We start from the raw sequence: 72,089 nt of genomic DNA, 5'->3' as shown, positions 1-72,089 counted from the left end.
TGCAGACAGAGGCAAGAGAGGTACAGAAAGAGGGAAGAGGGGTACAGAGAGAGGCAAGAGGGATGCAGAAATTTGCAATAAAGGTGCAAAAAGGAGCAAGAGCAATGCAGAAAGAACCAACAGAGGTGCCGGAAAAGGCAAGCGGGATACAGAAAGAGGCACTGCTGAGCCAGAGGTCTGTTTAAAAGTAGTCCTGTGTGTTTAGAAAGAGGCAACAGAGGTGTAGAAAGAAGCAAGAGAAGTGCAGAAAGAGGTAAGTGAGGTGCAGAAAGAAGCAAGAACAGTGCAAAAGAAGCAAGAGGGGTACGAAAAGAGGCAGGAAGGATGGAGAAACAAGGAAGAGACGTGCAGAAAGAAGCAACAGAGGTGCAGAAACAAGAAAGAGAAGTGCAGAAAGCGGCCAGAGGAATGCTGAAAGAAGCAACAAAGGTGTAGAAAGAAGCAAGAGAAGTTCAGAAAGAGGCAAGTGCGGTGCAGAAAGAAGCAAGAGCAGTGCAGAGTGAACCAACAGAGGTGCAAAAAGAGGCAAGAGGGTTGCAGAAAGAGAAAAGATGGGTGCAAAAATAGGCAAGATGGGTGCAGAAAGAAGCGAGAGAGGTGCAGAAACAGTCAACAGAGGTGTAGAAAGACACAAGAGAGGTGCAAAAACAAGCAAGAGAAGTACAGAAAGAAGCAAGAGAATTACTAAACGAAGCAACATGTGGAAAGAAGCAACAGAAGTGCAGAAAGAGGCAAGTGAGGTGCAGAAACTGTCATGAGAACAGCAGAAAGAGGCAAGAGGGATGCAACAAAAGAAACATTTTGCAGAAAGAAGCAAGATAGGTGCAGAAAGAGGAAATACAAGTACAGAAACAGACAACAATGCTGCAGAAAGAGACAACAGGGGTACAGAAAGAAGCACGAGAGGTACAGAAAGAGGCAATAGAAGTGCAGAAAGAAGCAACAGGGGTACGGAAAGAGGCAAAAGGGGTGCAGATAGAGGAGAGAAAAGTGCAGAAAAAGCAAAAGAGGTGCTCAAAGAGGCAAGAGGGGTACAGAAAGAGGCAATAGCAGTACAGAAAGAACCAAGAGATGTGCAGAATGAGTCAAGAGAGGTGCAGAAAGAGACAAGTGAGGTGCAGAAAGAGGCTAGAGAGAACTGCAGAAAGAGGCAATAGAGAGCTGAAAAAAGCAAAAGGGGTACAGAAAGAGGGAACAGATATGCAGAGAGAGTCAAGAGAGGTGCAGAAAGAAGGAAGAGGGATGCAGAAATTTGCAACAGAGGTTCAAAAAGAAGTGGGAGCAGTGCAGAAAGAACCAACAAAGGTGCAGAAAAAGGCAAGAGTGGTCCAGAAATAGGCAGTGCTGAGCCTGAGGTCAGTTTAAACGTAGCCCTGTGTGTGCAGAAAGAGGCAACATGGGTGTAGAAAGAAGCAAGAGAAGTGCAGAAATAGGTAAGTGGGGTGCAGAAAGAAGCAAGAGGGGCCCAGAAAGAGGCAGGAGGGGTCAGGAAAGAAGGAAGAGAAGTACAGAAAGAAGCAAAAGGGGTGTAGAAAGAGGCAAAAGGGGTGCAGAAAGAGGAGGGAAAAGTGCAGAAAGAATCAAAAGAGGTGCTCAAAGGGGCAAGAGGTGTGCAGAAAGAGGCAAGAGCAGTGTAGAAAGAACCGAGAGATGTGCAGAATGAGTCAAGATAGGTGCAGAAAGAGGCAAGAGTTGTGCAGAAAAAGGAACGAAGGGAGCAGAAAGAAGCAAAATAAGTACAGAAAGAGGCAAGTGAGGTGCAGAAAGAGGCTAGTGAACTGCAGAAAGAGGCAATAGAGAGCAGAAGCAAGCAAAAGGGGTACAGAAAGAGGGAACAGGTGTGCAGAGAGAGTCAAGGAAGGTACAGGAAGAGGGAAGGGGTACTGCAAGAACCAACAGAGATGCAGAAAAAGGCAAGAGGGGTACAGAAAGAGGCACTGCTGAGCCTGAGGTCAGTTTAAATGTATCCCTGTGTGTGTAGAAAGAGGCAACAGAGGTGTAGAAAGAAGCAAGAGAAGTGTAGAAATAGGCAAGTGAGGTGCAGAAAGAAGCAAGAGGGGTACAGAAAGAGGCAGCAGGAGTGATCCAGAAAGAAGGAAGAGAAGTACAGAAAAAAGCAATAGAGGTGAAGAAAGAGGTAAGTGGAGGGAAGAGGGGTGCAAAAAGAGACACAAGGGATGCAAAAAGAAGCAAGAGAGGTACAATAAGAAGCAAGAGAAGTGCATAAAGAAGCAACAGAGGTATAGAAAGAGGTAAGAGGAGTGCATAAAGAGGGAAGTGGGGTGCAGAAAGAGACAGGAGGGGTGCAGAAAGAAAAAAGAGGGATGCAGAAAAAAGCAAGAGAGGTGCAGAAAGAAGCAAGAGTAGTGCAGAAATATGCAATAGAGGTGCAGAAAGAAGCAACAGAGAAGCAGAAAGAGGGAGGAGGGATGGAGAAAGAGGCAAGAGGGCGCAGAAAGAAGCAAGAGAGGTACAGAAATTAAAGTAGGAAATGCATAAAGAAGAAACAGAGGTGCAGAAAGAGGCAAGAGGAGTGCAGAAGGAGAAAAGGGGTTCCGAATCAGGCACAAGGGGTGCAGAAAGAAGCAAAAAAAGGTACAGAAAGACGCTAGATAAGTGCAGAAAGATGCAACAGAGATATAGAAATAGGGAAGAGGGGTAGAGAAAGAGGCAAGAGAAGTACAGGAAGAAGCAACAGACATGCAGAAAGGGGGACGAGGGGTGGAGAAAGAGGAAAGAGCAGTGCAGAAAAAAGCAAGAGAGGTGTAGAAAGAAACAAAAGAAGTACAAAAAGAAGGAACAGAGGTGCAGAAAGAGGCAGGAGGAGTACAGAAATGAGGAATAGGGGTACAGAAAGAGGTAAGAGAGGTGCAGAAAGAGGGAAGAAGGGTGCAGAAAGAGGGAAGAGGGGTGTGAAAGATGCACAAGGGGTGCATAAAGAAGCAAGAGGGGTGCAGAAAGAATTAAGAGAGGTACAGAAAGAAACAAAAGAATTGCAGAAAGAAGCAACAGAAATGCAGAAAGAGGCAAGAGAGGTGCATAAATAAGCAAGAGTGGCTTGCACACGTGCATTTGGCCTCCTCACCTGCCGTGAGGGGAACAGCCTTGCTCCTATTTACACCGCCGTCAGGGGAAAAACTCTGCATCTATTTACGCCACCATGAGGGGAACGGCTTGCCAGCTGTCCATACTGCCGTGAGGGGAACAGCTCCAACCCTTCAACTAAGGGACTACACTACCCTGCAGCCCTGGGCCAGCACGAGACGGTGACGTCATCCTTGCGCCTGCAGTGCCAATTTAAGCCCTGCTGCCCTCTTGCAGCGCGGGATGCGTGCGGGCGGCACCCAGGCCAAGGGCGGGCCCGTCCTTGCCCATTATTGCGAGGAAGAGGCAGGGCAGGGCCACCCCCCTAGCCCCCAGGTCTGAGGATTTTACCCAGCATCAGGAGCTAATCGAAAGGTACAGTGAGCCCCACTCTTGATTGTTTAACTATTCGTAGCTGTCCTTTAACCTTGATTTATTCAACCTGTACACCCTGTGGTCGAGTCGATTGAGAATATTAAAAAAAAGCGTTTGTTAACTAGCTTGGACTGAAGGGTCGTGCTATCCGGCTTCTCTCACTGTGGGAACTGAGGCTGTTTGTGCTGTGGGCTATTACTCTGACTCTCTGCCAGCGGGACTTACCGGTGTACGGACTACAGTCCTTGTGAGACCCTGGTGGGATTCGGTGTCCCAGGATGCGCAGCATTGCATCACCCCATTCTTATCAGCTGCCGTGGGATGAGGTGCAATTATCATGCCATAAAGCCCATAAGAGACCAGGCCGGGCTACCTTCCTAAGAACTTAGTTACAGGGTTTTGTTTGGGATCAGTACTGTATTGCCTGTATAATATAATAATGTGTATATATTCGGTTAACATGAGTAAGCGTACTAGGCCTAGTATAGGTAAAGATGTGGTAGGGACCTTAGATGCTTTTCTACTGAGGGCAGAATCAGCCCTCATTAACGAGATAAAGCTTACTGAGTGAAGGCTATCCCTTGAGCTCCCTCCCTCGCAGAGTAGACTTTCCCTAACTCCTGCAATCCCTGATTCTTTCGTGGTGTCAAACCATGAGTTATCCCCATCCAGGATTAGTGAGTCTCTTCATGTTGTTTTGGATCCAGTAATAGATATTGTCTCCTTCTCATCTACTGACCTAGGATCTAGCCCTGTTAGACCTAAAGTTACGACCAGAGGGCAGAAAGCCAACCTTAGGACGGATCGTTTTAACGTACTCTTCCCTAAAAAAAGGAAGAGTCGAGGAATACTGAAACATATTAAACCTGCGCAGAGAATAATTGGGAAGCAAGTACTAACCGCTATTACTGTAAGTGAATCTATCGAGGGCCCCCCTAACCCACAGTTCACATGGCGTCAGGGCAGATCGTCGATAGCACACAAGAGGGGAACTTCTGGGGCAGGCTTGAAATCATGATGTCAACCTTACTAGAACCTATCCTGCAAAAAATAAGTCTTGTAGAAGGCAGATTATTAAAGATTGTCAGCTGCAAACCCCCGGCTATATTGGCAGCTAGCTTGAAGTCTAGCACAGATCCATCAAATACCATGGGGACAGGTATGGTGGTAGGCTTATCTGTTAGCTCTATTGCAAACAGACAGGCATTAGACAAGAGTAGTTCCAATACCATTGTGCTTAGTAGTGTTGACATCCCAGCCTGTACTGGTCAGACCCCCTAAAAGCGCGTTCTTCTGTACCTCCAAGGGTCGGGAGGTTGGAGAAAAGGGAGATACAGCCAACAAGTCTCCCAGTAATAGACCTGCCGCCAGAATCTACTCCTTATGTAGTGGTTTTGGGGAGCGTTCCTTCTCTCCTGAGGGGTTAGTGAGGACTTCCGGCAAAAATAAATTAACTCATTGGTTTGCACATAACACCATTCTGGGTGCCTGTGTGGCTAACAACATTCTTATGGCCCGTAGGGTGAGCTGGGTTGGGAATTCACATAAAACGGGCACCGATGACTGTGTAATTGTTAACTGTGATAACCCCCATATTGCTGGCAGGATCTTTCCCAGGGACACATGTCATGCTCCTTTTAATTCTGAATCTGTGATCAGGGCCTTTCCATTGGGTTTCTTTTATGAACCCGTTTCCTCTAGGGAAGTGTATCAGAACGTCCCTATGGCAGCTCCTCGAGGTAGGCGGTCAAGTACACTGGTACCCAGGCAACAGCCTATTCCCATGGTTTACTCATCATTTGCAACAGAGGGTCAGCTTGGCGCCTGCCCTTTGATGGAACTAAATAACAGATTTTCTACTTTATCAGGGTTGGAGGAGTGTGATTAACTGAGGATCCCCACGCTCTCAGATGATGAGCTTGTTGCACATACTCAGCTCCCAATAGAGGTAGATGAGAGGACCATAGGTGAAATATCCAATAATTGTATATCTTGGAACAGTGAAGGGTTGGTAAATAAGCTTTCAGACCCATTATGGGTGCAATTTGTGAAGCAATTCCCTGTAATTAGTTTCCAAGAAACATGGTCGTGGATTGTGATGTATTGTTGGAAGGTTATAAGGCTTTCTTTGTCCCAGCTACTCCTTCAGCGAGTGGAAGACCCAAGGGAGGTCTAGTTGTATATATATCTTTGGCAGTTGATTGTCAGATTCAGGTTGTGTCGACCACAAACCCAGGAATACTGGCACTAATAGCGAAAAAGGGAGACACAAGATGGGGACTTGCTAATTTCTATAACTCTGTGACCTGTCAATTTGGTGCCTGTAACATCACCACTCTGAGCACATTTATTAGACAGTCTTTTAGTTTTATTCTACATAACCTTATGGTTTTTGGTGATTTTAACATCCATCCATGTGGAAATTCAATGTTATCTTGTATATCTGAGTTGGGTTGTCCTTGTATGAAGGGGTTTCATTTTAAACTACTGTGGTGCAAGGGTGACTGCGTTGCATGCAGAATTGCTTTTTGAGCAAGGAGAGGCACCCTCCTGCACAAAAACATTCCTGGGAGGGTAATCCCTCTTTCTATGTGTGCATAAAAAGAGGAAGAAACTAGTAGAAATAGAGATTGTTCTCCTTGTTATGCCGCCCCTGGGATGGTGTAAGATTTTGGCACATTCCCAGGTATACAAGTTCTTGTAAATTTGGGACTGCATAAAAGAACATATGAGTTGCATAGGAAAACCCCGGCAATGCCCAATGAGCACCTTTGATTTGCACAGCATTGCAGTACTCCAGATTTTTAGAGCCACACAAAGTGGCTGTGAGTGGCTTCAAAAATCTCTCTTAAGGTTTGTGTTGCTCTAGCACCACGTTGGTCATAAATACAGCCCTAAAAGTTCAAGTAAAGCCCTGCTTGGCAGACTCCTAAAAAAGATAAGTGGCTTGTTACACAACGACCTGTGTGGAATTATCCTTCATCAGAATACTATGTTAAATTTGGGGAGATTATCAAATCATATTTTCTTTTATGCACTATTGAAGTGAGTCTACAAAACATTACAACCAAACACTGAGAACAGGGTCAATATAAACACAATGCAATAATTACAACAAGGCCTTTATTCATTTTCTGCAGTCTTTTTTTAGCATTGCTTCTGTATGAGATTATTGCGAGGGAGGAGTGTTTCTGTTGCCAGGCTCTCCAGGGTAAATTATTTATTTATTATTTATTTATTGCATTTATATGGCGCAACAGCTACCCTGAGGGTTTCCCGGCGCCTTGGATCTGTGATTGCCTGAAAGAAGAACAGTGGACACTATTGATTAAACAGCCAGGCTTTGACTCCCTTCCGGTATTGGAGGTAGCTAGGTTCCAAGCGTAAATTGAGCGGAAGTGAATTCCACAAAACTGGGGCCATATACATGAATGAGCGTCCGCCCAAGCGTGCCCGTTTAAACCTAGTAACAACAAATTTGGCCTGAGACAAGGGTCGAAGATTCCGGGGGGGGGGGGGGGGGGGGGGTATATATTTCTGAGCCAGTTTACATAGATATGTAGGTGCTTCCTTCACATTGATCCGAAACATATAGCATAGTGCTTTGAATTTCACTCTGTTGGCGATTTTCAACCAGTGCCGTTTTTTCAGATGTTCCGTCATGCTCGTGCGCCCTGGGAGATGAAGGAGCAACCTAGCTGCGGCATTTTGAATGACCTGAAGTCGGTTGATGGTGTCTTTATTCACTCCTAAGTAAAGGATATTCCCGTAATCTAATCGCGAACCTATTAAGGCCTGTACTAATGTTCTCTGTGCCCCTTCTGGGAGTTGCCACAATATTTTCCTGAGCCATTTGAGGATTGCAAAACATGTTGAGGCCGTTTTGGCAGTTTGTGCTCGCATTGACAACTTCTCGTCAAATATTACCCCTAGGTTGCGAGCAGATTGCACCGCAACCGGGGTCAGGCCCATTTCTACCGGCCAATGAGAAGGGCCCCACAGATCCTTATGATCACCAAAGAGAAGCAACTCTGTTTTTTCCCCGTTCAGCTTTAGTTTCTTAGAGTGCAGCCAGTCCGCCATTCTCAAGAGCCCAGAGCGAAGAGAGACATTGGATTTGTCAGTAGTTTTCAGGGAGAACACAAGTTGTGTATCATCCGTGTAGGAATAAATAGTGAGGCCTATTTCCTCTGCAATTTTGGCTAGCGGGGTAACATAAATATTAAACAATAGCGGACTCAGTATTGAACCCTGTGGCACCCCGTGGACGGCGTCCAGGATTTCAGAGGAGTTGTTTTTAGAAAACACCTGGAAGGTCCGATGTGAGAGGAATTGTCCTCTAGTGCCTGCACCAGGGTTTTGTGGGAGATGGTATCAAAGGCGGCTCTCAAATCTAAAAGAATGAGTGCCGCCGTGCCACCACTATCCAGTTCCTTATGGATAGCTTCAATAACCCCTAATAGGGTAGATTCCGTTGAATGACCTCTTCTAAACCCTGACTGAGAGTGATGCAGTAGATTGTTATCATTGACAAAATCTGCCAGCTGTTTGTTCACATGCTTTTCCAGGATTTTCGAGAATATCGGCAGTAGCGATATTGGGCGAAAATTAGAGAAGACCTCCGGGTCACCGTTTGCCTTTTTTAGTAGGGGGCTTACCATAGCACGCTTCTAGTCATCGGGTACTACAGCTTCCTCTAGGGAAGCGTTTAACAGTAATCTGATCACACCCAGGATGAAAGGATCCGGCTGCTTTATAATAAACGCTGGAATTGGATCCTGAGGTAAGCCTGATCTGATGCTATTTAGTATTTGCACAAAAGTCGTGTCATCTAGAGGTTGCCATCTACTAAGTACATTCTCAGGGGAGTTCTCTCTTATCGCTCTTCCACTAGGGATTGAGACATTTGCTAACGAGACTGCGGCATCGTCATTTTTGCTAAAATTTGAATAAATTTTGGTTATCTTCTCACAAAAAAAATTGGCTATGAGATTACATTGCAAGGGAGACAGGGACGGGGGTTCTGGTTTGAGAGCCGCTCCTGGAAGGTCTTTTAAAACTTTAAAAAGAGTGCCATGTTGCTTTGTGCTACTAGAATAGTGTTTTTAGTATAGTTTCCCTTAGCTATTTTACAGGATAAATGGTAGTCATTAAGCGCTTGTTTATATATTTCTTTAGTGGCTGAAGCATAGTCTCTTCTCCACTGCCTCTCTAATTTTTTGCACTTACTTTTTTCTTCCCTTAATTTCTCTGTAAACCACAGAGCTGGGGGATTACATGATTTTCGTTTGCTCAAAGTGAGCGGGACTATAATATGTGCAGCACTGGCTAGCCAGCTATTGATCTCTTTGTGGTCACTAATTTTGAGTTCCTTAAAAACAATATCGGGGCTTGAGCGAATGATCTGTGTGTTGAGCTCATTTATATCAAGTTTTCGCCAATTCCTAGATCAGACATCCGATCTAAACAGGTTTTTGATAGTGGGAACCAAAATATTAAAATGGATAAGATAATGGTCAGACCATGGGATAGGTAATGCGGGCTCATATCTTATGCGATCAAAATTTGCAAAGACTGGATCTAATAGGTGACCTGCAATATGAGTGGGGCCATTGTTCCACAATTGGACATTAAGTGCTTCTAAATCCGAGAGAAGATTGAGGATCATAGGACTGCTGCGATCCTCCAAATACAGATTAAGATTTCCAAGAATTGGATACCGAAAGTCTTAAAATTAGGATTTTTCTCAGTTTAGGAGTCCTGAAGTTAGGACTCTTACCTTTACTACTACGAAATAGAGAAAACTCCTAATATTAAGCCTTTCGGTATTCACAGAAGGCATTTAAGAGTCCTAAAGTTAGGAGTCCTAACTTTACTACTACTAAATTGAGAAAAATCCTAATTTTAAGACTTTCGGTATTCAGAGAAGGCATTTAGGAGTCCTGAAGTTAGGAGTCCTAACTTTACTACTATTAAATTGAGAAAAATCCTAATTTTAAGACTTTCGGTATTCAGAGAAGGTATTTAGGAGTCCTAAAGTTAGGAGTCCTAACTTTACTACTACTAAATTGAGAAAAATCCTAATTTTAAGACTTTCGGTATTCACAGAAGGTATTTAGGAAGACTAAAGTTAGGAGTCCTAACTTTACTAATAATTAATTGAGAGAAATCCTAATTTTAAGACTTTCTGTATTCACAGAAGGCATTTAGGAGTCCTAAAGTTAGGACTCCTAACTTCTGTGAATACCGAAATGAGTAAGTGCCTTCTGTGAATACCAAAATGAATAAGTGCCTTCTGTGAATACCAAAATGGTAGTAAGTTTAGGATTTTGTCTTAGGTTAGTTCTGTGAATCGGTCCCACTGTTATTGGCACTGCCCCCTCTCTGCAAAATGTGAAATAATTTCCAGAGGTATGTAGAGGGGCAGAGGAGCTTGGAAATCATGGGCCTGTTTTCGAAGAGTAAATTTCTCATATTTGGTAAGATCATGCTTACAGAGGCACGGCCATACTGCACACATGCTATAATTTGAAGTCCAGGCAGGACAGTGTTTGTGGTATATGAGATGGTCAAGAACACTGTGACATGATGCAGTGCTTAATGTGTAAAAAAATAAGCACTGGTGGGCAAAGCTTATTTCAGAAGAATGAGGATGGCGCTATTGAAGATTGATGTGCTGAATGCCAAGGCTGCATAGTCTTTATTCCACTTCATGCCTCTTCAATTGACAACCAGACACTCCCTGCCTCTTAATCTCACTCGTGTAAAGTATTTTTCATGCCAGATTTCTCAATTTGTCACTGATTCTCCATCTTTCTCTTCCTGCTTCTTCACCCCTTTTTATATTTTTCTCTTACACTGGCTTAAAATCTGTTCAGGAACAAGTTCTGGTCCCTGAAAATTGGGTTCTGTTGGACCCCCCAGGCAACCCCCATCTCAAATTCAAGGCTCGAGAACACATGATTATCATTTTCAGGTGACATAAAGTCATATCTGCAGCTGATGCAGACACTTTCTGAAGAAATTGGTATATTGGTTGATGGGGAGGGGTTTGCAAACCCCATTCATGCATCAACCACAATCTGAACTACAAAAGTCACTAAATTAAGCTGTGCTTAAGCCTCTGATTGCTTGGCACAAAAGTCTCAGTTGGCTTAACTTAGAGGCAATGTGAAAGTATTGAGTGCAAAACACAAACAGCAATACAGTGAAAACATGACACAAAACAAATCTCAAAGAGAGAATGGATGGATGAAAGAAGAGCGATTGTGCAAGGAGGAGAAGGGAGTGGGGCTGCTTTCAGCATTTCGCCAGGGTTGCTTTGGTTCCCCAGCCCGGCCTTTAGAACCTCTGATGGATGCAGGATGGAAGGAAGAGCATCACACCTAAAATACCTGTCCGGCAAAGCTAGATTTTAACTAATGCAATGTAATTATTTTTACAGAACTTGTCAAAACGCTACAATTCATAGTAAGATAAAACTTGAATGCACATTAAGACGTATTAGAAGTAAGATAGAAGAAGTGACTTGGTAATGTAGTGACTTACAGAGTATTTTGACATGAAATAGTGCTCAACTGAAGAAAGTGTTGTGTATAGTAGTTTCTATGGAACCTAGAAAGTGTCTGCGGTGTTTGATTTGATGACTCATGGAAATCATGCTGCATATGTTCGCAGAGACCTAGGTTAGATAGCAAGATAAAGGAGAAACTGGAATGGGCTCAGGCAGATAAATTATACATGGCCATGGAAAGAAACTCACAGCAGAATTGGAGGAAACTGACTTTAAATGCTGCTACAATCAAAAGAGTACCATGGATATGGGGAATTATCAGGTGGGAAACTTATTCTTAGTGGACAATGCAGACTAAGTACTAGGAGCCACAGGCTAAACAGTTAATGATGTATTTTTGCTGATGGATGCGAGGAATGCATAGGCACAGAATTACAAAACATTTGCGCTGGGTTGGTGTCACAAAAGTGACACAAAAGTCTAAAATGTTTTATTTGGGTTTAGTTTCCAGGACAAATCTTGATTTGCACCGGAAAGTTGCCTCAATGTAACACAAAGAAGTGTAAAGTGCTCCCACCCTCCATGGTGTTTGATACAATAGTAGGCAGGGCGTTGCACCAAAAAAACTAATGTCACCTTGAAGCAGGGGCAAACAGAAGAAATACTTTTATTTTTCCTAACTTTTCCTACTTTCATGTGTGCTACAATGTACAGCACACATTCAAAGTAGACATTTGTTTTTTAAGTTAGTCTAAGCATAGTATTGTTTACTGGAAGGCTGCCCTCCGAGTACAAAAACTATGTTTGACATAAGGCAGTCAGCTTTGCACTATGGGGGAAACGTGTGTGCCTGGCGCTAGGCAGCCAGATCATGCTCCAGTACTTGTGAGTAGCAGGTTGGTGCCATATCTCCTCAGATGAGGTTTCCCTGCTCTCTTCCTCTCCAGCAATGCGCCACAGCCTCTTTGTATGCTGCAGTGCCTTGTTGGACCCTTTTGTAAAACTGGGCTCGAGCCTTGCCATGGTGCTGGTTAACCATGAGTCCATAAAAGCAGAATATCTCAGTATGTTTTAGGTTAGGGGACCGCCTAGACTTGCACACAAAGGTTTTGGTGAATTTTACTAGAATATTAAAAGGTCTACTATACTGAGACCTCAACTGTGAGACTCAGTATGTATTCTTGCATATAGTAATTAGGATGTTGTGACTAGTGGAGCATACCTTTGTAAAGATTTTGTTTGAAACAAATAGTTTTATGAGTTGTTTTAAATACCAAAGGACAGTTATAGCCAAAAATAAAGCACTTTACACTTCACTGATGCCAAAATGGTTGCTGCTCTGGCAGTACTGAAACAGCATTGCAAGATTTGCAGATTGGATGCTAGTTAAATCGAAGGAGGCTGCACATTTGAATTCGTTTTCCAGTGCCGGACACCTTCCGCTGCACTTTAGAGGTGCCACTGAACACTGGGTAGATGCATCAACGTTTAAATTTGCGAGTCCTTATTTGCGAATAATAAGGAATCGCAAATAAGGAATCGCAAATGGCAATGCATCATTATTTTCGCAAATTTAATGCGATTCGGTAAAAATCGCAATTTTAACCGAATCGCATTAAATATGCGAATTCTTAATTGTGAATTCGCAATTTGCGATATCGCAAATTGCGAATTTACACACATGATGCATCTCATTGACTCAACTGCCTGAAAGCCAGTACAGCAATCAGGCGCAGCTGCTCCCTAGTTTGAAGGTGTGGTTTGGCAGTTTGCTGTGTGAGCTTTCCCTGGAGGTTGCTGCTGCAGTCTGTGCCTCACTTTGCATTTGAAAATGGAAAATGAGAATCCAGTTGAAGAGGGGCCAGCCAGAAAAAAGGAAAATTAAGTTTTCAGATCAAGAGTTGGAAATCCTCATTGAGGAGGTGACTGCAAGACAGGAGCAGCTTTTTGGTAAGCTGTCTCTTAAGGTCCCTGAGGCTGTTAAAAGCAACCTATGGATTGCCATACAATCAAAGGTCAAAGCAGTAGGAGTGGCACATCGCGGTATTAATAATCTCCAAAAAAGATGGTATGACCTGCGCAGCCGTGCAAAAGAGAAGCTTGCCAAGAGAATGAAATCTGCTAAGCTTACTGGAGGCGGAACACCCAGGGATAGACCCAACACTCCCCTTGAAGAAATGGTGGAAGCCACACTGTTGACTGAGGCTGTAGTTGGAGTAACAAACATTGATACATCTGAGATTCCAACTCCTACTGAAGGTAAGTGAATTGTATGTGGTTTTTAAAGTCTGAATGGAGACCATTAATTTTTGACTGCTGATGTGTGATCAACATTGTAATTAAGTTGGGTATGAAATGATCTGACTGTGTCACCACCAACCTCCAAGTAATGTTAGTTAACTGAAAGCAGTACATTATGGGAGTTGTAGTTAATATGAATCCGTTTTGTACACAAAGGTAACATTTTCAGCACCCTAAAACATTGTTATCAACAAATATCAAGAATGAGACTAGGGGGCACATGCATCATTGTGTAGATTTGCGATTCGTAATTTGCGAAAAATAGAGAATGGCAAATTCCGAATCGCAAATTGGAATGCATGAATATTTTTGCGAATTTTTACCGATTCTCTAAAAATCGCAAAAAAATGCGAATCGCATTTTCTTTAGCGATTTTATTGCGAATTCGCAATTTGCGATTTCACAAATTGCGAATTCGCAATAAAATCGCATTTTCATGCATCACAGCCAGGACACACCCTGGAAGCCAGGAGCCTGATTGCACACACCTGCGCAGCTGATCAAACAGAAAACAGGCAGTTGGTGCATTCAGCTCTGTTTGTCTGCAGTGGAGGAGTGTTTTGGAGACGCAAAATTAAGTTCAATGAGCAAGAACTTGAGATACTAATTGAGGAGGTGACTTCGCGCCATGACCAGCTGTTTGGGAAGCTGTCTTTAAAGGTCCCTGAGGCTGTAAAAAGGAAACTTTGGCTAGCCATACAGGCTAAAGTGAATGCAGTGGGGGTTGCCCACCGGGACATCACCAACCTCCAAAAGCATTGGTACGATTTACGCTCACACGCAAAAGAAAGTATTGCGACAAGAATGAAGAGTTGCAAGAAGACTGGTGGAGGCTCCCCTAACAACAAACCCACAACTCCCCTTGAGGATTTGGTTGAGGGGACACTTGTAACAGAAGCTGTAGTAGGAGTGACAAACATAGACACCTCTGAGCATGCTGGCACTTCTCAAGGTAAGAGTTATTTTTTTAACAAATGCAAACTTAAATGAAATAGGGTAGCAGGATGTATGTAGACATGTTTTTGATGCTGTAACATAATTTTAATCTTCTGTTACATCCTCACTTGCATAGCACTAGTGTAAAAGGCAATTTCATTGAACAGTGCAATGCATCATGGGAGTTGTAGTTTTTAAGTCCAAATTATTAATCATGAAAGCAATAAGTACATAGTCAGTTTGCCTATCAAAAATTTTTCAAACACATGGTAAATGAAGATTTCAAAGGCGTCCTTCATCTTGAACACATGTTTTCTTTATTTGTAATTTTTTATCAGAGAAGACATTACATTGATATCATGCATCATTTTTTTAATTTTAGATTTACAAAAGGAAAATGAAGCAAACGCTTTTGATGAGATCAGCATGGATATACATAGCCAATCAGACAATAATACTGTGAGTTCTTCACCCTCTGTGCACGTTAAAAAAATTAGAAAATCAGTGCGTAAAGTACAGGAATTAGAGTCTGAGGAAGATGCAAATGGCACAGAAATTGTGGTTGATGATTCTCAGAAGCCTGCCACTTCAACAAAACAGTTTAGTGGTCATAGAAGAATCCAACAATTCTACCGAAGGAGGCCTCGCTCTTCCAATCCAAGAGACTCCACAGTGGATGATGTCCATGCAAGTACAGTTGAACTCAAATTATTGAAAGTGCAGCGTCTTCAGGGTAAAGATCTGAGAGTAATAAAGGGAAAAATGAGTCATATGGTTGAAGACCTCAGTGGAATCAATAAGACATTGAAAACATTATCCAAGGTCATTGAAGGGGCGCATACTGCCTCAAATCAGAATTTTGAGCGTTTAGCAAATGCTTTAGTGACAATATCTGATGTCTTTCAAAGTCAAAACATTGACAATTGTAATAGACATTTGAGAACTGTGGCAAGTATGCACACTTATGCCCGGGTTCTGAATAGGGTGACCAGCAGCAATGCACGTCTCATCAAACACACAATGCGCATGCAAGAGGAAATTAAAAAGTGTTGTGCAGATCTATGTGAAGGATTTAAAAATATGAAAAGTGGGGTTAATGTGCTGCCACCTGATGATAACCAGAATACAGCTTATGAAGGCAATGTTATCAATGAATCTGCAGGAACCAGTGGTGATGCACACACCAATGATGTGGGTGAACGCCGTAGCAAAAGAGGAAAAGAAATTAATATTTGCCCGGTCATGGTTTCTGATTCGGTTAAAAATAAAGCTTTAGGTTTGCGTGGAAGGAAGAAGTGATTCCTTGTTATTGTTGCATTTCATGTATTACATTTTCTCTATACAATGATATGGACTAAGGATTACATTAGGCCAATATCTGCTTTTTTTTTACTTTTTGAGAAGTCATGCTTTGAATTGTTTTTTCAAAATACTATTGTGTCAAACATGGTAAAATAAAGTGTTTTATTTTGGAAGCAAAAAAATTATTTCCTACCTTTTTTAAAAAGTAATGTTGTGTAATTTCGGCCCTTCTTCTTCTCCCTTCCGCTGCGTCCGGTCCATGAACTCTTGCATGTGGTTGTTGTGGCTGGTTGAAATTATTTGGTAGCAAATCATCTACATCTAGTTCAAGGCCTCTCCTAGTTGCTAGGTTGTGCAAGACTGCACATGTTGCAACTATTTTGCAACACACATCTGGCCGATATTGCAAGGCTCCACCAGTCTTATGCAGTATGCGGAACCTGGACTTCATGACCCCAAACGTCCTCTCTATTATGCTGCGGGTTGAGATATGGGCATTGTTGTACAGTTGTTCTTTGCGGGTAGTTGGTGTCAGGTATGGGGTGAGAATGTAAGACCTCACTCCATATGCACTGTCTCCTAAGTTGAAAGATGAGATATGTAAATTAACATCACACACATTGCAATGGATGTCAGAAACATTAGCATTGCCAGTAAACAAAAACAGTTTACCTAATAAATATCCATCTCCAAATTCTCCAGAAAGTAGGTGATCATGAATGGCACTATGTTTGAAAATGTATGAATCGTGGGCACTACCTGGGTAGCTGGCAACTAAGTCAGTGATGATTCCTTTGGAATCACAGATTTCTTGTATGTTTAAAGAGTGGTAACTTTTCCTATTTCTAAAAATGTACTCATTAGCAGCTGGGGGACAAATGGGGACACGTGTTCCATCAACACATCCTATGACATGTGGGAAGTGTGCCACGTTATAAAAGTCTAACTTGGTCTGCAGAAACTCCTGATGCGTTGAGGGGAAAATTATGTGGTGATTTATCCTATGGAGCATTGCATTCAGGAGGTCATTGAAAAATCTAGACAATGCACTCTGTGAAACACCCCCTGCAACTGCTATTACACCTTGGAAGGAGCCAGAGGCTAAAAGGTGTAGACAACATAAAACCTGCACATGGGTGGGTATAGCTTGAGTTCTACGCGTTTGCCTTTGCAGTATGGGGTTCAACTCTGCAATTAAATCAATGATGGTGTCTGCATTAAGTCTATACTTATCATATATGTCAGCCTGTGTCTGCCCAAGCAAAGTAATGTGCAACCTAAAAACCCTTTCACTGAGTTCTCTTCTCCTCCTCCCTGCTGCTCTCATCCGCCATGTGCTAAGAAAATTGCTGCTGCCATCCTGGAAGATATCCAGAGTCATTCTGAAGTCCCTTTTATAGGTTGCTAATCATTTCCACATGTGTAGTGTAAAAAAAAAAAAATACCACCTGCTCTCACTTCTTCTTAATTTTGCACTTCCTAAATGTGTTTTCTTAGAATTACTGACATGTGCGAAAATTGATGCATTCCATTTTTCGCAAATTTTTAAGGATTCCTTAAATTTGCGAATTTTTTAGGAATCGCAAACAGGATTGCGAGTTTTTAAGGAATCGCAATTGGTTTTGCGACTTTTTTAAGTAATCGCAAAAGTAATTGCGATTCCAAAATAGACAAAAAAAGATGCATCACATTTTCAGATATTGCATTTGCAAACGGCCGAATTTTGCGATTCGCACCATTTGCGAATGCAAAATCTGTTGATGCATGTGCCCCTAGATTCATTTCAGTGACAATATTTTTAGACTTTATTACATATTGTAAGGGAAGTGCAAACTAAAATTAACAACATGTTTGCATTTTTTTAAATCATAGAGGCACTGCAAGACCTAATTGAGCAGGATTTAAGGGATTTCCACAACCAAGATGTTCAAGAAAAACAGATGGAAAATGCTCCAAGTACTTCATCAGCCAATTCACAACCAAGTGAAAGACAGAGAGTGTGACAACTGCTCCAGGCAGATTCAGAAACTGAGCAGAATGTCAATGTTACAGAAAGCCAGCCTCAAAGCACTCCTACAGTCACAAATTCAAGGATGAGTAGGCGAAGGAGACTTCAGCAGTTTACTATGCGTCGAGGTACTGTGCGTGAAAGTGGTCAGGTTGGAGAGGGTCCCTTCACTGGCAATATTGTTGAGGACAAAATATTAAAGGTACAGCGTCTGCAAGGCAAAGACATTGGAATTATTAAAGGAAAAATGGGACATATCAGCAAACAAATGGGTACATTAGCAACCAGTATGAATAAAATGATCAATGTAATGAAAACAGGCCATGAAACATCTGCAATGAAGCTTGACCGTATTGCAAACTCTTTGGAGACCATGTGCACAATGAGGCAGAAACATCAAAAGATCAGTGGTAAAAGGCAGGTTCAACTCCTGACCAACATGCAGGCCCATAACAGGGAAATGACTTGCCTTTCTAATTGTACACGTGCCCTCTGCAAGGAGACCCTTTCAACCCAGGTACTCCTGATGAAAACCTTTAAACATATTCAAAAAGGAGTGGGGGCTACCTTTGAGCCATCAGCACATTCACAGTCCAAGGCATTCCCAGAAAAGCAAATACCAATGGGGGAGAGTGGTACCGGCAGTGCTATGAGTGGCACATCTGAGCATTGCTTGAGTGGCACACGGCAAAGTAATAGAAAGCAGAATGATGCCACTAATGTTAACATGCACACTGGGAAAAGTCCAGGGAAGGCATTAGGAGTGCGTGGGCATAAGAAATGACATTGCAATGCCTCTTGAGTGGTATTCATGAGGTCTAAGTTTGAGATTCACTGCTTTTCATTTTTACATGCCTGATTTAAAAGGCCACAATTAAGTTTGAAATACAGTTCAAGTCCAAAAACTATAGCTTTTCAATTTCATTTACAATTAAATTTCACATTGCTTGCAGCAAAATTACTTTTTCAGAGTTTTTCTTACCTCATTTAGAAGTAATGCTGTGTGATGTCTGCCCTTCTCCTTCTCCCCTCTGCTGCCTCTGGTCCATGTGCTCTTGGTTGTGGTTGTGGAGGCTGATTTACATTTGGAGGTAAAACATCGTCCTCATCAAGTTCTATGCTTCTCACAGTTGCTAGATTATGTAGCATTGCACATGCTGCTACAATTTTACAGCAAATGTCTGGTTGGTACTGCAATGCTCCTCCAGTTTTATGAAGTATTCTGAAGCGTGATTTCATCACTCCAAAGGTCCGCTCTATGACATTCCTGGTTGATATGTGCGCCTGGTTGTAGTGCTGCTCTTTCCTTGTACTTGGGTTTAGGTATGGAGTTAAGATGTAAGACCTCACTGCATAGGCACTATCTCCTGCAATGGAAAGCAATGTAAATGTAATGTAAGCAAAAATGTGTGCAGTTCAATTGTAAGTTAGTTGAGTGGAATGAAACATTTACCTAGCAGGTATCCATCTCCAAATTCACCAGCAAGCAGTCTAGCATGAATGGCACTATGTCTAAAAATAAAGGAGTCATGGGCACTTCCTGGGTAACTAGCAACTAGGTCTGTAATTATGGTTTTAGAATTACAGACAGCTTGAATATTAAGTAAATGGAAGCATTTCCTGTTGCGATAAATATATTCATTTCCTGAGGGAGGGCAGATGGGGACATGTGTGCCATCTATACAGCCAATAACATGAGGAAATTGAGCCATGTTGTAGAAATCCAGTTTGATCTTCATTAAATCCTGTTGTGTGCTAGGGAGTTTAATATGAAACCTTATTCTTTGTAACATGGCATTTAAAAAGGCATTAAAAAATCTGGAGAGGGAACTCTGGGACACACCACCAGCAATGGCTACTACCCCCTGAAATGACCCAGATGCAAGGAGGTGCAATGAACACAATACCTGCACATGGGTCGGTATGGCTTGTGTCCTGCGTGTTTGCCTCTGCAGAATTGGGTCCAATTCATAGATTAAATCTAATATTAAAGTGCCATTCAGCCTATATTTCTTAAATATCTCTGCCTCAGTCTGCCCCAATAAGGTTATGCGCACTCTAAAGATTCTCTCCTGTATGAGACTTCTCCTCCAACCTGCAGCTACTCTCAGCCTCTGCCTGCGTGCCAAAAAGTAAAGTGCAGCCATCTTGAAAGGCTTGTTCAAGGTCTATGAGGTCCTTATATGCTGCACAGATGATTGACAGATGCAGTTGAACCAGTTAGTCAAATTAGCACCAGGTTCAAGTTCTTCTAATTTTAAGAATTCCTAATTGCGATTTTTTTAAAAATCGCAAATTGCGATTTTTGATGCATTGCATTTTTTCGCAATTTAAAACAGAATCGCAATTTTAGCAATTTTTTAAAGAAATCGCAAACGATATTGCAATTCCTAAATATGCGAAAAAAAAATAAAAAAAATGATGCATTCCAAAAGCATGAATTGCATTCGCAAACGGCCGATTTTTGCGATTCGCACCGTTTGCGAACGCAATTTTCTTTGATGCATCTGGGCAGTAAACTCTAGAAATCATGACATGTATCAATGCAGAGGTGATCTGCATTGAGAGCACACTTAAAAAGGAGAACCTGATGCCAATACAAGTGAAACATTCTGGAGCAGTTGGTCCATCTGGAGTGCCACTGGGGTGCAGACACACTCAAGGCAGACAGAAATCTGTAAATACCACCAAAAATAGCACAGTCGTCAAATTCAAATCCAAGTGACCTTCAGGTTGTGTATGATCTGTGGTTTAAACTCAGATCTGCAGGTGTTCAATACAGCTGCGGCTGGCACAGATAATCGCGATGAGGCGGTGGGGCAGGACGCAGCAGGGGGGTAAGTCGACAGACAACGGAATAGGTATTATTTATTTATTTATTTATACCTATGTCGACTACCCCGCTCCCACCCCACCCCGCTTCTGGTTCAATGTATTAAGTCCTCTTACAGATTAAAAAAAAAGTAAATCCACACCCAATGCAATCCCCCCAAGAAAAAACTTATGGAGTTTATAATCAATTCTTTTTAATTATTTTGTATTCTTCTTTCTCTAAAACAATTACCAACTTTCCCTGATCACGCTTAGAAAAATACATAATCACAATAAATAAGTGTATTATCACTCCTGCATTTACATTACTTTCACCAAGTTGAGCTTCCTCGTTCTATTCTCATACAGACAAATACTTTTTTAATAGATTCACAATTTCCCTTCTGAAAATCATGACATCTAATTTTCATCCATGTTGAAAGTAGATCGAAAAGGATAAATCTTGTAACTTTCACGTCGTTTATTCTTTTAAATGCTCAGTTTTTCGGACATTATTTGTTTACAACATTAACTGAAAGTATATATTAGATTTAAAACATTTTGATGGTATATCATTGAAAATGTGAAAGCACAATGAAGCAGTTAAGTTACAGAATCCAAGCCTATGCGAAGCAAAACAAGATTATTTACATTTTAGCGCAAAAACACCACCTTTTATTTAATATTGTCTGTTATTATTTTACATGGTGCCCCTCACTGTCCCACATAGTTTGAAAGTGAAACTAAAATTAGTAATATACTCCTCTTTAATATAATCGTGGCGCCATCTCTTATTTCACATGATTCCCATCAACATCTGCACACACTTTGAGAGTACAACAAAAAAGGAACTTAAACATTAGGAGACTTGCTATTCATCAGATGGAAGACAGGCAGTGCTAGCATTGTATTCAAAGGCTCCATAAAACCCTTCTGGATGTAAGGACATTACAGGTTGAAGTTCAGTTATGCTGGAAGCATCTCAGATGAGCCTGGTGCAGGGTGCATGACACAACAAGGGCAGCTGACAGATGATGGCAATGCAGACTGCAATCACTCTGCACAGATGGATGGCTTAAATCTAGACTTTGCAGCAGAAGCCCACCTTCCTATACAGCTTGACCTATGGGTCTGGTTGACAGTAAGACAATATCATGCAGGCAGAACATTTGTAATGGAGATGTCAATCTCCAGATTGGCTATTATTTTCGGATAGAAGAAGTCAGTGGCAATGTGAACCTTGTGCTGTGGATGATAATGTCCAGCAACCAAGGGTGATCCTAATTTTTGGTGGATTGCATAAAGGTAGCCCGAGCAATTTTAAAATTACCAATTAGGACACTGTACTAGCTTCACAAGTGCGACTGCAGTGGAAGAGTGGTGTTTCCTCTTTTTGTACTCTGACACTTCGCAGAAATTAGATTTATTAAATGCAAGCAAAAACAGTTAGTTTATCAAAAGAGGCTATTTTCAAACATTGTACATTTCCTGAACTGGAACTGTGCTATTTCCAAATGTTAAATTGGGTTTTGGTTTAAATTATCCAGTAACACAATATCCACATCCTGACTTTAATGTGCCTGTACTAATCAGTAAATGGATATCAACCATGCTTAGAAGTACTGATACTATGCACTATTACCATACAGTCTCAAATGCCAATTGTTGTTCCTATGCATTCCTAGAGTATAGGCCCTGCTGAGAAGTTTTGATGGAGTCCATCAGCTGTATAATCAAAAATGCTGAGAAGTCATGGAACAAGGTATTGTTTGTATGGACCTTGATGAGAACGTTTTAGATTGTCGTTCAATATGTAGCGGGCTATCCAAGAAGAGCTAGTGCTACCACTTACTAGCATGTCCATTCTGCTGTGTAGTGTTGCTTGTGTCCATTGCACGTGTGTCTATTGTAGGTATAGAAGCTCCACAAAGAAGTGACTACCAAGGCAAAAATCAGTAAATTCACAGGCTCACAAATAACATTGACGGGAGGGGTGCGCAGAATCCTAGAATTTAACTCTGCAGAAACTTTCTGAAATTTCAAGAAAATTCTATTAAATTATATGAATGTCAATAAAGATACCGGCAGGAGACAGGTTAGTGCTAAGAATACCTTAAGGAGAGACAGTTTCTTCTGTTCATACCACTTACCTGCCAGTGTCTTGCATGCATTTGTACATGATATATGCCCTCATATGACAATTTCATTAATAAAACTACAAAATACATTTCACACCATTTTCATGTTTTCATTACATTTTTCTGATATTTAGCAAAGTTTTGCAGACATTTTCTATATGTCTCCTACACAAAGTGATTGTCTCAAGAACAACATGGCACAAATTTGCACACTGCAAAATTTCATATTATTCAAAATTAAGAACTAGTCAGACTAGTAGGGAGCAGTGGTTACATGTTTCAGTATCCCAAAATCTTAATTGGGGTAGAAACCAACATTTTAGCACCTCTGACCCAATTCTCTCTTTTCTGAAAGATATATCTTCCTATTTTGTGCAAACTACACATTTATTTTAAATCTTTATGTTACAATCTAAACTTATATTTCAAATGTTTAAATAGTTAGAACAAAGTGGGAAACCAAGGAACAGTTCTCTAATAATTAAAACATTTTGTTTTAAGTAGCCGTTGATAGCTGAAGTTCAGAATCCAAATGTATTAATTAATTTAGAAAATCACAGCAATGTATCAACTATTCTACTTAAAAAAGGAAAAGAATAAAATATTTATTTTGTAATTGAAGGGGTGTTTGAAGTGGTATGGAATCCAGGACATGAAAAATGTCTCAGAGATATTTTCTCTAGATCATTTCTTCACTGCCTCCGAGGTGTAAAAATCTTAGACATAGCTTGCTTCAATTTACTGTTTCGTTGAATCAAGAGGGTGGATTGTGCAGAGGCAGAAATCAAAGAAGAGATCTGAAAAACACAATCTGCCCACTTCATGGGTAAAGATAGTGCAACACATTTAGCCACTAAATATGAAGCACTGACTAATTGGAGGGATCCCACCATTTTGGCTGCACCAAAATGAGAATTCAGGCGTGGTTGACTGAATGCCGACGCGTTCTCCTTCATCTGCCGAACATGTCTGCAGAGAGATCTGAGGATGAGTGTGATGGAAGCAATTTCAAGAAGAAGAGGCAAGCAAAATCCCAAAACAACGCCTAATATGACAGAAAGTTTATTTTTCCTTTCATCGCCTATGACAGTAGCGTTAGCTGTAAGATTAGAGGATGAATTCCAATAGGTCCCTCCATTGAAATTCCAGTAAAAGGGTAAAACGAAAGTCAGGGAACCTACCACTAAAGTTAGAAGCACCCAAGGCATGTACTTAGGAATTCTCAGTTTTAACCGAAAGAAAAGGCGGTGATTGAAGTCCACAATTTTCACGCAGTAGAAGACACAGAGACAAGAAGTAAGCCAACAGCTTGAGATGCTGCTCCATGCTAGAAGGAGACTTATGATGGGATTCCTTGAACTTACATCAACAATCTCCTTTGATGATGCAGACACAGAAATGTTTCCTACCTGGATACAGTGATAACAAAAGCATGAGATCCCTTGTACCACTACGATCAGATCACAAGTGTTCAGGGATTTGCCTTTAGCCAGGTCTAGAAGATTAACTGCCACAATGAAGCCGCTAGTGAGTATTCCAAACACATTCACTACTGACATGAGAATCACAAAGAAAATGTTAAGTGCAGGCTCCATTTGGTGTCTTCTTTCCAGATCACTTGAAGAAATGAGAAACTGTGCAGATCTCACCAGACGTTATCACTGAATGTCAGGAGCAGAGATGTTTTCGATACCTCCCCACACCAGCAGCTGTCCCTGGATTAAGTTACAGCTGCCGTCATCCATGTTACCGCTTAGGGTTTGATTTAGGACAGATGCAAATATGATCTTAAGTGCAAACCACTCACTAGTCATTTTATCACATATGCTGCAAATATCAAATATTTCATATATGTTTAAGAGAGGTGATCCCACCTTCCATATGAAAATGTTTTTTTAGACTTAACATCTTAGAACTCCCTTGACCAAAGTTTTAAAAAATTTGTATTTTATTTTTGAGTTTTGTATGGTGTCACATTCACGCAAACAACATTTATTGGCACTGGAAAGGACCCAATGGTGACAGAGACACACAAATAGCAACAGACTCAAAGTACTACTTGAAATAATTTAGCGAAAGGAATGTTTTTTCAAAATATCTACAGGTTAGGCTCAGGCTGGAGATAGATGCAGATCATTCCAGTGCCAGGCTGCTACAGAGAAGGCCCTTTCAATAACAGTCAGGAGTAGGGCCAAAGGCTCCTGCAGAAATCATTAATTAGAGGATTGAAAAAAATTATTAGGACTGTACACAGAAAATCTTGTGCACAATGGGGAATATTGTGGGGTTTGCCACAGTCAATCGTATTTGAACAATGTATGCTGCTTTATTGGGAGCCAGTGCCAGGTGGTTTGCAATAATCCAAGCACAATGAAATAAAGGCATTGGTAATCTGGACTTTTGGGGGTATCATAGAAAGATAGAGCATATTCTTCAGAGAATAGAGTTGAGAAGGAAGTACTTTATCAATGATGACATTTGGTTTGATCTAATCAATTAACTAGTGACTCTAATGCCCACATTTTTATAGTTGGCAGTAGAGCAGGTTGAGGACCTCAGGATGTCAGACCAGAAAAGGCAGATCCCAATTAGATGTTGGAATGCATAGAGAGAGAATGTTGGCCTTCTCTCTATTCAGTTTAAGCTCATGCACAGATATCAAGGGCCAGGTTTGTTAAGGAGTTGCATGGTCGTTGCGTCACACAAGGTAATGCAATGCAGGACAATTTCTTATTTCAGGTTTACAAATCCACGCAAGAGGTGATTTGCACCGCCTTGTGTGGGTTTGTAAAGAAATGTAATGCAACGTAGCTTGTTGAGTTGTGTTACATTTTGAGCTGGGAGGCATTCCAAGGGTGGAGCATGGGTGGTCCAATGAATCCGCCCATGCATTTGATACAGATCCAGATTCATAAAGGTTCAAATACCTGGGATTCCATCAAATTGTTATGCCTCCCAGATCATATTGTAACAAGGCGAAACATCTTTTTTCTCCATGTTATTTCCTCTTTCCAAACAAGATGTATTCTGCATCATACAGAGAAAGAGAAAACGCCTCTTTGGATTTGTTGGTGCCTTCCTGCATAAAAACTATGCTCCCGTAATGCAGACTCCCTTCCATTGTGGGGCAAGGGTGCCTGTGTTTGCATTATGCAGCATACAAGCCAGTGCAAAAGGGAGAATAAAAGCTCCACATCTTTCTAAATATGGAGAATTTCTGCTCTCTTCCCATCACACAAAACATTGTAGCAAGTCCCCTTGCTGTGCTGCATTGCCTGTGCCTCCTAGTGATGGACCTTGGTGATTCAGCCATATATCTTTATGGCAGAGAAATGTTCATTGCCTTTAATCCAAATAAATAACCTGAGTATTATCAGAATATAAAAATACTCCAAAAACAAAGATTTCAGTGAGATAGATGTCATATTTCATTTGAAAAGTAATGGAGAGCCAAGCGAGCCCTGAAGAACACCACACAAACAAGGACTGGAAAAAGAAGTAAAAGGGGAAAGAACAATTCCATATGACCGGTTGGAATAAAAGTCAGAAAACCAGGCAAAAGAACACCTGAAAAAATCTTCCAGTCTTAATAAACAAATAGAACAGTTTATATTTTAAATGTTGCAGATAAATACAAAAAAATAAGAACAGTTGTATTATTAGAATCTGAACAACATCACTGTTTATCTGCTGCTGAAAGAACTGTACAAAAACAACAAGGTTATGGATTTAATGCTTGAATTAAACTCAGCCTTTGGAAAATGCTTGGGGTGGCATCCCAATCAATTGTTTCTTGCCCACAATGCAACTCAGTTTGGACCTAGCCACATCCAAATCGCTCTTTACCCTTCTCCTCAGATGAACAGCCCAGCCTGAACAGCCAGGCCATCTCCTCCCTGTGTTATCTTTGAAAATGATTGCAGAGGCAGTGTTTTGCACATTAATATTCCAGAGGAGTAGCCATAGGGGTGCCTCCAGTGGCAACTTTCAACATAAGCACAACATGTTGAGATGACAGGCGTACATATGTGCTTGTGGGTTGTCTCTTGGATGGGCAGGAAGGTTTGGATTTTGATTGTTTTTGATTGTTTATGCTAAACATGTAGGGGACAATCTTTACAACAAAGTGTACCTCTGTTGGGGAATGACTACAATGTGGGCAGGAGACATGAAATGTACAGTAGATTATATTGGGGATAGATACCGTCCCCACCTTGTAGGAAACTGGGTTTGTGTTGCAGTATCCCCCACACACACATTTTGCCCCCTTTTTAGCTAGTAGATGCTGGCTTCCAAATCTGACAGTGCACTGAGGCTTGTTAACCAGACCGTAGTGCTCTTTCCTTAAAACAAGGTGATATCTAATTATAACACAATTGGCAAAGGACATTAGTACCCCTGTGAGTCCTTAGTAAATGGTACCCCTATTACCCAGGGCATAGGTATTAAAGAGGGTCCCTAAGGACTGTAGCATTTTTTATGCCACCCTAAGAGACCCACGCACCAATTTCAAACAGACCGCCATTGTAGGCTGTTTGCCATGGTGCATACCGGAGTCAAAAAAGGACCTTGCACACTCCTGTGTGCCATCACATAGTCACTGCATTAAATAATAATAAGTCACCCCTACTGCAGACCTTATGAGCCATAAGCCAGGGTGCATTAAATTTTATGTGAGTACATATCTACATGAGCATATATGCCCTTGTGATGTCTATTTCTATTACTAGATATTGCAAGGGAACAGGAAAGCCATCTTAAGGTATGTACTGGGCACTGGTCAAAACGAGTTACTCAGCCACATAACAGCTTTACTGATACATATGGTGTTTGGTATCAAACACTTCGTATTAATAAACCCACACTGACAGTGATGGATTTATTAGCACATGCACCCAGAGTGTACCTTAGAGGTACACCCTGAGCTCTACTAGTCCTCTTGTGTGCTGGTTGACCGTTCTAGTCCTGACTGCTACCACAGATGAGTTTCTGACCCCTTCAGAGGTGAGACTCTCACTCTCAGTGGTTAGGAACAATCCCTGCTCTGGCAGGAGGTGTTTACACCTCCTCCAGCATGAATGCTAGTAAATGAGCACATCAAGGCCTAAGGCTTCAAAGCCTCTGCAGCAATTGATTTGTGAGCCTGGCTTCCCACAGACCTAGAGGATGCCACCCTCTCCCCTGAGGCCCATTTGGCACCAGAAATGGTGGTGAAATTGGATAGTCAGGAGGCATGTAAAACTGCCAGGCTGGGCAGACGTCTGGGATGGGCAGCCTGAAGAGAACCCAAAATTAAAGATTCCACCATATTTAGTGAAGGCGAATTAAAAAACCCTGGAATAGGGCCGTGTCCACTCTCCACATTAAGTGGTCATCTAGGGGGTGTAGTGACCCCATGAGTAAGTAGCCCAAGGGCTACTACCTTTCGTTCCCTGTAACACCTCTAAATTGAGTATTAAGATGGCCACTGACAGCAGGAATTCAGATTTGACTACTGGAAACCAAGGAAGAAAGAAGAAGGACTGAAGACAGCAACAATTAATGACCGGCACCCAAGATTGGCACAAAACCTGCCAGGCTTCTTGCTCTTTGACCATCGCTGGGGACTACTTTGCCAACAGTCTCATCTCCTCCACAAAATCCTTGGAGGGCAGCCCAGCATCTCATCAACCACAAAACATCTCCCTTGTAGCAGAGAAACTGCTTTCCTGCAGCTGCAGGCACTGAAAAGCATCTGCAAGGTTCACTGTGTTGCCAGCTATCAGGCCTACTGAAGGAGCAGTGCAACAAGAGAAGGTCTTCTTGCTCCAAGAGGTCAGATCAGTCTCCTTGCCAAGGTCTGGAGATGCCAGGACCCCCAGGGGTAGGGTGTTAAATTATCGATTACAGAAATATAGCTGACATAAATATAGTTGTAAAAATATTGTTTACAAAAATATCGACACCCTATACTTAAACAGGTAAGTACATAAATATCTACTCAAAAATATCGTTGTAATTAATATAGATGTAAAAAATATCGACTTTTTAAATTAATTAAAATTACATTAAATAATAAATAAATATAAGTACTATTAACAAAATACATTACATTACTTTTATTTGTTAACTATTTAAAACAAATTAACTGCACTTTTTCATTATAAACTTAATAAATGTGTACATATACTTATATTTTACACATTACTTTATATAACAACAATAATACATACATATAATTAAAATATAAAATATATTATTAGTTAAAACATTTGATAGCGTAGGTGTAAAAATTACTATTCCCACTCCAGAGGGTGCAACAGTAGGGAAAGCGTTGGATAGCGTAGGGGTAAAAATTACTATTCCCACTCCAGAGGGTGCAACAGTAGGGAAAGCGTTGGATAGCGTAGAGGTAAAAATTAATATTCCCACTCCAGGGGGAGCAACAGTAGGGAAAGCGTTGGATAGCGTAGGAGTAAAAATTACTATTCCCACTCCAGAGGGTGCAACAGAAGGGAAAGCGTTGGATAGCGTAGGGGTAAAAATTACTATTCCCACTCCAGAGGGTGCAACAGTAGGGAAAGCATTGGATAGTGTAGGGGTAAAAATTACTATTCCCACTCCAGAGGGTGCAACAGTAGGGAAAGAGTTGGATAGCGTAGGGGTAAAAATTACTATTCCCACTCCAGAGGGTGCAACAGTAGGGAAAGCGTTGGATAGCAAAGAGGTAAAAATTACTATTCCCACTCCAGGGGGTGCAACAGTAGGGAAAGCGTTGGATAGCGTAGGAGTAAAAATTACTATTCCCACTCCAGAGGGTGCAACAGTAGGGAAAGCGTTGGATAGCGTAGGGGTAAAATTTACTATTCCCACTCCAGAGGGTGCAACAGTAGGGAAAGCGTTGGATAGCGTAGGGGTAAACATTACTATTCCCACTTCAGAGGGTGCAACAGTAGGGAAAGCGTTGGATAGCGTAGGGGTAAAAATTACTATTCCCACTCCAGAGGGTGCAACAGTAGGGAAAGCGTTGGATAGCGTAGGGGTAAAAATTACTATTCCCACTCCAAGGGGTGCAACAGTAGGGAAAGCGTTGGATAGCGTAGGAGTAAAAATTACTATTCCCACTCCAGAGGGTGCAACAGTAGGGAAAACGTTAGATAGCGTAGGGGTAAAAATTACTATTCCCACTCCAGAGGGTGCAACAGTAGGGAAAGCGTTGGATAGCTTATGGGTAAAAATTACTATTCCCACTCCAGGGGGTGCAACAGTAGGGAAAGCGTTGGATAGCGTAGGAGTAAAAATTACTATTCCCACTCCAGAGGGTGCAACAGTAGGGAAAGCATTGGATAACGTAGGGGTAAAAATTACTAAATGTATTTAGTCATTTATAAAATACCAATATTTATTTAATCATTAATTAAATAATTAATCAATTAAAATGTAATTAATTTACTACATTTTCACTAAAAAATTCCAGTACACACACCTAAAATTATTTAAAAAATTAACATAATTAATTACATAATTATTAATCAATTAACTAATTGAAATTAATTAACTATTATTTAATACACTATTTATATTCATTTAAAACATTAATTAATCTATTATTTTATTATATTTAAATTACTTCCCACCCTACTCCCCTATAAACCCACAACCCGCTACAGAACTATTAATACTAAATTCAACATAAAATACATTATTAACTAATAAAATACTACAAAATATACTACTTTGACTACAAATGCTCATTAAAAACACTAAATTACTTATAATTATTTAAAAAACGATATTTTTGTAAACCATGTTTTTGTAAACGATATTTTTTACAACTATATTAATGTAATCGATATTACTTACCTGTCTGTCGATATTCTGGTCAGACTATATTTTTGTCATCGATATTTCTTCCTCTAGATATTTTTGCAGCGATATTTAGGTAAGTCGATATTTTTGCAACGATATTCCCGTTCTGTACCCCCCAGGAGCCATCTAGAACCAATACCAGGGGTACCCAAGCTGTTGCTGTATCCAAGGCTTGAAGGTAATCCAATTTGGACTCCAACATCACAAACACAGACCTACCATCAAGAGACATCAGGATCCACAAAGTCAGCACGAAGAGTGGCATTGCTACCCTGTTTACCCTCTTCACTACATCATAAAGATACAGAGTTTGTCTCTGACTGCAGCGACTTAACACCTCAAAGCACCCCTGCACCCAAGCCCCACAGCTTGAATCTGAGGAAGGCAATAGTGCCAATGGGGTACTGAGACCCTCAAAAGCTGAGCCCACGTTCGGGTTTTGTCAGACTACTCCCCTGTACTACCTGCAGCCTCTTTCTGCAGAAATCCGCGAGTGACTTTAGCAGCGCTACCCCGCTGGACAAAGTCCCACTGCACATTGATTTTGATTAGGCCAATGGTGACCTAGTGTGCCCGTGACCCTCAAGACCTGAAGCCCCTTTTGGTTCAGCCACACTGCCCCCCACCCCCCCATCCCTGCTGGCAGACTTTATCTAACAGGGCCATTCACTATTGACTTTAATGGAGCACCAGACATGGAAAAGCACGTCTGCAATCAGACGCCCCTGAGGCGACAGAGGGGACCTGTTGATGCTGCCTTGGACCTTGCCCATACTTACCTTAAGCCCAGAAGAACAGTTCTGTAAGTTGTTGACAAGCGACCATATGCAGTATATGTTTCTTTCTCATAGGGTAACATTAACATTATAAAGCTACAAATACAAGTATTTTTCTTTGTACACAGAAAGTGATAACTAGCAAAGTACTTACCCAATTATGAGGCTTCTGGTGTCTAAATTCATATAGAAATCTGGGTTATTTTTATAAATTGGTGTTGGATTTCTTTATTGAGTGTGTGTCTCTCTTACTGACTGTGTGTTTAATTAATGCTTAACACAATCATATGATAACCCTAGGCTGCTAGCCCACACTAGCACAAAATAGGGTTGCCCGGACTTTCTACACTGCGTACCTCATGTTGGCACACTTTATAGAGAGCCAGCTTCCTACACACCTCATGATTCCATACCCTGAAGATGCTGAGGAAGATTTTCGAATGTTTCCCCAATCACGCACGTCCTGGTCACAAGCAAGCAGGACTTTGGGAACACCCTCTAAGCCAGGATCAACATACATCTCAAGAGAAGGCTACAGACATTCAGAACTCTGTGGCCAAAATCCCACTCAACCTTCCATGCTGCACTCGGATCACACCACACCTGAAGGAGTTCCACTGGCTCCCCATATACATACGGCACAATCAGAACTCCTGAACCACATTCCAGGCACTACATAAGACTGACCCGACATACCTCAACATTCGCCTCTGCTTTCACGATTCTTCCAGAGATCTCTGTTCATCCAGGCTCCTCCTTGCATACATCCTACATCCACCGCAGCGCCATTTGGCCGTTTGAGTGGAGAGAGCAGGTGAAGGGGAAAGTACAGAGGCATTGACCGGGGTGGTTTTCTAAGTGACGCTCGAGTCCTGAACTCCAGGAGGGGTCTGCTCATACTTAAGTGGCCCTGACGCATTCGTGCAGCGGTTTTCACCGGCCTGCCATACTCGGTGCTCCTTGCTTCACCAGACACGGACTAATCAGCTGCACACTGTGCTAGTTTTAACTGCCGCCGCATTTGAATTTTAAACCGTTGTTGTCTATATTGCACATTGCCCGTTTTTAGCCACTACGATTGTTGTTAAACAAATTGTTAATTTTAGAAGTTTTATCCACATTGCACTGACCTCTTGCTTCCGCTGCTCTCCGGTCCGCCGCGGCACCATTTGGCCGTTTGAGTGGAGAGAGCAGGTGAAGGGAAGAGTGCCCAGGAATCAACAGCCACTATAATGGGGTGGTTTTCCGAGTGATGCTCTAGTCCTGAACTCCAGGAGGGGCCTGCTCATACTTAAGTGGCCCTGACGTGTTCGCACAGCAGACGCACACAGCGGGCGCGCCGCTGGTGCACCGAAAGCGTGCCAATCCGTCCGTGCACAGGCTGCGCAAAGCGCCAGCCATGCTGCCGGTTTTAGGCGAGCCCCCTAACATGCATACATACTCTCTGTAGAGTTTGTTAGCCCTGTCTACCCCCAGACTGCGCTGTGCGGGCCCAAGCTTTAATTGCTGTAGCAGCACTCAGCCTTGGAAATGCCACATCTGCAACTTAGTGTTCCTTAACCCAAAATTGAAATCAATATGGACTCCCTCCAAGGTTCAGTCAAGGCTTCAATGTGCGCTTATTATTGCACGCTCGCTCATCAAACATAAGTTTGAATCCTTCCAGTTTGCTGAAGAGCAGGGCCTGTATATCCTGTTCGTGGTAGAAACCTGGGCAGATGAAGCTTCAGAGCCTGATCTGGTGGTAGCCATTCCACCTGTACAACTGTTTTTAGTGGTCACAATGGAAAATTGGACCGTTTGCGACTGCTAAAATGGGTAATAGCATGTACCCGCCCTATTTTGCGAGTTGGTAACTTGTTACTGACTCGGATAATAGGTTTTGCGAGTCCCTATTTGGAAGGAGCATGACAAGGGCATTCCTTCCTAACAGCGAGTCACAGGGGGATGTAAGATTATCTTGCAACCACAGATGCGGTCGAAAAAAATTGTATTCACTACAACGGGTGGTAAGCCAGTCGCAAACGGGGGACCCCTTTCCCTTTGTGATTGGCAGACAAAATGTTTTGAAGTGCAGGCAGAGAAATTTTTCTTTTTTTTTTCAAATACATCCCGTTTTCTTTTGAGGAACTGGACGGCGTCTTTAGAGCACCAGTAGATGAATGTCCCTTACTTGATTTGGGTTATGGTAGAGTCACTGGACAGCTAAAAGAATGTTTAAGAAAACGCCACATGGGAAGGAGATTCTGTTATTGGCACTGCCCCCTCTCTGCAAAATGTGAAAGAATTTCCTAGGTATGTAGCGGGGCAGAGGAGTTTGAAAATCTTGGGCCTGTGTTCTAAGAGTAAATTTCTCATGTTTGGTATGATCCTGCTTACAGAGGCACAGCCATACTGCACACATGCTATAATTTGAAGTCCAGGCAGGACAGTGTTTGTGGTATATGAGATGGTCAAGAACACTGTGACATGCTGCAGTGCTTAATGTGTAAAAGAATAAGTGCTGGTGGGCAAAGCTTATTTCAGAAGAATGCAGATGGCGCTATTGAAGATTGATGTGCCTAATACCAAGGCTGATTAGTCTTTATTCCACTTCATGCCTCTTCAATTGACAACCAGGCACTCCCTGCCTCTTAATCTCACTCGTGTAAAGTATTTTTCATGCCTGATTTCTAAATTTGTCACTGATTCTCCATCTTTCTCTTCCTACTTCTTCACCCCTTTGTATATTTTTCTCTTACACTGGCTTAAAATCTGTTCAGGAACAAGTTCTGGTCCCTGAAAATTGGGTTCTGTTGGACCCCCCAGGCAACCCCCATCTCAAATTCAAGGCTCGAGAACACATGATTATCACTTTCAGGTGACATAAAGTCATATCTGCAGCTGATGCAGACACTTTCTAAAGAAATTGGTATATTGGTTGATGGGGAGGGGTTTGCAAACCCCATTCATGCATCAACCACAATCTGAACTACAAAAGTCACTAAATTAAGCTGTGCTTAAGCCTCTGATTGCTTGGCACAAAAGTCTCAGTTGGCTTAACTTAGAGGCAATGTGAAAGTATTGAGTGCAACACACAAACAGTGATAAAGTGAAAACATGACACAAGAAAAATCTCAAAGAGAGAAGGGATGGATGAAAGAAGAGCGATTGTGCAAGGAGGAGAAGGGAGTCGGGCTGCTTTCAGCATTTCGCCAGGGTTGCTTTGGTTCCCCAGCCCGGCCTTTAGAACCTCTGATGGATGCAGGATGGAAGAAAGAGCATAACACCTAAAGTAACTGTCCGGCAAAGCTAGATTTTAACTAATACAATGTAATTATTTTTACAGAACTTGTCAAAACGCAACAATTCATAGTAAGATAAAACTTGAATGCACATTAAGACATATTAGAAGTAAGATAATGTAGTAACTTACAGAGTTTTATGACTTGAAATAGTGCTCGACTGAAGAAAGTGTTGTGTATAGTAGTTTCTATGGAACCTAGAAAGTACCTGCGGTGTTTGATTTGATGACTCATGGGAATCATGCTGCATATGTTTGCAGAAACCTAGGTTAGATAGCAAGATAAATGAGAACCTGGAATGGGCTCAGGCAGATAAATTATACATGGCCATGGAAAGAAACTCACAGCAGAATTGGAGGAAACTGCTTTAAATGCTGCTACAATCAAAAGTGTACCATGGAAATGGGGAATTATCAGGTGGGAAACTTATTCTTAGTGGACAATGCAGACTAAGTACTAGGAGCCACAGGCTGAACAGTTAATGATGTATTTTTGCTGATGGGTGCGAGGAATGCATAGGCACAGAATTACAAAACATTTCCGCTGGGTTGGTGTCACAAAAGTGACACAAAAGTCTAAAATGTTTTATTTGGCTTTAGTTTCCAGGACAAATCTTGGTTTGCACCGGAAAGTTGCCTCAAAGTAACACAAAGAAGTGTAAAGTGCTCCCACCCTCCATGGTTTTTGATACAATAGTAGGCAGGGCGTTGCATCAAAAAAACTAATGCCACCTTGAAGCAGGTGCAAATAGAAGAAATACCTTTATTTTTCCTAACTTTTCCTACTTTCATGTGTGCTACAATGTACAGCATACATTTCAAGTGGACATTTGTTTTTTAAGTTAGTCTAAGCATAGTATTGTTTACAGGAAGGCTGCCCTCCAAGTACAAGAACTATGTTTGACATAACGCAGTCAGCTTTGCAATATGGGGGAAACGTGTGTGCATGGTGCTAGGCAGCCAGATCATGCTCCAGTACTTGTGAGAGAGCAGGTTGGTGCCATATCTCCTCAGATGAGGTTTCCCTGCTCTCTTCCTCTCCAGCAATGCACCACAGCCTCTTTGTATGATGCAGTGCCTTGTTGGACCCTTTTGTAAAACTGGGCTCGAGCCTTGCCTTGGTGCTGGTTAACCATGGGTCCATAAAAGCAGAATATCTCTGAATGTTTTAGGTTAGGGGACCCCCTAGACTTGCACACAAAGGTTTTGGTGAATTTTACTAGAATATTAAAAGGTCTACTATACTGAGACCTCAACTGTGAGACTCAGTATGTATTCTTGCATATAGTAATTAGGATGTTGTGACCAGTGGAGCATACCTTTGTAAAGATTTTGTTTGAAACAAATAGTTTTATGAGTTGTTTAAATCCCAGAGGACAGTTATAGCCATAAATACAGCACTTGACGCTTCACTGATGCCAAAATGGTTGCTGCTCTGGCAGTACTGAAAAAGCATTGCAAGATTTGCAAATTGGATGCTAGTTAAATCTAAGGAGGCTGCACATTTGAATTATTTTTGCCGTGCCGGACACCTTCCGCTGCACTTTAGAGGTGCCACTGAACATGTAAACTCTAGAAATCATGACATGTATCAATGCAGAGGTGATCTGCATTGAGAGCACACTTGAAAAGCAGAACCTGATGCCAACACAAGTGAAACATTCTGGAGCAGTTGGTCCATCTGCAGTGCCACTGGGGTGCAGACACACTCAAGGATGACAGAAATCTGTAAATACCACCAAAAATAGCACAGTCGTCAAATTCAAATCCAAGTGACTTTCAGGTTGTGTATGATCTGTGGTTTAAACTCAGATCTGCAGTTGTTCAATACAGCTGCGGCTGGCACAGATAATCGCGATGAGGCGGTGGAGCAGGACGCAGCAGGGGGGTAAGTCGACAGACAACGGAATCAGTATTATTTTTTTTTTTAATTATACCTATGTTGACTTCCCCGCTCCCCCCCACCCCGCTGCTGGTTCAATGTATTAAATTCTCTTACAGATTAAGAAAAAAAGTAAATCCACTCCCAATGCAATCGCCCCAATAAGAAATATATGGACTTTTTAATCAATTCTTTTTACTTATTTTGTATTCTTCTTTCTCTAAAACAATTACCAACTTTCCCTGATCACGCATAGAAAAATACATAATCACATTAAATAAGTGTATTATCACTCCTGCATTTACATTTCTTTCACCAAGTTGAGCTTCCTCGTTCTATTCTCATAGAGACGAATCCTTTTTTAATAGATTCACAATTTCCCTTCTGAAAATCACGACATCTAATTTTCATCCATGTTGAAAGTAGATCGAAAAGGATAAATCGTGTAACTTTCACATCGTTTATTCTTTTGAATGCTCTGTCTTTCGGACATTATTTGTTTACAATATTGACTAAAAGTATATATTAGATTTAAAACATTTTGATGGTTTATCATTGAAAATGTAAAAGCACCGTGAAGCAGTTAAGTTACAGAATCCAAGCCTATGCGAAGCAAAACAAGAATATTTACATTTTAGCGAAAAAACACCACCTTTTATTTAATATTGTCTGTTATTATTTTACATGGTGCCCCTCATTGTCCCACATAGTTTGAAAGTGAAACTAAAATTAGTAATACACCCCTCTTTAATATAATTGTGGCGCCATCTCTTATTTCACATGATTCCCATCAACATCTGCACACATTCTTTGAGAGTACAACAAAAAAGGAACTAAAACATTAGGAGACTCGCTATTCATCAGATGGAAGACTGGCAGTGCTAGCATTGTATTTAACTCCTTCACTGCGGCGGCTATTCCGCCTCAGTGCTAAGGGGGTGGGGCGGCCGCGCGGCGGGGCCGTGCTGTTCACGGAACCGCTCTGTCGGTTGCGCTGTGCTTATGACGGAGCGGTTCCGTCATGGCCCCGCCCGCTCAATAGAACGCTCAGCGCAGGCGCGGAATTCGCGCCGCGCATGAACGGCGGGCGGGCCATGATGGAACCGCTCCGTCATCAGCACAGCGCCACCGCAGCTGATGACGGAGCGGTTCCGTCATCAGCACTTAAGGGGTTAAAGGCTCCATAAAACCCTACTGGATGTAAGGCCATTACAGACTGAAGTTCAGTTATGCTGGAAGCATCTCAGATGAGCCTGGTGCAGGGTGCATGACACAACAAGGGCAGCTGACAGCTGATGGCAATGCAGACTGCAATCACTCTGCACAGAAGGATGGCTTAAATCTAGACTTTGCAGCAGCAGCCCACCTTCCTATACAGCTTGGCCTATGGGTCTGGTTGACAGTAAGACAATATCATGCAGGCAGAACATTTGTAATGGAGATGTCAATCTCCAGATTGGCTATTATTTCCGGATAGAAGAAGTCAGTGGCAATGTGAATCTTGTGCTGTGGATGATAATGTCCAGCAACCAAGGGTGATCCTAATTTTTGGTGGATTGCATAAAGGTAGCCCGAGCAATTTTAAAATTACCAATTAGGACACTGCACTAGCTTCAAAAGTGCGACTGCAGTGGAAGAGTGGTGTTTCCTCTTTTTGTACTCTGACACTTCGCAGAAATTAGATTTATTAAATGCAAACAAAAACAGTTAGTTTATCAAAAGAGGCTATTTTCAAACATTGTACATTTCCTGAGCTGTAACTGTGCTATTTCCAAATGTTAAATTGGGTTTTAGATTAAATTATCCAGTAACACAATATCCACATCCTGACTTTAATGTGCCTGTACTAATCAGTAAATGGATATCAACCATGCTTAGAAGTACTGATACTATGCACTACTACCATGCAGTCTCAAATGCCAATTGTTGCTCCTATGCATTCCTAGAGTATAGGCCCTGCTGAGAAGTTTTGATAGAGTCCATCAGCTGTATAATCAAAAATGCTGAGAAGTCATGGAACAAGGTATTATTTGTATGGACCTTGATGAGAACGTTTTAGATTGTCGTTCAATATGTAGCGGGCTATCCAAGAAGAGCTAGTAATACCACTTACTAGCATGTCCATTCTGCTGTGAAGTGTTGCTTGTGTCCATTGCACGTGTGTCTATTGTAGGTATAAAAGCTCCACAAAGAAGTGATGCTAGTCTCTATTACTGGTGTATTGGACATCCTGAGAAGGGCTGGTACAGACAATTGTTCTACTTCAGCCCTGAAGAGAGGTGCTCCTTGTTCCCTTTAGCAGCGCAGTCTGCTGAGAAGCAATGGTATTGTCAATCACCGAGAGCTGGTAATTAGTAAATTGACCACTCTGCTGAAAAGTTATATTATGGCCCACTACCAAGGCAAAAACCAGTAAATTCACAGGCTCACAAATAACATTGATGGGAGGGGTGCGCAGAATCCTATAATTTAACTCTGCAGAAACTTTCTGAAATTTCAAGAAAATTCTATTACATTATATGAATGTCATGCAAGATACCGGCAGGAGACAGGTTAGTGCTAAGAATACCTTAAGTAGAGACAGCTTCTTCTGTTCATACCACTTACCTGCCAGTGTCTTGCATGCATTTGTACATGAGATATGCCCTCATATGACAATTTCATTAATTAAACTACAAAATACATTTCACACCATTTTCATGTTTTCATTAAATTTTTCTGATATTTTGCAAAGTTTTGCAGACATTTTCTATATGTCTCCTACACAAAGTGATTGTCTCAAGAACAACATGGCACAAATTTGCACACTGCAAAATTTCATATTATTCAAAATTAAGAACTAGTCAGACTAGTAGGGAGCAGTGGTTACATGTTTCAGTATCTCAAAATCTTAATTGGGGTAGAAACCAACATTTTAGCACCTCTGACCCAATTCTCTCTTTTCTAAAAGATATATCTTCCTATTTTGTGCAAACTACACATTTATTTTAAATCTTTATGTTACAATCTAAACTTATATTTCAAATGTTTAAATAGTTAGAACAAAGTGGGAAACCAAGGAACAGTTCTCTAATAATTAAAACATTTTGCTTTAAATTGTCGTTGATAGCTGAAGTTCAGAATCCAAATGTATTAATTAATTTAGAAAATCACAGCAATGTATCAACTATTCTACTTAAAAAAGGAAAAGAATAAAATATTTAAGGGGTGTTTGAAGTGGTATGGAATCCAGGACATGAAAAATGTCTCAGAGATATTTTCTCTAGATCATTTCTTCACTGCCTCCGAGGTGTAAAAATCTTAGACATAGCTTGCTTCAATTTACTGTTTCGTTGAATCAAGATGATGGATTGTGCAGAGGCAGAAATCAAAGAAGAGATCTGAAAAACACAATCTGCCCACTTCATGGGTAAAGATAGTGCAACACATTTAGCCACTAAATATGAAGCACTGACTAATTGGAGGGATCCCACCATTTTGGCTGCACCAAAATGAGAATTCAGGCGTGGTTGACTGAATGCAGACGCGTTCTCCTTCATCTGCCGAACATGTCTGCAGAGAGATCTGAGGATGAGTGTGATGGAAGCAATTTCAAGAAGAAGAGGCAAGCAAAATCCCAAAACAACGCCTAATATGACAGAAAGTTTAATTGTCCTTTCATCGCCTATGACAGTAGCGTTAGCTGTAAGATTAGAGGATGAATTCCAATAGGTCCCTCCTTTGAAATTCCAGTAAAAGGGTAAAACGAAAGTCAGGGAACCTACCACTAAAGTTAGAAGCACCCAAGGCATGTACTTAGGAATTCTCCGTTTTAACCGAAAGAAAAGGCGGTGATTGAAGTCCACAATTTTCACGCAGTAGAAGACACAGAGACAAGAAGTAAGCCAACAGCTTGAGATGCTGCTCCATGCTAGAAGGAGACTTATGATGGGATTCCTTGAACTTACATCAACAATCTCCTTTGATGATGCAGAAACAGAAATGTTTCCTACCTGGATACAGTGATAACAAAAGCATGAGATCCCTTGTACCACTAAGATCAGATCACAAGTGTTCAGGTATTTGCCTTTAGCCAGGTCTAGAAGATTAACTGCCACAATGAAGCCACTAGTGAGTATTCCAAACACATTCACTATTGACATGAGAATCACAAAGAAAATGTTAAGTGCAGGCTCCATTTGGTATCTTCTTTCCAGATCACTTGAAGAAATGAAAAACTGTGCAGATCTCACCAAATGTGATCACTGAATGTCAGGAGCAGAGATGTTTTCGATACCACCCCACACTAGCAGCTGTCCCTGGATTAAGTTACAGCTGCCGTCATCCATGTCACCACTAAGGGTTTGATTTAGGACAGATGCAAATATGATCTTAAGTGCAAACCACTCACTAGTCATTTTATCACCTGTGCTGCAAATGTCAAATATTTTAGATATGTTTAAGGGAGGTGATCCCACCTTCCATATGAAAATGTTTTTTTAAACTTAACATCTTAGAACTCCCTTGACCAAATTTTTTTTATTTTTTTATTTTATTTTTGAGTTTTGTATGGTGTCACGTTCACCCAAACAACCTTTATTGGCACTGGAAAGGACCCAATGGTGACAGAGACACACAAATAGCAACAGACTCAAAGTACTACTTGAAATAATTTAGTGAAAGGAATGTTTTTTCAAAATATCTACAGGTTATGCGCAGGCTGGAGATAGATGCAGAGCATTCCAGTGCCAGGCTGCTACAGAGAAGGCCCTTTCAGTAACAGTCAGGAGTAGGGCCAAAGGCTCCTGCAGAAATCATTAATTAGATGATCAAAAAAAATAATAAGGACTGTACACAGAAAATCTTGTGCACAATGGGGAATATTGTGGGGTTTTCCCCAGTCAATCGTATTTCAGCAATGTATGCTGCTTTATTGAGAGCCAGTGCCAGGTGGTTTGCAATAATCCAAGCACAATGAAATAAAGGCATTGGTAATCTGGACTTTCGGGGGTATCATAAAAAGATAAAGCGTATTCTTCAGAGAAAAGAGTTGAGAAGGAAGTACTTTATCAATGATGACATTTGGTTTGATCTAATCAATTAACTAGTGACTCTAATGCCCACATTTTTATAGTTGGCTGTAGAGCAGGTTGAGGACCTCAGGATGTCAGACCAGAAAAGGCAGATCCAAATTAGATGTTGGAATGTATAGAGAGAGAATGTTGGCCTTCTCTCTATTCAGTTTAAGCTCATGCGCAGATATCAAGGGCCAGGTTTGTTGAGGAGTTGCATGGGCCTTGCGTCACACACGGTAATACGATGCAGGACAATTTCTAATTTCAGGTTTACAAATCCACGCAAGAGGTGATTTGCACTGCCTGTGTTTGCTTTATGCAGCATACAAGCCAGTGTAAAAGGGAGAATAAATGCTCCATATCTTTGTAAATATGGAGAATTTCTGCTCTCTTCCCATCATACAAAGCATTGTAGCAAGTCCCCTTGTGCTGCATTGCCTGTGCCTCCCAGTGATGGATCTTTGTGATTCAACCCTATATCTGTAGGGCAGAGTGAAGTTCATTGCCTTTAATCCAAATAAATAACAAGAGTATCATCAGAATATAAAAATACCCCAAAACCAAAGATTTCAGTGAGATAGATGCCATATTTCATTTGAAAAGTAATGGAGAGCCAAGCGAGCCCTGAAGGACATCACACAAACAAGGACTGGAGAAAGAAGTACAAGGGGAAAGAACAATTCCATATGACTGGTTGGAATAAAAGTCAGAAAACCAGGAAAAAGCACATCTGAAAAAATCTTTCAGTCTTAATAAACAAATAGAACAGTTTATAATTTAAATGTTGCAGATAAATACAAAAAAATAAGAACAGTTGGAATATTAGAATCTGAACAACATCAATGTTTGTCTGCTGCTGAAAGAACTGTACAAAAACAACAAGGTTATGGATTTAATGCTTGAATTAAACTCAGGCTCTGGAAAATGCTTGGGGTGGCATTCCAATCAATTGTTTATTGCCCACAATGCAACTCAGTTTGGACCTAGCCACATCCAAATCGCTCTTTACCCTTCTCCTCATTTGAACATCCCAGCCTGAACTGCCAGGACATCTCCTCCCTGTGTTATCTTTGAAAATGATTGCAGAGGCAGTGTTTTGCACATTAATATTCCAGAGGAATAGCCATAGGGGTGCCTCCAGCGGTAACTTTCAACATAAGCACAACATGTTGAGATGACAGGCGTACATATGTGCTTGTGGGTTGTCTCTTGGATGGGCAGGAAGGTTTGGATTTTGATTGTTTATGCTAAACATGTAGGGGACAATCTTTACAACAAAATTCTAAAAACAGTGTACCTCTGTTGGGGAATGACTACAATCTGGGCAGGAGACATGGAATGTACAGTAGATTATATTGGGGATAGATACTTTTCCCACCTTGTAGGAAACTGGGTGTGTGTTGCAGTATCCCCCCACACACACATTTTGCCCCCTTTTTAGCTAGTAGATGCTGGCTTCCAAATCTGACAGTGCACTGGGGCTTGTTAACCAGACCTTAGTGCTCTTTCCTTAAAACAAGGTGATGTCTAATTATAACACAATTGGCAAAGGACATTAGCACCCCTGTGAGTCCCTAGTAAATGGCACCCCTATTACCCAGGGCATAGGTATTAAAGAGGGTCCCTAAGGACTGTAGGATTTTTTATGCCACCCTAAGAGACCCACGTACCAATTTCAAACAGACCGCCATTGTAGGCTGTTTGCCATGGTGCATACCTGAGTCAAAAAAAGGACCTTGCACACTCCTGTGTGCCATGACAAAGTCACTGCATTACATAATAGTAAGTCACCCCTACTGCAGACCTTATGAGCCCTAAGCCAGGGTGCATTATATTTTATGTGAGTACATATCTACATAAGCATATATGCCCCTGTGATGTCTATTTCTATTACTAGATATTGCAAGTGAACAGAAAAGCCATCTTAAGGTATGTACTGGGCACTGGTCAAAACGAGTTACCCAGCCACATAACAGCTTTACTGATACATATATTGTGTTTGGTATCAAACACTTCGTATTAATAAACCCACACTGACAGTGATGGATTTATTAGCACATGCACCCAGAGTGTACCTTAGAGGTACACCCTGAGCTCTACTAGTCCTCTTGTGTGCTGGTTGACTGGTCTAGTCCTGGCTGCCACCACAGATGAGTTTCTGACCCCTTCATAGGTGAGACTCTCACTCTCAATGGTTAGGAACAATCCCTGCTCTGGCAGGAGGTGTTTACACCTCCTCCAGTATGAATGCTAGTAAATGAGCACATCAAGGCCTGAGGCTTCAAAGCCTCTGCAGCCATTTATTTGTGAGCCTGGCTTCCCACAGACCTAGAGGATGCCACCCTCTCCCCTGAGGCCCATTTGGCACCAGAAATGGTGGTGAAATTGGATAGTCAGGAGGCATGTAAAACTGCCAGGCTGGGCAGACGTCTGGGATGGGCAGCCTGAAGAGAACCCAAAATTAAAGATTCCACCATATTTAGTGAAGGCGAAATAAAAAACCCTGGAATAGGGCCATGCCCACTCCCCACATTAAGTGGTCATCTAGGGGGTGTAGTGACCCCATGATTAAGTATCCCAAGGGCTACTACCCTTCTTTCCCTGTAACACCTCTAAATTGAGTATTAAGATGGCCACTGACACCAGGAATTCAGATTCGACTACTGGAAACCAAGGAAGAAAGAAGAAGGACTGAAGACAGCAACAATTAATGACCGGCACCCAAGATTGGCACAAAACCTGCCAGGCTTCTTGCTCTTTGACCATCGCTGGGGACTACTTTGCCAACAGTCTGATCTCCTCTCCAAAATCCTTGGAGGGCAGCCCAGCATCTCATCAACCACAAAACATCTCCCTTGTACCAGAGAAACTGCTTTCCTGCAGCTGCAGGCACTGAAAAGCATCTGCCTGGTCCACTGTGTTGCCAGCTATCGGGCCTACTGAAGAAGCAGCACAACAAGAGAAGGTCTTCATGCTCCAAGAGGTCAGATCAGTCTCCTTGCAAAGTCTGGAGATCCCAGGACCCCAGGAGCCATCTAGAACCAATACCAGGGTTACCCAAGCTGTTGCTGTATCCAAGGCTTGAAGGTAATCCAATTTGGACTCCAACATCACAAACACAGACCTACCATCAAGAGACATCAGGATCCACAAAGTCAGCACGAAGAGTGGCATTGCTGCCCTGTTTACCCTCTTCACTACGTCATAAAGATACAGAGTTTGTCTCTGACTGCAGCAACTTAACACCTCAAAGCACCCCTGCACCCAAGCCCCACAGGTTGAATCCGGGGAAGGCAATAGTGCCAATGGGGTACTGAGACCCTCAAAAGCTGAGCCCACCTTCGGGTTTTGTCAGACTACTCCCCTGTACTTCCTGCAGCCTCTTTCTGCAGGAATCCGCGAGTGACTTTAGCAACGCTACCCCGCTGGACAAAGCCCCACTGCACATGAGCCCCCCAACCTGAGTTTGATTAGGCCAATGGTGACCTAGTGTGCCTGTGACCCTCAAGACCTGAAGCCCCTTTTGGTTCAGCCAGACTGCCCCCCCACCCATCCCTGCTGGCAGACTTTATCTAACAGGGCCATTCACTATTGACTTAAATGGAGCACCAGACATGGAAAAGCACTTCTGCAAACAGACGTCCCTGAGGCGACAGAGGGGACCTGTTGGTGCTGCCTTGGACCTTGCCCATACTTACCTTAAGCCCAGAAGAACAGTTCTGTAAGTTGTTGACAAGCGACCATAAGCAGTATATGTTTCTTTACCATAGGGTAACATTAACATTATAAAGCTACAAATACAAGTATATTTCTTTGTACTCAGAAAGTGATAACTAGCAAAGTATTTACCCAATTATGAGGCTTCTGGTGTCTAAATTCATATAGAAATCTGGGTTATTTTTATAAATTGGTGTTGGATTTCTTTATTGAGTGTGTGTCTCTCTTACTAACTCTGTGTGTGCAATTAATGCTTAACACAATCATCTGATAACCCTAGGCTGCTAGCACACACTAGTACAAAATAGGGTTGTCTGCACTTTCTACACTGCGTACCTCATTTTGGCACACTTTATAGAGAGCCAGCTTGCTACACACCTCATGCTTCCATACCCTGAGGATGCTGAGGAAGATTTTCAAATGTTTCCCCAATCACGCACGCCCAGGTCACAAGCAAGCAGGACTTTGGGAACACCTCCTATGCCAGGATCAACATACATCTCAAGAGAAGGCTACAGACATTCAGAACTCAGTGGCCAAAATCCCACTCAACCTTCTATGCTGCACTCACATCACACCACACCTGAAGGAGTTCCACTGGCTCCCCATACACATGTGGCACAATCAGAACTCCTGTACCAAATTCCAGGCACTACATAAGACTGACCCAACATACCTCAACATTTGCCTCTGCTTTCACGATTCTTCCAGAGATCTCTGTTCATCCAGGCTCCTCCTTGCATACATCCTACATCACCGCAGCGCCATTCGGCCATTTGAGTCGAGAGAGCAGGTGAAGGGGAGTGTACACAGGCATTGATGGCTGCCATATTGGGGTGGTTTTCTGAGTGACGCTCGAGTCCTGAACTCCAGGAGGGGTCTGCTCATACTTAAGTGGCTCTGACGCGTTCGTGCAGCGGTTTTCACCGGCCTGCCATACTCGGTGCTCCTTGCATCACCAGACACGGACTAATCAGCTGCACATTGTGCTAGTTTTAACTGCTGCCGCATTTGAATTTTAAACTGTTGTTGTCTATATTGCACATTGCCCGTTTCTATCCGCTACGATTGTTGTTAAACAAATTGTTAATTTTATAAGTTTTATCCACATTGCACTGACCTCTTGCTTCCGCTGCTCTCCTCCACCGCGGCACCATTTGACCATTTGAGTGGAGAGAGCAGGTGAAGGGGAGAGTACCCAGGCATTGACAGCCACTATATTGGGGTGGTTTTCCGAGTGATGCTCTAGTCCTGAACTCCAGGAGTAGCCTGCTCATACTTAAGTGGCCCTGACGTGTTCGCGCAGCAGACGCACACAGCGGGCGCGCCGCTGGTGCACCGAAGGCGTGCCAATGGCAAGCCCGTCTGTGCCTGTCCGTGCACGGGCCGCGCACAGCGCCAGCCATGCTGCTGGTTGTAGGCGAGCCCCCTAACATGCATACATACTCTCTGGAGAGTCAGTTGGCCCTGTCTACCCCCAGACTGCGCTGTGCGGGCCCAAGCTTTAATTGCTCTAGCAGCACTCAGCCTTAGAAATGCCACATCTGCAACTTAGTGTTCCTTAACCCAAAATTGAAATCGATATGGACTCCCTCCAAGGTTCAGTCAAGGCTTCAATGTGCTCTTATTATTGCACGCTCGCTCATCAAACATAAGTTTAAATTCTTCCAGTTTGATGAAGAGCAGGGCCTGGATATCCTGTTCGTGGTAGAAACCTGGGCAGACGAAGCTTCAGGGCCTGATCTGGTGGTAGCCATTCCACCTGTACAACTGTTTTAAGTGGTCACAATGGAAATGGATCATTTCGGATCATTTGCGACTGCTAAAATGGGTAATAGCATGTACCCGCCCTATTTTGCGAGTTGGTAACTTGTTACTGACTCGGATAACAGGTTTTGCGAGTCCCTATTTGGAAGGAGCATGACAAGGGCATTCCTTCCTAACAGCGAGTCACAGGGGGATGTAAGATTATCTTGCAACCACAGATGTGGTAGAAAAAAATCGTATTTACTACAACGGGTGGTAAGCCAGTCGCAAACGGGAATGGCTCCTCTGGCGACCCCTTTCCCTTTCTGATTGGCAGAGAAAATGTTTTGAAGTGCAGGCAGAGAAATTTTTCTTTTTTTTTCAAATGCATCCCGTTTTCTTTTGAGGAACTAGACGATGTCTTTATAGCACCAGTAGATGGATGTCCCTTACTTGATTTGGGTCATGGTAGAGTCACTGGACAGTTAAAAGAATGTTTAAGAGAACGCCAAATGGGAAGGAGATTCTGTTATTGGCACTGCCCCCTCTCTGCAAAATGTGAAAGAATTTCCAAGGTATGTAGCGGGGCAGAGGAGCTTGAAAATAATGGGCCTGTGTTCTAAGAGTAAATTTCTCATGTTTGGTATGATCATGCTTACAGAGGCACAGCCACACTGCACACATGCTATAATTTGAAGTCCAGGCAGGACAGTGTTTGTGGTATATGAGATGGTCAAGAACACTGTGACATGCTGCAGTTCTTTTTATTTTTTGTATTTTTTTTTTAAGTCGCATGGATTGTTACATTTTTTTTTTTTTATTAGTTTTCACAAAATCGGAGTCTTAACAAGTTACACAAAAAAGATAAATTTGTGCCCCCACCCGCCTCCCACATTCCATCTTCATTACAAATCAGTGGCACAGATACTTATAAACAAAGATGAAAAAAATAACAAATGGTGTAAAGCTGGTAGAAAAAAAGCGACGAAAGAATATGTCTATAAAAGAAAAAGAAACAAGAAAATAAAGGAATGAAGGAAAATAAGAAAGTAAAATGAAACAGAGTTTTGTAAATTTCTAATGGCCCTTCTATATCTCAACTTCCGCCTGCCCTTGTTGGTCAATCCAATTGGAGAATGCCCCCCAAACTTCGATGCCCATCTTCCTTTTTCTTCTTCCCTTCTTAGCATATACAGATTTTTCAAGATGATATGTGGCAACTAATCTAGCCAGCCATTGTGCATAGGAGGGGGACTCTGAGTCTAACCATCCAGAAGAAATGCTTATCCTCCATACTGCCATTGCTACAAATATTAGCCCTTCTTCTTTTACTCTCAGAGAATCAGATTGAGTACCCAGAAGAATAGTAGTAGGGTTCAAAAGGATTGGTTGATTTGTTATTTTACTCAGTAAGTTCTGTATTCTGAGTAGGGTGGAATTAATAATTGGGCATGTTGCGAATATATGTATAGAGTCTGCCCCTACCTCAGAGCAGCGCGGGCATAATGTGCCTCTCCCAGATCCCCATTTAATAATTTTGCTAGGTGTCATGTATAAGACAAATATAGTTTTAAAATGTTGTGCTTATAGTTTGGCCGAGATAAGGATTTGCTGTGATAAACTCAAGGAGTTAAAAAATATACTTTGAGGGGAATCAAGTTTAGTGTGCCATTTGGAAGCAATACTTTCTAGATCGTCAGGGGTTTCCTTATTTATTAATTGATATATACTTCCAATACGGGTAGAGGCGATATTCTGGAGAGTGTTCATAAGCTCAACCTCGGCAAATCCATTAACTCCTCCCACTTTCCTGGCAAGATAATCGTAAATAGCCATATATTTAAATAGATCTTGACTCTTTAATTTGAATCTAATCTGTAAAGTTGAGAAGGTCTCAATTCCCCTAGTTGTTATAAGGTCCCCTAATTTTGTGACCCCTGCTCTGTGCCATTCAGATAGATAGGCTGAACTAAATATAGCAGGTAGATTGTTGTAATTAATTATGGAGGTGTAATAATTATATCTACCCAGTCCAAATGTTTTCCGTATATGGCGAAAAACTTTATAAGAATTCATTAGCGTCTTGAATTTAACGCGGTTGTAATATCCATAGGCTGTTTCTCGAACTAAACAGCCCCATTGTTGTTCCCCTAGCAAGGACCAGAAGGGTGAGGGCAAAGACGAATCAGCTCCACAGGTGGATTCTCTTAACAGAACTGAGCTGTATTGAAGGACTGCCGCCCAGTAGTATAGGATAATGTTAGGAAAAGCCCAACCCCCCCTGTCTTTCGGTAGCGTGAGATGTTTTAATGCACGTCTAGGTTGAGCGTATGACCAAATGAACTGTGTAAAGATTTGTTGAAATTTAAGTAGATCTTTTTTACTAAACTCAAGAGGAATACAGCGAAAGAAATAGAGTAATTTGGGAAAGTAGGTCATTTTGATAACGTTGCACCTACCAACCAGCGTTAGATGTAGATTATCTATTTTTTTGTAGTGCCTTCTTAGTCTGTACAGCAAGGGGAGCCAGATTAGCTACTACTATTTCCTCCAGTTTAGGTGTTACTAATACTCCCAAGTATTTGGCCTTTAATACCACTCTTGTATCAGCCCTGGTGATTTTATTATTTACTAATATCTGTGTTTTGCCTTTATCTAAGGCATACCCAGATAATATTCCAAATTTGTGGGCCTTCCTTTCTAATGCCTGTATAGAATTGACAGGGTCTGGAGTAGTGATGGCGAGATCGTCAGCATAGGCCATAATTTTACAGTTATTTTGAAAGTATGTTATTGGAGAAATGTTATGATTCTTCTCTATTTGTTTGATGAGAGGGTCTAGGTAGAGCGCGAACAGTAGTGGGGAGCAGGGGCAGCCCTGTCTGGTACCTCACGAGATTTTAAAGGGCTGTGTCAAATGTCCATAAATTTTCATATTTGGTAAGATCATGCTTACAGAGGCTCAGCCATACTGCACACATGCTATAATTTGAATTCCAGGCAGGACAGTGTTTGTGGTATATGAGATGGTCAAGAAAACTGTGACATGCTGCAGTGCTTAATGTGTAAAAGAATAAGCACTGGTGGGCAAAGCTTATTTCAGAAGAATGCAGATTGCGCTATTGAAGATTGATGAGCCTAATACCAAGGCTGATTAGTCTTTATTTCAATTCATGGCTCTTCAATTGACAACCAGACACTCCCTGCCTCTTAATCTCACTTGTGTAAAGTATTTTTCATGCCTGATTTCTCAATTTGTCACTGATTCTCCATCTTTCTCTTCCTGCTTCTTCACCCCTTTTTATATTTTTCTCTTACACTGGCTTAAAATCTGTTCAGGAACAAGTTCTGGTCCCTTAAAATTGGGTTCTGTTGGACCCCCCGGGCAACCCCCATCTCAAATTCAAGGCTCGAGAACACATGATTATCATTTTCAGGTGACATAAAGTCATATCTGCAGCTGATGCAGATACTTTCTGAAGAAATTGGTATATTGGTGATGGGGAGGGGTTTGCAAACCCCATTCAGGCATCAACCACAATCCTTTTTAGGGTGAACTACAAAAGTCACTAAATTAAGCTGTGCTTAAGCCTCTGATTGCTTGGCCCAAAAGTCTAAGTCAGGCTTAACTTGGAGGCAATGTGAACGTATTAAGTGCAACACACAAACAGTGATAAGGTGAAAACATAACACAAGACAAATCTCAAAGAGAGAATGGATGGATGAAAGAAGAGCGATTGTGCAAGGAAGAGAAGCGAATGGGGCTACTTTGAGCATTTCGCCAGGGTTGCTTTGGATCCCCAGCCCGGCCTTTAGAACTTCTGATGGATGCAGGATGGAAGGAAGAGCATAACACCTTAACCACATGGCTGCTGCGGGGATTTTTGCGCTGTGCTGACTATTGATGATTCCCTTTATTCATGACGAGCTCAGCTCGTCATCAGCACACGACACCCGTGGGTGATGACGAGCTGAGCTCGTCATCAGCATCGAAAGGGTTAAATAACTATCCGGCAAAGCTAGATTTTAACTAATGCAATGTAATTATTTTTACAGAACTTGTCAAAACGCAACAATTCATAGTAATATAAAACTTGAATGCACATTAAGACGTATTAGAAGTAAGATAGAAGAGGTGACTTGGTGATGTAGTGACTTACAGATTTTTATGACTTGAAATAGTGGCTCGACTGAAGAAAGTGTTATGTAAAGTAGTTTCTATGGAACCTAGAAAGTGCCTGCGGTGTTTGATTTGATGACTCATGGGAATCATGCTGCATATGTTTGCAGAAACCTAGGTTAGATAGCAAGATAAATGAGAAACTGGAATGGGCTCAGGCAGATCAATTATACATGGCCATGGAAAGAAACTCACATCAGAATTGGAGGAAACTGCTTTAAATGCTGCTACATCCAAAAGAGTACCATGGAAATGGGGAATTATCAGGAGGGAAACTTATTTTAAGTGGACAATGCGGACTAAGTACTAGGAGCCACAGGCTGAACAGTTAATGATGTCTTTTTGCTGATGGATGCGAGGAATGCATAGGCACAGAATTACAAGACATTTGCGGTGGGTTGGTGTCACAAAAGTGACACAAACGTCTAAAATGTTTTATTTGGCTTTAGTTTCCAGGACAAAACTTGGTATGCACTGGAAAGTTGCCTCAAAGTAACACAAAGAAGTGTAAAGTGCTGCTTTGCATTACTCTACATCAAGTGTGCTTTCCATGGGTGGCATGTTTTTGATGGAATAGTAGGCAGGGCTTTGCACCAAAAAACTAACGCCACCTTGAAGCAGGTGCAAACAGGAGAAATTATTTTATTTTTCCTAACTTTTCCTACTTTCAAGTGTGCTACACTGTGCAGCACACATTCAAAGTGGGCATTTGTTTTTTAAGTTAGTGTAAGCATAGTATTGTTTACTGGAAGGCTGCCCTCCGAGCACAAAAACTATGTTAGACATAACGCAGACAGCTTTGCACTAGGGGGAAACGTGTGTGCATGGCGTTAGGCAGCCAGATCATGCTGCAGTACCTGCGAGAGAGCAGGTTGGTGCCATATGACCTCAGATGAGGCTTCCCTGCTCTCTTCCTCTCCAGTATTGCACCACAGCCTCTTTGTTTGCTGCGGTGCATTGTTTGACCCTTTTGTAAATCTGGGCCCTAGCCTTGTCTTGTTGCTGGTTAACCATGAGTCCATAAAAGCAGAATATCTCTGTATGTTTTGAGACAGGGGACCGCCTAGACTTGCACACAAACTATTTGGCAAATTTTACTTGAATTTTAAAAGGTCTACTATACTGAGACCTCTATTGTGGGACTCAGTATGCATTATTGCATATAATAAGTAGGATGCTGTGACCAGTGGAGCATACAATTTTGTTTGAAACAAATAGTTGTATGAGTTGTTTAAAGACCAGGGGACAGTTATCGTCATTAATAAAGTCAATTTACACTTCAGTGATGCCAAAATGGTTGCTGCTCTGGCAGTACTGAAAAAGCATTGTAAGATTTTCAGATTGGATGCTAGAAGGCTGCACATTTGAATTAGTTTTGCAGTGCCGGACACCTTCCGCAGCACCTTATTGGAGCCACTGAACATGGCGCATCCCTGCATATCAGCAGTGCGCCAGTTATGTTGCGTGATGGTTAAAACCCCTTGTGCCCCCATGGATGCGCCGCATTGTAAATGCGGCGCACCGTGGCGCAAGGATAGAGAGATGTGTGACGCATCTGACGGCGTAAAGGTGACGCAGTGCTGAAGTTGTGTCGCAAGTGCAACCAAACTCCAGCACTTCTCAGGGGTGCCCTATACTTGCTGTGCTGCGTCACTCCTTATGCCTGCTTCAAGCAGGCGTAAGGTTTTGACGCAGCGGATATATAAAAGTGACTGAGTGTAATCTTGTAGATTTCACTGCGTCACTTTTACGGGGCTACCTTGCGACAAAACGCCCACCCTGCATACAGTATACCTGAGGCAGGTATAATGTAGCGCAGGGCTTTACAACATGACGCATCTCACTATATGGATCACGTTGTAAATATGTAGCGTAGTGGCACATTGTTTACACCGCCCCTGCATCACAAAAGTGACACAACGGTGGCGAAAAAGTGTCCCAAGGCGCTTGTAAATCTGCCCCTAGAAATCATAACAATTATCAAGGCAGGGGTGATCTGCATTAAGAGCACATTTGCAAAGAAGAACCTGATGGCAATGCAAGTGAAACACTCTGGAGCATTGGGCCCATCTGCAGTGCCACTGGGGTGCAGACACACTCATGGAAGACAGAAATCTGCAAATACAGTCACAAATAGCACAGTCGTCAAATTCAGATCCAAGTGACCTTCAGGTTGTGTATTATCTGTGGTTTAAACTCAGATCTGCAGTTGTTCAATACAGCTGCGGCTGGCACAGGTAATCGCAATGAGGTGATGGGGCGGGACGCAGAAGGGGGGTAAGCCGACAGACAACGGAATTGGTATTATTTATTTAATTAATTACGCCTATTCCGTTGTCTGTCGACTACCCTCCTCCCACCCCACCCCGCTTCTGGTTCAATGTATTAAGTCCTCTTACAGATTAAGAAAAAGTGAATCCACTCCCAAAGCAATCGCCCCAATAAGAAATATCTGGACTTTTTAATCAATTCGTTTTAATTCTATTTTTTTCTTCTTTCTCTAAAACAATTACCAACTTTCCCTGATCACGCATAGAAAAATACATAACAACATTAAATAAGTCTATTATCACTCCTGTATTTACATTACTGTCACCAAGTTGAGCTTCCACGTTCTATTCTCATACAGACGAATCCTTTTTTAATAGATTCACAATTTCCCTTCTGAAAATCTTGACATCTAATTTTTCATCCATGTTGAAAGTAGATCTAAAAGGATAAATCTTGTAATTTTCACGTTCTTTATTCTTTCAAATGCTCTGTCTTTCGGACATTATTTGTTTACAACATTGACTGAAAGTATATATTAGATTTAAAACATGTTGATGGTATATCATTGACAATGTGAAAGCACCGTGAAGCAGTTAAGTTACAGAATCCAAGCCTATGCGAAGCAAAACAAGATTATTTACATTTTAGCGAAAAAACACCACATTTCATTTAATATTGAGCCTGTCATTATTTTACATAGTGCCCCTCACTGTCCCACATAGTTTGAAAGTGAAACTAAAATTAGCAATATATCCCTCTTTAATATAATTGTGGGGCCATCTCTTATCTCACATGAATCACATCAACATCTGCACACACTTTGAGAGTACAACAAAAAGGTATAAAAAGAAAAGGAGACTCATTATTCATTAGATGGAAGACTTGCAGTGCTAGCATTGAATTCAAAGGCTCCATAAAACCCTACTGGATGTATGGCCATTACGGTTGGAGTTCAGTTATGCTGGAAGCATCTCAGATATGTTCCTCTTTTTGTACTCTAACACTTCGCAGAAATTATATTAAATACGAACAAAAACTGTTAGTTGTTCAAAGGGGGCTATTTTCAAACATTTTAAATTTCCTGAATTAGAACTGTGCTATTTCCAAATGTTAAATTGGGTTTAGATTAAATTACCCAGTAACACAATATCCACCTCCTTGCTGCGATATGCCTGTATTAATCAGTAAATGGATACCAACCATGCTTAGAAGTACTGATACTATGCACTACTACCATATAGTCTCAATTGTTGCTCCTATGCATTCCTAGAGTATAGGCCCTGCTGCGAGGTTTTGATGGAGTCCATCAGATGTATAATCAACATGCTGAGAAGTAATGGAACAATGTATTATTTGTATGGAGCTTGATGAGAATGTTTTGGATTGTTGTTCAATATGTAGCGGGCTCTCCAAGAAGAGCTAGTACTGCCACTTACTAGCATATACATCCTGCTGTGAAGTGTTGCTTGTGTCCATTGTAGGCATAGAAGCTCCACAAAGAAGTGATGCTAGTCTCTATTACTGGTGTATTGGTCCTCCTGAGAAGGGCTGGTACAGCCCATTGCTGCTTCATAAGCCCTGCGGGGAGGTCCTCCTAGTTCCCATTAGCAATGCAGTCCGCCGAGAAGCAATGGTATTGTCAATCACAGAGAGCTGGTAAAAAGAAAATTGACCACTCTGCTAAAAAGTGATATAATGGCTCACTACCAATGCAAAAACCAGTAAATTCACAGGCTCACAAATAACATTAGCGGGAGGAGTGCGCAGAATCCTATAATTTAACTCTGCAGAAACTTTTAGAAATTTCAAGTACATTCTATTGAATTATATGAATGGCATGACATATGGTTTGCAGGTGTTTTGAGTTGAATTATGAGTTTGAAGTGGTATGGAATCCAGGACATGAAGAATGTCTCAGAGATATTTTGTTCTGATCATCTCTTCACTGCCTCCGAGGTGTAAAAATCTTAGACATAGCTTGCTTCAATTTACTGTTTCGTTGAATCAAGATGATGGATTGTGCAGGGACAGAAATCAAAGAAGAGATCTGCAAAACACAATCTGCCCACATCATGGGTAAAGATAGTGCAACACATTTAGCCACTAAATATAAAGCACAGACCAATAAGAGGGATCCCACCATTTTGGCTGCACCAAAATGAGAATCCAGGTGTGGTTGACTGAATGTCGACGCGTTCTCCTTCATCTGCCGAACATGTCTACAGAGGGATTTGAGGATGAGTGTGATGGAAGCAATTTCAAGAAGAAGAGGCAAGCAGAATCCAAAAACAATGCCTAATATGCCAGAAAGTTTCATTGTCCTTTCATCAGCTATGACAGTAGCGTTAGCTGTAAGATTAGCGGATGAATTCCAATGGATCCCTCCATTAAAATTCCAGTAGAAGAGTATAGCAAAAGTCAGGGAACCTACCAATAATATTAGAAGCACCAAAGGCATGTTCTTAGAAATGCTCAGTTTTAACCGGAAGAAAAGGCGGTGATTGAAGTCCACAATTTTCAAGCAGTAGAAGACACAGAGACAAGATGTAAGCCAACAGTTCGAGAGGCTGGTCCATGTTAGAAGTAGAATTATGATGGGATTCATGGAAGTTACACCAAAAATCTCCTTTGATAACGCAGAAACAGAAATGTTTCCCACCTGGATACAGTGAAAACAAACGCTTGAGATCCCTTGTACCACTAAGATCCGATCACAAGTGTTCAGGGATTTGCCTTTAGCCAGGTCTAGAAGATTAACCACCACAATGAAGCCACTGGTGAGTATTCCAAACACATTCACTACTGACATGAGAATCACAAAGAACGTGTTAAGCGCAGGCTCCATTTGATGTCTTCTCACTAGATCACCTGCAGAAATGAGAAACACCTGTGCTGCTTTCACCAATAGTGATCACGGAATGTCCGGAGCAGAGATGTTTTCGATACCTCTCCACACCTGCAGCTGCCCCTGGTTTAAGTTACAGCTGCTGTCATCCATGTCACTGCTAAGGGTTTTATTTAGGACAGATGCAAATATGATCTTAAGCGCAAACCACTCACTTGTCATTTTATCACCTGTGCTGCAAATGTTAAATATTTAATATATGTTTAAGAGAGGTGATCCCACCTTACTTATGAAAATGTTTTTTTACACTTAACAGCTTAGGACTCCCTTGACCAAAGTTTTTTATTTTTTTATTTTATTTTGGAGTTTCGAATAGTCTCACGTTCAACCAAACAGACTTTATTGGCACTGGAAAGGGACTAATGGTGACAGAGACACACAAACAGCAACAGACTCAAAGTACTGCTTGAAATAATTTAGCGAAAGGAATGTATTTTCAAAATATCTACAGGTTATGCGCAGGCTGAAGATAGATGCAGAGCATTCCAGTGCCTGGCTGCTACAGAGAAGGCCCTTTCAATAACAGTCAGGAGTAGGGCCTAAGGCACCTGCAGAAATCATTAATTACATGATCGAAAAAAATAATTCGGACTGCACACAGAAAATCTTGTGCACAATGGAGAATATTGTGGGGTGAGCCCCAGACAACTGCAGTTAAACAATGTATGCTGCTTCATTGGGAGCCAGTGCCAGCTGGCTTGCAATAATCCAAGCACAATGAAATAAAGGCATTGGTAATCTGAACTGTCCGGGGTACCATAAAAAGATAGAGCATGTTCTTCAGAGAATAGAGTTGAGAAGGAAGGAATTCATCACTGATTACATTTGCTTTGATCTAATCAAATAACTAGTGACTCTAATGCCCACATTTTTGTACTTGGCTGTAGAGCCGGTTGAGGACCTCAGGATGTCTGACCAGAAAAGGCAGATCCCAATTAGATGTTGGAATGTATAGAGAGAGAATGTTGGCCTTCTCTCTATTCAGTTTAAGCTCATTCGCAGATATCAAGGGCCAGGTTTGTTAAGGAGTTGCATGGTCCTTGCGACACACAATGTGATGCAATGCAGGCCAATTTCTTATTTCAGGTTTACAAATCCACGCAAGAGGTGATTTGCACCATCTTGTGTGGGTTTGTAAGGAAATGCAATGCAACGCAGCTGCTTGAGTTATGTTACATTTTGAGCTGGGAGGCAATCCAGGGGTGGAGCATGGGTGGTCCTGTGCATCCGCCCATGCATTTGATACAGTTGCAGATTTATAAATGTTCAAAGACCTGGGATTTGGTCAAATTGTTATGCCTCCCAGATCATATCGTAACGAGGAGAAAAATCTTTTTTCCCCGCGTTATTCCTCTTTCCACCAAGATGCATTCTGCCTCATACATAGAAAGCAAAACATGCCTCTTTGAATTGTTTTTGTGCCTTCTTGCATAAAAACTATCCTCCCGTAATGCAGACTCCCTTGTATTGTGGGGCAATGGTGCCTGTGTATGTGCAGCATACAGTGCAAAAGCGAGAAGAATTGCTCCATATCTTTGTTAATATGGAGCATTTCTGCTCTCCTCCCATCACACAAAGCATTGTAGCAAGTCCCCTTGCTGTGCTGCATTGCCTTTGCCTCCTAGTGATGGACCTTGGTGATTCAACCCTATATCTATATGGCAGAGGGATGCTCATTGCCTTTAATCCAAATAAATAACCTGAGTATCATCAGAATATAAAAATACTCCAAAACCAAAGATTTCAGTGACATGGATGTCATATTTCATTTGAAAAGTAATGGAGAGCCAAGCGAGCCCTGAAGAACACCACACAAACAAGGACTGGAAAAAGAAGTTAAAGGGGAAAGAACAATTCCATATGACCGGTTGGAATGGAAGTCAGAAAACCAGGCAAAAGCACACCTAACAAAATCTTTCAGTCTTAATAAACAAAAGGGGCATGTTTATAATTTAAAATGTTGCAGATAAATACAAAAAAAATAAGAACAGTTGGAATATTAGAATCTGAGCAACATCAATGTTTGTCTGCTGCTGACAGAACTGTACAAAAACAACAAGGTTATGGATGTAATGATTGAATTAAACTCAGCCTCTGGCAATTGCTTGGGGTGGCATCCCAATCAATTGTTTCTCGCCCACCATGCAACTCAGTTTGGACCTACCCACATCCAAATCGCTCTTTACCCTTCTCTTTGTGGAAACAGTCCAGCCTGAACTGCCAGGCCATCTCCTCTCTGTGTTATCTGTAAAAATGATTGTAAAGGCAGTTTTATGCACATTCATATACCAGAGGAATAGCCATAGGGGTGCCTCCAGTGGCAACTTTCAACATAAGCACAACATGTTGATATAACAGGCGTACATATGTGCTTGTGGATTGTCTCTTGGACGGGCTGGAAGTTTTGTATTTTGATTGTTTATGCTAAACATGATGAGGACAATCTTTACAAAAAAATTCTAAAAACACTGTACCTCTGTTGGGGAATGGCTACAATCTGGGCAGGAGACATGGAATGTACAGTAGATTATATTGGGTATAGCTACCTTCCCCACCTTGTAGGAAACTGGGTTTGTGTTACAGTATCCCCCCATACACACTTTTTGCCCCCGTTTTAGCTAATAGATGCTGGTTTCTAACTCTGACAGGGCACTGAGGCTTGTTAACCAGACATTTGTGCTCTTTCCTTAAAACAAGGTGATATCAAATTGTAATACAACTGGCAATTGACATTAATACCCCTGTGAGTCCCTGGTAAATGGTACCCCTATTACGCAGGGCTTGGTTACTAAAGAGAGTCCCTAAGGGCTGTAGCATTGTTTATGCCAGACCCAAGCACCAATTTGAAACAGACTGCCATTGTAGGCTGTTTGACATGGTGTATACCTGAGTCAAAAAAGGACCTGGCACACTCCTGTCTGCCATAACTAATTCACTCCATTTAATAATAGTAAGTCACCCCTAAAGGAAGATGGATATCTGACTATATGGTTACCCCCAATTTTTGCCTAGTGTTTTGCTGGTTTTCGACTTAGTTGGCCTGGGACCCTGCCATTCAGGGCCCCAATCTATCTGCTTTCTCAATAAAATGGACTCCATGTACTTTAGGTACATACCAGATTGGTTACTGGTCACCCTTGTGAGTCCCTGTATAGTGTACCATAGGTACCCAGGGCATAGGTGCACCCAAGGCCTACCAGGGGCTGCAGCATGTATTGTGCCACCTCTGGTTGGGCCTCCAAACTGACAGCACAGGTCTGTTCACACAGCCTGGGTAAGGTGGTGTGATCACCCCTTACCTAGATATAGTATATCTATATCTACCTTATGTATAGACACATAGTAACCTGTAATTCACTCCTATGACAGGCCTTAACAATCCTGGAGGCAGAGTGCTTGGTTTTATGTGAGAGGGTGCCCTAGCATGAGCTGGCTCCTGTCACAAAAATTAAACTGCCACAGGAAGCACTTACAGATAAGGAAGCAGGTGCCGGGCTTGAAGCTCAAATTCAGTAACACATTAACCAGCCCCAAATTAATTTGTCTGTGTTGAGGCTGGCTGGGCAGGAGTGCTTTCTCCCCATAATCTACAGTGGTGAACCAGAGGGTGCTGTGATTAACCAGAAGGTGCAGTAGTGAACCAGAGGGTGGCAGTGGTGAACCAGAGGGTGGCAGTGGTGAAACAGAGTGTGGCAGTGGTGAACCAGAGGGTGGCAGTGATGAACCAGAGGGTGGCAGTGGTGAGCAGAGGGTGTCAGTGGTGAGCCAGAGGGTGGCAGTGGTGAACCAGAGGGTGGCAGTGATGAACCAGAGGGTGGCAGTGGTGAACCAGAGGGTGATGTGATGAACCAGAGGGTGGCAGTGATGAACCAGAGGGTGGCAGTGATGAACCAGAGGGTGGCAGTGGTGAACCAGGGGGTGACAGTGGTGAACCAGAGGGTGGCAGTGGTGAACCAGAGGGTGGCAATGATGAACCAGAGGGTGGCAGTGATGAACCAGAGGGTGGCAGTGGTGAACCAGGAGGTGACAGTGGTGAGCCAGAGGGTGACATTGGTGAACCAGAGGGTGGCAGTGATGAACCAGAGGGTGGCAGTGGTGAACCAGAGAGTGGCAGTGGTGAACTAGAGGGTGACAGTGATGAACCAGAGGGTGGCAGTGATGAACCAGAGGGTGGCAGTGGTGAACCAGAGGGTGCTGTGATGAACCAAGGGTGGCAGTGATGAACCAGAGGGTGACAGTGATGAACCAGAGGGTGGCAGTGGTGAAGCAGTGGCGAACCAGAGGGTGACAGTGATGAACCAGAGGGTGGCAGTGATGAACCTGAGGATGGCAGTGGTGAACCAGAGGGTGCTGTGATGAACCAGAGGGTTGCAGTGATAAACCATTGGGTGACAGTGATGAACCAGAGGGTGGCAGTGGTGAAGCAGTGGTGAACCAGAGGGTGGCAGTGATGAACCAGAGGGTGGCAGTGGTGAAACAGAGGGTGGCAGTGGTGAACCAGAGGGTGGCAGTGATGAACCAGAGGGTGGCAGTGGTGAACCAGAGGGTGACAGTGGTGAACTAGAGGGTGGCAGTGATGAACCAGAGGGTGGCAGTGATGAACCAGAGGGTGGCAGTGGTGAACCAGGGGGTGACAGTGGTGAACCAGAGGTGGCAGTGGTGAACCAGAGGGTGGCAGTGATGAACCAGAGGGTCACAGTGATGAACCAGAGGGTCGCAGTGGTGAACCAGGGGGTGACAGTGGTGAACCAGAGGGTGGCAGTGGTGAACCAGAGGGTGGCAGTGATGCACCAGAAGGTGCCAGTGGTGAACCAGAGGGTGGCAGTGATGAACCAGAGGGTGACAGTGATGAACCAGAGGGTGGCAGTGATGAACCAGAGGGTGGCAGTGGTGAACCAGAGGGTGCTGTGATGAACCAGAGGGTGGCCGTGATGAACCAGAGGGTGACAGTGATGAACCAGAGGGTGACAGTGGTGAACCAGATGGTGGCAGTGGTGAACCAGAGGGTGGTAGTGATGAACCAGAGGGTGGCAGTGATGAACCAGAGGGTGGCGCTGCTAAACTGCCCGGGAGACCTGTGGGTGTGAGCCCCCGTGCTGCTGAACTGCACCGGGGCCCAGTGGGTGTGAGCCCCGTGCTGCTGAACAGCCCCAGAGCCCTCTCAGTGTGAAAACCATTTGTGCTCAATTGCCTGGGAGCCCTCTGGGTGTGAGCACACATTGTGCTAAGTGCCCCCCTGCCCCCAGTACATATATACCCGTATTGCACAGCACCATTATGCTCTTGCACCATGAGGTCTGGTGCCTGGATGCTCCTGATCCGTGTAGGTAGTACCACCGTCTGGTGCAGTCAAAATGTAAAGTCATAACTTGCTACACAGCACCAATAAACACGTGTCCCCCCTGGCACCAGTATGCACATGTACCAGGTGTGTAGCACCCGCATGCCACTGCACCCTACTGCCTATCGCCAGCATATTCCTGTACGGGGCAGTTTAGTATTAGATGGGACATTGTCCAGCAGCTCCATGTGCCTGAACCCACTGAGCAGGATCAGAATGGCTTTGTACCAACACGCGCAGCAGAGCTATCTTGGACATCTGAAGGATTCTGGGGTCCTGTGCCAAACTTATTTTTGCATCCATGAGTTTCCCGAGCGCCATCCCCGTGAAGCTCCTGTGACCAGGAGACTGATTTCTCCTCATCTGCTGCTCTGCTCGGTCTCTGACCCTTTATCAACAAGATGCATGTGAACTCGCATAGAAGCCCTGCCCGTTTGGCCCTGTTCACCACACACTAGCGGTATGAAACGTCTACCCGCCCGTCCCCACTATAATGGCCAGCTCACTCAAGGGACCTTGGTGCCTTTTGGCGTACTGGCAAAGTTACAGGCACACGTGGTCAAATATTTGTGCAAATGGCAAAAAAATCTGCGAGTTCGCGGGCAAATTCGCAAACTCGCAGATTTTTTTGCCATTTCGCCCGAATTCGCGAATTCGCAAATTTCGCCCATACTTAGTTTCTTCCCCAGACAGGCTTTAGTGTATTGGGGCAGGGAGGGCTGCATTCAGTAATGCAATTCCAGACACTGCCTGGGGCACACAAGGTGGTCCATGCATAGCCCAGTTCAAACCAGTTGCTGGGGCACTCCAGCCCTGCTCTGGTGTGAAACTGGACAAAGGGGAAGGGGTGTAACCACCCCCTCCCCAGGTCCACCCATAGGAGGGACCTTTCAGGTAGTCCAGCCCCCAAACTTAGTTTAAGTATAGGAGCTGTGTACCTAGGACTTTAGATTACCCTGGACAAAACTTTGAAACATATATCCTGGACCTTTGACGTTCCATTTTGACTGGAAGATGGAAGACATCTCCCTTGTGGTCAAGGAGTGACCCTTTGTTCAAACAGGCACCTGAAGCAACTTTGCCTGTCTGCATCTTCAAGGCTCCTGCCGGATCTCGAAGACTCCGCGACACAGGACATGGACTTCCAGACATCTCTGACACTGCTCGACATTCCCAGCAAAGCTGAGACCAGTGGTGGACACGAGAGACGTGGGACCGGAAGTCCTGGATATCCTGCATTTTGCAAGCTGCACCTACTTCCCGAGGTATTTGGAAGTTGTGCTTTGGGGTGCTTGAAGCCCCGACCCGAGCCATATTTGTACCAATGCTCAGGTCCCCACACTCCACGAGTGTCCCGTGGGGCCCGCTCCTGCATTTCAGCTAGATGCATCTTCCCGGTACCTTGCCCGTTGGCTAGTGAGCCCCTGGAAGACTTTCTTTGAAATCTAACTTATTTTCCTGGTTGCTCCAGGCTTGCTCCAACTTCTCCCCAAAAGAGAAGTTCCTTAAACCTTGCTGGTCTGCACCGAAGCCAATCTCGACATCTTGCGTGGATTGCGTTTGCCAAGGCTTGTTGGGTCCAATCCCAATACTGATACCGCAATCAACTAGATCCTTTGTGGGACAGCTTGAATCCAGCTACTGGTCATCATCAACGCCTCCTGGTCCTCGTGGCTGAAGAGACAAGCTTCACCTTTTCACCTGAAATCACCCGACATTGCCTGGTTCCTTCCTAGTTCATTCCTGGTCACTGGCCTGTGACCCAGACTATGTCCCTTCTGCTTTCAGGTTCTTCAGATCTTCGATCCACCCTTGGATCCATCCGGACACTTTTCCTCTGGTCGCCTGCAGCACTTCTACGCAGCTCTCCATTGGAATCGGCGACGAAACCCGACACGAAAAGACACCTATGCACAGGGCTTCCCTGGGTGAGGTAACTCGAGTACTCCGGTGCTCCTGTGGGTATTGACTCTTCTAGTGTCCTAGTCTAAAAGGTCTCCATCGCAGTTCACTCCTTTGTGCCCTTAATCTGTAACTTTGTAACTTGTTCGTTTCCCATTGAAAGTCAATGGTAACCCACGGCTGTGTTTAGACACTGCACCCGTCTCCCATGGGCCTCCTGCTTCCTAACCTTTGGTTGTTTAGACTAGCCCCAGTGATTCCACAGGCCCTAGGCCTGCTTTCTAGTTCTCACGTGGTTCTTATACCACTATTTTAGTATATGGTTTGTGAGGCCCCTAGGGCAAAACGTATACTGTGCAACTTATCATATGCCAATTAAGTTCCTTGTATTGTACTTTTACCTCTGACCTCATAAAGAGTCCAGAGGGGTTGTGTTTAGAATAAATACATATTTATTTGATATATACCTTGTGTGGTGTGCTTTCATTTGGTACTCAAGAGAAAGATAAATGGTAAAACATCTTGCTTAACTCGCCTCTAAGTCTTAGCCTGAAGGCTGCTCTCCATGCTACCACTAGGATAGCTTTCTATAAGGTTGACTTTACAACCACCATCAATAAGGGTCGATTTAGACTGGTGCAAGGTGCCCACTAGAACTAGTGGACTTCATATGCCTGGCTAACTTCTCACATTGGTGTGCAGCGTGTGGGATTAGAGCTTGCATTGTTTTGCCAAATAATCTTGAGAATATCATTTGAAAAATCGCATTAAGGTACCTGTAGGTACATATAAATCAAGACTTATAATACATAAGTTCTACTGAACTTAGCAGTTGTAGGTGGTAAGGGCTTAGCACACCCTGGCTACAACGCCTAGTAAGGTTCTAGTAGGAAAAAAAGTAGTGTAGGTAGGTGCACACTCCACACCTCACTAGGCATGGCCTTAAAAGCTGGAGCTAGTGGCTCCATGCCAGATGTCAGCAATTTGAAGAAAACTAAGTATGACACATTCACTTTTCAAGACTTGAGAAGCTTTTGTGTGGCCAGAAAGTTAAGGCAAGGACAGAGTCCAATCACCCAACACCTGATAGAGATTTTAGTGGCAGATGACTTAGCAAAAGCATCAGACACAGGGAATCAAGGTAGTAGGGAGGGGGGCCATCAGTCATCAGAAGAAGATCCTAGTGGGGCGCCTCACCAGGAGAATGATGATGATAATGAGGATGTAGACCAGGATGATAATCATCACCTGGGAGACACAGGACTACCTGGTGGTGAGAGGGCCACAATGGGCCTTCCTCCATTCACTGAAGTAGGCCTACTGGTGGACCTAGAAGGGGGAGATCCTCATCAGGAGAATCTCACCATTCTGGTTCATCAATGGGGTCCTCTGCCTCTGCTCATAGGAGAAGGAGAAACTCCCCTGCTAGGAGGAGGAAAACTTCTACAGAGAAGAGGGAACATGAAGCAAGGATGACAGAAGCCAAGCTTAGGAGAAGAAGGCAAGAAGTTGCCCCGGCCAAAGAGACCCTGGCTCTTGAAAGAGAGAGAAAATTAAGTGGGCTAGAGCCCACTGGTGGCAGCAATATACCTAGTGGTAGGGATAGGTCTCCTGACCATAGAAACCTGAACAAAATTGTCCCTCCCTATCAGATTGGGGATGACATCCACAAGTGGATAACTGATTTGGAGAGGGCCTGTAAAGTACAGCAGGTACCCCAGAGTCAGTGGGCAGCAATTTTGTGGCTCTCCTTTTCAGACAAAGGCAGAGACAAGCTCCTAACTGTTAGAGAAGAGGATGCTGACAACTACAACGTTCTGAAGAGTGCTCTGATAGATGGGTTTGGCTTAACCACTGAGCAGTACAGGTTGCTGTTCAGAGACACCCAGAAGACCCAGACTCAGGACTGGACTGATTTTGTAGATTGTGCTACTAAGGCTCTGGAGGGCTGGTTACTGGGCATCAAAGTACAAGACTTTACAGAATTGTATAATTTGATTATGAGGGAGCAGATCCTTAATAATTGTCAAAACCGGCTTCTACACCAGCACCTGGTGGACTCTGATCTGACCTCTCCCCAAGAATTTGGAAAGAAGGCAGACAAATGGGTTAGAACCAGGGTTAGGCCTAAGAATCCGGGTGGTGACCAGAAGAAAGATACTACCCAACCACAAGAGAAAGGTGGGGATACATCTAGAGAGAAATCCACAACAGGGCCCCAAAAATCCTCTGTGGGGTTGGGTCCCAAACTCCTTCCTCTACTGTTAAGAAGCCTTATTGCCATGTGTGTAAGCAACCTGGCCATTGGAAAACTGACAGCAGTTACCCAAAAGCCAACAATGAGGAAAATATTCCTCCAAGTAATACTCCAACACCCCCTGTTACTACTATTAGTAATCCCTCAGGTGATGGGAGTGCCCCCCAAACTTTGGCTGGGTTTACTTGGGGAACTCAGGTGGACTCTGGCCTAACCAGGTCCCCTACTACAGCAACTCTAGTCTGTGATGATGGCATGGGGTTTGCCAACTTCACTGCTTGCCCCAATACCTTGGGCAAGTACAGAAAGGAGCCCCACATCAATTGTCAGAAAGCTGTGGCCTATAGAGACACAGGGGCTAGTATCACCATGCTGACAGAGAGACTAGTCCCCTCAGAACAGCTTTTACCTGGGTTTACATACTAGGTGACCAATATTGATGGAGTCAGGTCAGATCATGACATGGCAGTAATAAATCTCAGCTGGGGAGGTGTCACTGGCCCAAAGAGAGTGGCAGTGTCTACAAACTTGCCTGTAGATTGTTTACTGGGCAATGATCTTGAGATCTCAGCCTGGGCTGAGATAGAAAAAGAAACCCATTCCAAAATGGTTGGCCACCCTGAAAAGGTTGGTAGGGCTGTGATGGTCAAAGCCCAACCCCAGACATTTGTGTGTGTTGTGAAGCCTGAAACTATAGATCACTCCACTCAGACAGAGAGCACTGGGGAGGAAGAACAGTCTCCCTCCCACCAGACATTAGGTGAAGGTCAGCCTCCTCAGGGAACTGACCCTAACCCTTGTGAAGGAACTGCCCCAGAGGTAGCCAAGCCTGGCCTGACAGAGCCCCTGATGTCAGTGGACCATTTCAAGGTGGTACCCAGTCTGAAGCAGGTAACCTGCCCCTCTCTCCCCTGCCTCAGTCAGCCCAGGGCTGTAGAGGTCATGGTGGCCAGTGGACCCCAAAGGGCCCCCTGTCCAGAGAACCCCCCCCCCCCATCAGTAGATTAGGGGCACCCAGTCTAGTAGCCCTAGCCAGGTACAACTTCCTCAACCCTCTGAGGGATCTCCCTTACCCTTGTGTAGGAACCTTGCCCAGATGGACTCTGTTGGGCACAGGCAAACCAGGGACCCAGTGGACCCAAACCTGACCTGTCCCTCCAGTGGTCCAACCAAAGGGATCCAGCCTCCAGCAGTAGGCAGCCAGAGGTTGACCCTGAGAGCACAGTGCAAATCAGTCGTGGAAAGAAAGGCATGCATGGTCGATAGTGATTGGAGGAAGCTGAGCCGAACCTTAGTAGGGCCTCACTTCAGTACTCCATTCCAGCATCAGCCTTTTACTTTGCCAAAACAAACCGCAGGTAGTGATTCCCTATGGTGGAGACCCTCTGTTACCCCTAGGGTGAGGGATTGCTTAGACGACCGTAAGACAGGGGGTAAAAATGCTAATGCTAGTACTTCCTTATATGGCCACTTTCAATATAGGCTTGCCTGGACAAGGATAGCCTTATCTCCTTTCATTTGGGGGGGTTGTATAGGAAGGTGGATATGCTATTCAGGGCCCCAGTCTATCTGCTTTCTCAATAAAACGGACTCTATGTACTTTAGGTACATACCAGATTAGTTACTGGGTCACCCTTGTGAGTCCCTGTATAGTGTACCATAGGTACCCAGGGCATAGTTACACCCAAGGCCTACTAGGGGCTGCAGCATGTATTGTGCCACCCCTGGTTGGGCCTCCAAACTGATACCACAGGTATGTTCACACAGCCTGGGTAAGGTGGTGTAATCACCCCTTACTTAGATATAGTATATCTATATCTACCTTATATATAGACACATAGTAACCTATAAGTCACTCCTATAGCAGGCCTTAACAATCCTGGAGGCAGAGTGCTTGGTTTTATGTGAGAGGGTACCCTAGCATGAGCTGAGCCCCTCTGTAGCTTTCGGAACCATCTCCTTATAGCTGTTCTATGATATAGCCATACCATATACTCTTAAGTGCATTATAACTCTTGTGGTTAATGCTAACCTTGGTTTAGCTGTTGTGTAAGGTGTCAAACACTTTGAAATACTACCCCTTGCCAGTCCTGGCGGTGGGGGTAGCATTACATCCTTCTAGAGGGAGAAGACATGTCGTTACAGGTATACCCGGTTAAAGTTAAACAGAGCCTCAGCATCACAAAATAAATGCTGCTGCCACAGACACGAGTTTGACCTCCTGCTGCTGGTCGAAACTCTGGCAGGTGAGGCTTGGACAATAGGTTTCCTGCCCAGGGTAGCAATTTAGTGTATTGGGGCAGGGAGGGCTGCATTCAGTAATGCAATTCCAGACACTGCCTGGGGCACACAAGGTGCTTCATGCATAGCCCGGTTCAAACCAGTTGCTGGAGCACTCCAGCCCCGCTCTGGCATGAAACTGGACAAAGGGGAAGGGTTGTAACCACACCATCCCGAGGTCCACCCATAGTAGGGACCTTTTAGGTAGTCCAGCCCCCAAACTTAGTATAAGTATAGGAGCTGTGTCCATAGGACTTTAGATTACCCTGGATGAAACTTTGAAACATATATCCTGGACCTTTGGCGTTCCATTTCGACTGGAAGACGGAAGACATCTCCCTTGTGGTCAAGGAGTGAGCACCTTGTTTAAACAGGCACCAACAGAAACTTTGCTAGTCTGCATTGTCGAGGCTCCCACCGGATCCCGAAGACTCTGCAACACAGGACATGGACTTCCAGACATCTCTGACACTGCTCGACGCTCCCAGCAAAGCTGAGACCCATGGCGGACACGAGAGATGTGGGACTGGAACTCCCGGACATCCTGCATTTTGCAAGCTGCAACTACTTCCCAAAGTATTTGGAAGTTGTGCTTTGGGGTGCTTGAAGCCCTAAACTCGAGTCATATTTGCACCAACGCTCAGGTCCCCACACTCCACGAGTGTCCTGTGGGGCCCGCTCCTACATTTCAGCTCAATGCGTCTTCCCGGTTCCTTGCCTGTTGGCTAGTGAGCCCCTGGAAGACTTTCTTTGAAATCTAACTTGCTTTCCTGGTTGCTCCAGGCTTGCTCCAACGTCTGCCCAAAAGAGAAATTCCTCAGACCTTGCTGGTCTGCACTGAAGCCAATCTCAACATCTTGCATGAATTGCGTTTGCCAAGGCTTGTTGGGTTCAATCCAGATACCGACACCACAGTCAACTAGATCCTTTATGGGACAGCTGGAATCCAGCTCCTGGTCATCGTCAACGCCTCCTGTGTCCTCGTGGCTGAAGAGACAAGCTTCACCTTTTCACCTGAAATCACCTGACATCGCCTTGTTCCTTCCTGGTTCATTCCTGGTCACTGGCCTGTGACCCAGACTCTGTCCCTTCTGCTTTCAGGTTATTCAGATCTTCAATCCACCCTTGGATCCAGCTGGACGTTTTTCGTCTGGTCGCCTGCAGCACTTCTTTGCAGCTCTCCATTGGAATCGACGACAAAACCCAACACGAAAAGACACCTATGCACCCGGCTTCCCTGGGTGAGGTAACTCGAGTACTCCCGTGCTCCTGTGGGTATTGACTCTCCTAGTGTCATAGTCTAAAAGGGCTCTATCGTAGTTCACTCCTTAAAGGAAAACGGGATGCATCTAAATAAAAAAAATTAAGCGTTTTCATTTCATTTTTTATGGGCATGTAGTGGTCCCTGGGACCACTGCCTGGCCCTAAAAAAATATTTTCCCCTTCATTCGCAAAGGGGAAGGGGTCCCCCAGGATTCCCGGGGGACCCCTTCCCATTTGGGACTGTATTAAAACACCCTTGAAGAGGATGATAAATTGCAAGTGTTTTGCAGGCGCAATTGCGGTGGCAAAACATTTGTACATGGCTTGCGAGTCACTATTAGGAAGGGAACGCCCCTTCCTAATAACGAGTCGCAAAAAACTGTTTTGTTGGTCATAAATTATTTGCGCTCACAATATAGTGTTTTAGTATATGGCCAGAGGAAAATTGCATGCACAAACGAGTCACAAACCTGTTTGCGCATGCAATATTCTGTCGTACATCTGGTCCTAAGTGCTGGTGGACAAAGCTTATTTCAGAAGAATGCAGATGGTGCTATTGAATATTGGGGTGCCGAATGCCAAAGCTGCATAGTCTTTTTTTTACTTCATACCTCTTCAGCTGACAACCAGATACTCCATGTTTCTTGATCTCACTCATGTAGGTTGTTTTTCTTGACTGATTTCTTAATTTGTCACTTACTCATTCTTTACCCCTCTTTTTTTCTCTTTTACACTGGCTTAAAATCTGTTCAGGAACAATAAGTCCTGGTCCCTGAAAAGGGGGGCCCCATATGCAACCACCATCTCAAATTAAAGACAGGAGACACATGATTTTCATTTTCAGATGACATAAAGTAATATCCACACCTGATGCAGATACTTTTTGAAAGAAATTGGGTTATTGGTTGCCGGAGTGGTATTTGGAAACCTATTCAGGCAACAACCACAATCCTATTTTAAAACATTTTGCACTGGGTTAGTGTCACACAAGTGACAGAAACATGAGCAAAATGTTTATATGGCTTTACTTTTCAGCACAAAACTTGTTTTGCACTGGTAAATTGCCTTAAAGTAACACAAGGAGTGTAAAGTGCATCTTTACATTACTCTGCATCAAGTGGGCATTCCTTAGGTGGCACATGGGCTTTTCCATGCAACCAACCATGGTTTTTGATGCAATAGTAGGCAGGGTTTTGCACCCAAAAATAATGCCACCTTGAAGCAGGGGCAAACAGGAGAAATACTTTTGTTTTCCCTAACGTATCCCACTTTCATGTGTGCTTCACAGTACAGCACTCACTCAAAGTGGTAAAGGTTTTTAAGTTAGTTTAAGCATAGTGGGCCTTATGTAAGAGAAAGTGACTCAGTGTGATGCCGCCAGCCATTGTGTTGCGCTGCACTGAATAACTTTCAAAGCACAGAGAAGCCTCATATCCAAAATGATATGATGGATCCCTGTGCTCCCCCCTGCGCAGGTGCACAATTGGCTGACATGCACCCTTGCAGGTAGATTGTTTTTGTGCAGTAAAGACACCATCCTGCACAAAAACAATCGCAAGAGGTGTTTTCCTCTTTCTATGTGTGCTGCATAATGAAAACATTTCTCCGCGTTGCGCCCCCCTACACCTTCCCTGGGCAGGCGTAGCAGTCTGACACATTCCTGGGTTTACGATTTCTCGTAAATATGGAAATGTGTCAGGTTCCATGGGAGCTGCGGGGGGAACACCCATGGAATAGCTCATTCACACAAAGTTGTGTGTGAAAAGAGGTCGTATTAACTAGGATATGGAAAGCCACGCAGGGTGTCCTTACGTGTCCTTGTAAACAATTGTGAGACTCGGAATATATCCTTGCATATCGTAATTAGAATATTGTGACCATTGGAGCATAACTTTGTGACAATTTTGTTTGAAATAAATAAATAAATGGGTTGTTTAAACAGCAGCGGATGGATGCTGTAAAAAATAAAGTCAAACAGGACACTTCACTATGTCGAAAGGGTTGCTACTCTGGCAGTCCCGAAAAAGCAGTGTAAGATTTGAAGATTGGATGCTAGCCAAATCCAAGATGGCTGCCACATTCAAATTAGTGCCAGGCAGCTTCTGCTGCACCTTAGTGGAGCCACTGAACATGTAAACACTAGAAATCATGACATGTATTAAGGTAGGGGTGGTCTGCATCGAGAGAACACTTGCAGAGGAGAACATGATGCAGTGGCGTAACACAGGCCCCAGCAGCCCCTGCGGTGAGGGGTGGACCCCCAAGCTCCAGGTGGCAACCTCAGCACAGCACTCTGGCTGCAGAGCTCCTGATTGAGCCCGGATGGGGCCTCTCCATGTGCCTTGCAGGGAGGCCCCCTCAAGTTTGGTTACGCCAATGACCTGATGCCAATACAAGTGAAACATTCTGGAGCAGTTGGTCCATCTGCAGTGCCACTGGGGTGCAGACACTCTGTAAATACCACAAAAAATAGCAGGTCGTCATGTTCAAAACTGGTGTATGATCTGTGGTTCAAGCTCAGATCTGCCGGTGTTCAATGTAGTAAGTCCTCTTACAGAGCAAGAACAAGTAAATCCACTCCCACTACAATATCCCCAATAAGAAATATCTGGACTTTTCAATCAATTCTTTTTCAATTACTTTTTATTCCTCTTTCTCTAAAAGAATTACCGATCACACATAGAAAAATACATAATCACAATAAATAAGTCTATTATCACTCTTGCGTTGATATTACTTTCACCAAGTGCAGATTTCTAATTCTATATTCAAACAGATGAATCCTTTTTTAAATATATTCACAATCTCCCATCTGAAATTCATGGCATCTAAAGTTTCATCCACATTGAAAATAGATCGAAAAGGATAACTCTTGTAGCTTCCACGTCGTTTTATTGTTTTTTATTCTTTCAAATG

This window comes from Lissotriton vulgaris, unplaced genomic scaffold (genome assembly GCF_964263255.1).
Source record: "Lissotriton vulgaris unplaced genomic scaffold, aLisVul1.2 SCAFFOLD_1588, whole genome shotgun sequence".
NCBI classification, from domain to species: Eukaryota; Metazoa; Chordata; class Amphibia; order Caudata; family Salamandridae; genus Lissotriton; species Lissotriton vulgaris.
This window is presented reverse-complemented; position numbering follows the sequence as displayed.